Here is a 72,089-nt window from a genome sequence, read left to right as displayed (position 1 = left end):
AGAGCTGCAAAACATTTGATCATTGTGATGAAGGTAACAGTTTATAGTCTACGTATATAGTATATAAGTCTAATGCAGTGAGGGCCAAAGTGTTTAGGGTATTAGGGCCACATTGAGAGAAAAAACATCTGAGATTTACAGAATAAAGTCAAAATATTATGAGAAAAAGTCATAACTTTATGAGAAAAAACGTTGTAATACTACGAGAATAAATTCATAATATTACGAGAAAAAAAGTCATAAAATTACGAGAATACTCATAACTTAAAAAAACACATATGTATTAAATATAAATTATTTATAATATTACGACTTTTTTCTCGTAAACCTATGACTTTATTCTCGAAATCTCAGATTTATTTGTTTTCCTCAATGTGGCCCTAATACTCCGTCGTACCATAGATCTACAACAATGATAAGTGAAAATGTAAACAAAAAACAGTTCTTCATTTCCATGTTTATAAATCCACAGGGAGCCTCTGGAGAGCCGCATGTGGCTCCGGGGCTGCAGGTTGCTGACCCCTGATCTAGGGTCTGTGTGTGTAGAAACTACCTCCACTGTGAGGCTTTGAATCAGCCAGTCTGAGAGCATCACGGCGGTGCTCTGTTGTTGTTATTAACCAGCGCTCACTAGTTGGCTACTTGCACACTAGCTAGGCTAGCAAGCTAACAGAAGACCAGCCTGCCAATAGCTTGTTTACCTGGCTAACGTTAGCGGGACCTTTAGCCAGGTAGCTACAGTCAACCTCATATTCCCATAGCTAAATAGGGAACGTTAATACACCTGTTAACGCTACTTCGCTTACTGGCATTAGCTAGCCACTGTTACGTAGCTAACAGTGAGTTAGCTGGGTGAAGTTGTACCATCGTGTCCTCTCGTCTGACATTAGCTGTGCACCACGTTAATGGATACAGGCAACACATGGCGCTAACGCTAAATAACCTCTTATTTGTCAACCACATTTAGACGTTAAAGCAGCACAAATATCACCTCCGTTGTCCGTGCCAGCTCTTCTGTTATGCTTGTTATCCGCCATAGCTTTCTCTGTTTAGCTGTACCAGCACAGGCCGCTAGTCTTCACCTGGCGCTGTCATGACAACAACATGACAACCACACACTGTTTATAAGAGACGAAGAAGAAGAAGTGATCCCACTGCGCTGTAGTGATGGGAATTCAGGCCCTTTTTAGAGAGCCGGATCATTTGTCTCAGTTCTCCAAGAAGAGTCGGCTCTTTCGGCTCCCCTAAAATGTCTATTTAGTAAGTATATTATGAGTATATAAGATACATGTATAATAAACTGTAATTGTTTTGTGAGTAATTCATCTTATGTGTGCAAACCAATCCTAAGTTAATAATTGTATTGTAGTGTAGTGTAATATAATATAATAATTGCAGGAGGGTTAATATTAGTGTTCTGTGTCACTTGTGGAAAGCGGCATTGGTTGAACCAGTGAAGATCTGAAACACTTCATGAACCAGTGGGTGGTACGGCCGGGCAGCGAGGCTTCGGATGTCATCAATGACGTCATTGGTCTAAAACGATATAAGCCTCGATACGCGCATCGCAGGAAACTTCCTGGATTACTCGACACACGCTCCGAAGCCTCGGCACAGCACGTAACATCACTACGTTTTACCACTTCTGCCTTTTATAATTCAGCCAAATTTAGCGCAGTTTTGACCTATGATTAGTATGTGCACATATATCACTTAAATTATTCAATATAATTATACTAAACCTTATCTGTCACTCATCTTGTCTGCTATTCGCGCACCGCACTCCTCTCTCTTTCTCTCCTCTGCTCTCTCCTGCTCTGTACCTGTAGACTGTCAGCGCGCCGTGCACCCCCGCCCCTCCCTGCTTGATGGTATGATCCTTGTCTGTCATCAACTGATTGATTGCACAGACGTCATTAACACAATGTTCAGTCACAGTCAGTGCATGGAGTGCTCGTGGCGCAGAGAAAATTGTCCTATTATTCTGCCCTGAATTAATTAAAGAAAAAAACTCTTATCGTTCACTTAAAAGAGCCGGTTCTTTGAGCCGGCTCGTTCGCGACCGACACATCACTAACAGAAAGCCAATGGGATTGTTCCATTGGGTTTTGCATTATTGCAGAAATAAACTCTGTGGCAAACAAACGTTTATGATACTTACATGTTTTATTCAGCAAGATAATCTCCACAAATGAACACCACCTTTATGATTTTTGAAGTGTGAATACAATCACCAGAAGTAAAAAGCTAACCTTAGCAGTGGTGGCTGGTGGAAATTTTTCTTGGTGGGGCTGTGTCACATCTAATCAATTCCAGCAAATATTCCGGTATGATTTAATGCAAAAAAAGTGAAGGTATTAATAACACATTACTACTTTTCAGTTAAATAATCAACAATTATTTTATTCCAACAGGAGCAGTGAAGAATGCTTAGAAAAACAAAACAGTATAACATGTACTCAGTGGTGGAAAGTAACTAAGTACATTTACTCAAGTACTGTACTTAAGTACAATTTTGAGGTACTTGTACTTTACTTGAGTATTTCCATGTTCTGATACTTTCTAGTAGTGATGGCGAGCTGAAGCTTCATGAAGCAATGAAGCTTTCCAGCAAATTGGTTCGGAAAAGGGTTCATTTCTCGAGGCTTCATGTGCACAAGAAACCACCTGGTGGTCAGAGAGTGTAAAACAGGCAGATATGATCTTAACCATGTGATAAGATAAGATAAGATAAGATATTCCTTTATTAGTCCCACAGTGGGGAAATTTGCAGTGTACAGCAGCAAAGGGGGAAGTGGAAAAAACAAGATGCATCAGCTAACACATTAAAAAAAAGGGGCTAAACAAAGTGTAACAAAATATGAACCATTTAAATAGAAGGAAGTATAAAAATAGGAGCGGTATATACAATATTGACAATAAACAGACTATTAAAGGGACTGTTTGTAACTTTTTAAGCGTATAAATGTAGCGGGTCGCCACACATGCGCGCTCACATATGCGCGTTCGCGTGTGGCCGCTGCCTCTCCTCCTCTGCCTGCCTGCCTTCACTCAGACAGCGCGCGCGTTCTCAGCTCGCTCCACTTCTAGACGTGAACGCGCGCTCACTCCACACTGCAGTAGAGTTAGTTTAGCTCTGAGAATATCTAGTGAATGTACGTTTGTGCAGAAATAAATGCTGCAGCTCCTCCAGACCAACAGAGCTTTCCCGTGTCTTGTGAAGTGACGGAGTATCTCAGCGAGTAACGTTATCGGCTTGTTACCGACCGGGTGCCGGTGTCTCCCTGCTCTCTCCGGCTGCAGGCGGAGAGAGCAGGGAGACATGCTGCAGAGCCCCGCTGCATCAGCCTGCACTGAAGCAGGAAAAGCCAACACTAAGATCAGATCTAAATCATGTTCATGGAGAGACCTTCGTCTGGTCAGCTAACATTACTGCCAAGCAGCTGAAATATAGAGTGATATTGTGGTTTTAGCTGACGTATGTCGCCTCACTGTTTTGAGCGATGCTCGTTCAGGTATATTTAGAGCGAGCAAGCGCGAGCCCGATGCTGACTTTCGTTGATTTCACAGCCACAGGTGTCGCTGTTAAGAAGCATTTCTGAAAGTTACAAATAGTCCCTTTAACACAATTGCACAAGTGGAAAATGATATTGCACAGTGAGAATGAAATGAAATTCCACCTGAAAATATCAGGTTATACTAATCATAGGTCAAAACTGCGCTAAATTTGGCTGAATTATAAAAGGCAGAAGTGGTAAAATGAAGAGCCGTTTGGGAGCCGAAAGAGCCGGCTCTTCTTGGTGAGCTGAGCCAAATGATCCGGCTCACTAAAAATAATCTAAATTCCCATCACTATGGTACCCACTCCGGAGCGGAGGTGGCGGTGACGCGCCTACTACGTCTGGTTGCCAACCGCCGTTAAAACCACAGAAGAAGAAGAAGATGGAGAAATATGACAGTAAGCTAATTTGGTAAACAGACAGCTAGCTGGTAAGAATACAGACGTAACGCTTATATATAGCACATGTTTGTTATGTTCAGCTGTTCATTGTGTCAGGTAGTCAATTATAATCACACATTGATTGTGGTTAAGGTCATAGATCGACGTTAATGTCGCATTTAGGCTGTCGTAGCGTAGAAGTGTCTAAGCTAACGTTAGAGGCTGCTATGTTACGTTTGTTGACACTTTGTTGACACTAGCTGTCTTACCATATGTTGCTATACTATTCACCAAAAAGGTTATCTAGCAGTTGTATTACAGCAATGAATGTCATAGCTAGTAAGTAACATTGCATTGTTTTCTGTTCTTTCTTTGGTTGTCGCTCTCACATAACTTTTATGACCCTGTTTCTCTCCCAGGCCCTTAAAAGCTTGGTGTTAAACAATGTGCCAGTCAGGATGGGGCAGACCCTGTGTATATGCTCCCGTGGCTCCCTCACCATTGAAAACAAAAAATATTACTTTATCCAGAAACTAGACGAAGGGTAAGATGGCATTTTCTGACATTGTTTGTTTTAAACTCAACTTAATTCCACCAGTTAAGGTTAAGTGTGGGGATATTTTATGTTTGTTTGTCAACAAATCCCATAAAAAGACGAAAATCAATTGATCCTACAAGCCAAAGCCCGATATAGGTCTATTGCTCTGATAGATAGATAGATAGATAGATAGATAGTAACTTTATTGATCCCGAGGGAAATTCAGGTTTCCAGCAACACAGTTCCATAGTGCAAAAACATGTTAGTAAAAAGTTAGTGAAAGGTAGTTCAAAGTACAAAGAAATATACCAGATATAAAGATACAAGTAGATGAAGAAAACGGTTAAAAGTGAACATAGTGCAGGGAAACAGCTGTGTAAAAAAAAAGTGAATATAGTGCAGAAGAGACTGTTAAAAGTGAGTATAGTGCAGGGTAACTCCAGTAGCTTAGTCTATGAAAGTGCACTGTGTGCATTATTATCTGTCTTGCAGATGTCCATTGTTGTCCAAATCGCTGAGCCCCACTGTTGCACTGGGTGACATCTTTCCTTTTTTACAATGATTACGGGCACTGTAGGTTCTTTTAAATCAATCCTCCATAAACCGTCCTGCTGCAGTTATTACAAATTAGCAAACCAAATCTCAGTTGAAAACAGTCCACAAAAATCTGAAAAAAATGTATTGCTCGGCTGTTATGGGAAATTATTCAATCTCTTCAAAAATGAAACTATATTCGTGACTTGTTTTCATTAGGAAAAAATTTTGGTTGGGACCTGAGAGTATTGAGAGACGGACAGATGCATTGTTGATGTTGGTCTTTTCATGGGATTTGTTGACCGTAACAAATTGAAAGAGAAAGAAAGAATATCGCCAGCCTCATCCTTTAAAGTCCAATTAAGACTTGTGTGCTCCTCCCAAACTCTCTGTTTCCTCTCCTCAGGGGGTTCAGTTATGTCGATCTGGTAGAGGGGGCAAAGGATGGGCGCTTCTACGCCCTAAAGAGGATCCTATGCCATGACCGTGAAGGCCGACAGGAGGCTCAGACAGAGGTGGAGATGCATCAGGTTTTTAATCACCCCAATGTCTTGAGCCTGGTTGCACACACCTTTGTTGATCGTGGAGGCAAGACTGAAGCCTGGTTACTTCTGCCTTATATTAAAGTAAGTTGGTGCAGCAGTTAATATGACCAGAATAAATCTGTGGGAAATGATCTGACTCTGATATGTTGGTGTGAACAGAAAGGCAGTCTATGGTCTGTTCTGGAGAAGCTAAGAGACAACAGGAGCTCGATGCCTGAAAAACTGGTATTGCAAATCCTGCGTGGCATCTGCTCTGGACTCAAGGCCATTCATGAAAAAGGCTATGCACACAGGTAATCTGTCTCCACATACACACACATAAAAACAAACATTAACTGTACATTCATAGGATCAGCATAAAGATCACTTATGTTCTTCTGTTTGGAGTCCTGGAGTCCTTTTTGATCATAGTGCACACCCTGCACTGTGATCAAAAAGCAGAAACGGATGCATCAGGACTCAGCTATTCAGTTAATTAATTCTAATATTCTATTGATTCAACCTGAGTCACACTGCCAAGCTAGCACAGCATCTCTGCAGGCTAATATAGGTCTTACCTCATAAAGTTATCCCAAACAGAAACACTTGATGATTTTAACACATTCTTTATTGGCACTCAATCTCTTTAATAGGGAGACATAATCATGAAAAAAAAAATGAATGACTTCAGTTCACTAAATGAACAGAGCTGTTATTGTATCAACTACTGCTCAAAATGGACCTCAAAACATTGAAATCTAGTGCTAAGCCTAAATTCTGCCTCACGAATCAAATTGCAGAAAGGAATAAAACAGTTGTATGTTTAGCGGCCCTTTGCCATATTTTATGTTATATTGTTTAAGTGAAAATGGCATTTTTAGGTAAACTGTAATGGGGACTTACAATCAGTTTGAATGTAAAGAGTTGGACGCTTAATGTACAACACCTAGTTTGGCTCAGACCATCTTTTAACATTCGTGTTTTTATTTACTTACTGTTCCAAATGGCAAGTTTTGTTTGTTTCCTTCTTTATATTAACATAATTGCAGACATCTGACCGCTATGTGCTATAATTTAACAGAGACCTGAAGCCCACAAATGTGCTTTTGGATGAGGATGAAAGGCCGCTTCTGATGGACCTGGGCTCTATGAACCGTGCTAGGATTGAGGTAAGGATGCAGGGTCTATAAAGAGTTTGTAAGATTTTACCGATCAATTTATAAGCATTGATACTATTGGTCAAACACCAAAGCCCACATTAGTTTAATTTAAGCCTGAGGTCAGTCACATCCCCACAGTCTGTTCTTTATGTAGCATCAAAAGCAAAATGCTGTGTTTTTTTGAGGTTGGATTCTTGTACTGTGTAAGAACAGACTGCATCACTTACATCATTTTGTCCGTTGATATTAAAAAGTAATTTTGAACATAATGTTAAATGTTGCTGAGTAGCTTTGAGTATTAAATTTTAGATATGTCAGAATATGTTATCTACAAGAAAGCGGTCTTAAATTTAAGACCAAGAGATGCAAGCAAGCTAAGACAAATAGCAATATTGGGTGATTTCTAACCACTTAACATTTAGTACCAACTCATCCTTGTGCAGATGATTTGACTACATTATTTTACAAAAAAGGTCCAGATTTCCTCCTCTAGATGGCAGAGTAACATTTTTAATGCTGATGAACCACATATTCAAAATATCTTGCTTCGCATCTTTGAAATGAACAGCTACTGGATATTGTCTCATCATTTCTCAGAATACAGCTTTTAACTTTCTGGATGTTTTACTAATTTAAATAGATATGTAACAAGCATAAGCCTAAGTTAAGGGTTAAACTTAAAGCACAATAAATTCCACAGTTTTCTGCCTCGAGGAAGTTTCTCATGTTTCTTAAATCCAACAACGTTTGTTGCTATGGCTCACTTTATTATGCATTCTAGGGCATAGAGCTTGTACAAGTTTGTCATAATCTTTTACATATTACTTCGGCAAGTTTAGTATTTTATCACATTTGTGGTTTTGGAGCACTGATTATGTTCCTTGAAACACTCATATTGGACTTTTGACATTCTGCTGCTTTGTTTTTTCCCTCTACACAACTGATATAACTGCAACAGAAGGAGTTACATGACATTTATTTAGCTGACGCTTTTATCCATAGTGACTTACAATAAGTCCATTCAACCATGTGGGTACAACCCCAAAAAGTGCAAGAGTCCAGAGTTTGTCAAGCACTGTCATACAATTTTGTTCAATGGTCAATGTTTGACATAACATTTCAAGAGTGATGGGCAACATACCTGCTTTTTATTTCCATCTTCTAAACATTAGGTTCTCTAAATGATCCATGAAATGATGACTTTAATTAAACTGAGTTAATTTCAGGTTAGAGGAACCAGAGAAGCCATGACTATACAGGACTGGGCAGCCCAGCGGTGCACCATTTCCTACAGGGCTCCTGAACTCTTCAATGTAGAGAGTCACTGCATTATAGATGAGCGCACTGATATCTGGGTAAATGCTATTCTTCATCCCTTCTGTATGTTGTGCTTGTTGTTTTTTTGAACTGACATCAGAAAATCTCTGAAACTAAGTGCAAATGTTACTGTGGATCATTCACTGACTACTTCCTTTTCTCGTCTTACTCATGCTCCTCCAGTCACTGGGCTGTGTGCTTTACTGTATGATGATGTTGGAGGGGCCGTATGACATGGTATTTCAGAGGGGGGACAGCGTTGCCCTGGCTGTCCAGAATCCAGTGACCATCCCACAATCTTGCAGGTCAGTTATAACATTATCTCTCAGTGTAGCTTGAAGAACGTTTCCTGTCGACGTATTAGTTTCTGTTACTGCCCTGGATAGTGGTAGGAAAAATCCCCACCATGTTTTATGCCTCAGTGCCGGGTTGTCCATCCGTTCGTACGTACATACCTTTCTCATGAACGCAATATCTCAGCAACGCCTGGAGGGAATTTCTTCAAATTTGGCACTAATGTCCACTTGGATTCATAAATGGACTGATTAGAATGTAGTGGTCAAAGGTCACAGTGACCTCACAAAACACGTTTTTGGCCGTAACTCAAGAATTCACATGTTAATTATGACTCTTAATATGGCGACGGCTTAGCCGGCGGCTCCCAGCTAACGGTGCAAACAACGGCAACAGTGCTGACAGAGCTAACAGTGTTTACCTGAAGGGGAACTGGAGGGTGGGCGCTATGCTTCTGTGGCGACGCCGTGGGTCAGAACCTTTATATATTTAATGCCAAATTCCACTTGAATTTTCCTTCATTTACTAAGCACTTGTTAGTCTGCAGCTAAGTTAATGTCTGACATATCAAATGCAGTACAAACTAACTGAATGTAGTTGAATTCCCTTTCTAATTGAACAAAGATGCAATCTGAAAACACAAGTTGGGTAAATGTTTTCGTTTATGATGTTTTTGTTGCGTATGAACTCAGCTCTGTCCAGGAAATGTCACTTCCCGTTGTTCCATTTTGTGCAAAATAAACAGAATTCATATAAACAATGATCTTGTGATTGGTGTTAATGTGTAACGTGAAAAAGTAAATTATTAAGGGTTGTATAACTAAATACGGATCCAACTTAAAGCTGAAGTAGGCGAGATTGGAGCAAATATGATTTAAAAAAAGTTATTTTTATAAAACGTTCGCTATATTGTGACAGTAGAGCATGACTGTGTGCTTCTGTGTCCTCCGGTGCTCCCAATGGCATCTGCAAGATTTCACAGACCAGAGGAAAACAAGCAGTCAGAGCTGATCTGAGGTCTGCTGTCTATGAGAGCCGGCTGTCAATCACTCGCGAACTCCGACCAAACAGTCAAACTAGGCAGCGCTGATCAAATATGAATCAATATTATGTTACTGTAATGCCTATTTCTCACCTCAAATGTTTTCAGAAACATCTTGTAGTGTACTGTTTAGCTTTAAAAGTAGAAAGTTTGTGACGCGGCAGCCATTGTGAGATCTCTTGAAGGAACGCCAAGTTCCGGTCACATGACCGGAGCACAGCCAATAGGAATCCTAGATCCTAGATTTTTGAAAGCCTGTAAACAGAGCCATGAGGAGGTGCAGAAGTCTAGTTTTCTCTCAGAACACTTGTATTACAATATGCTGAAAGGTTATTATGAAATGTTTGCCCAATGATGCCAAAGATATACTGCCTACTGCAGGTTTAAGTCCTAATTTGCTGTCTGTTTGTCTTGTGCCTAGTTACTCGGAGGGCCTGCAGATGCTGCTGAGCTCCATAATGGTGTCAAATCCCCAAGAGAGACCAAACATCAACTGGGTTCTTGACCAGGTACACGACCTGCAGAGTCGCAGCCCCAACACCCAAACCAACATGGTCTGATCTTGCACGGTGCTCTGGATGTGGGGTCTTGGAAACTTTTGCACATATAAATGAACGTCTATTATTTTGAGCTTGAAAATATTTCTTTTATTTATTAATTTTATTGTAAAAGCCTAGGTGCAGACTTTCACAGCTTGGGAAGCTTGGCAACAGTTAGTTTGAATGATCCATACCAGCCTGCGTATCATAGTAGTCTTGTAGTTCTTATAGACTGAGAGGCCTTAAATATAATTTGACACTTCATTATAATGCATATTGGTTCTAATAACTAAGTGGCTTTACCTTGTACCCACTCTTATGTCTGTCCGTTCAATGTGAAGCTGGAGCCAGCAGCCTGTTATCTTAGCTTAGCATAAAGACTGGAAAGTGAGGGAAACTGCTAACCTCTGTCCAAAGGCAACAAAATGTGCCCTTCTAAAACTCACTAATTATCATGATATATCTTGTTTGTTTAATTTGTACAAAAACCAAAATGTAAAAACAACAAGTTGTGATCCTGTTTTACTGTTTAGTTTTTGTGTGGCTTAGACAAACAAGACCGAACACGTTGATTAGTGAGCTTTAGAGGCCGATTTTGTTACGTTTGGACAAAGCCAGGCTAGCCGTTTCCCCCTGTTTCCAGTCTTTATGCTAAGCTAAGCTAACCAGCTGCTGGCTGCATCCATATTCGTAAAGAAAACGTTTTGTCTTAAAATTGCAGTTTGCATTTTTAATAAGAAAAGGGATAACATAAAAGCTTTGCCAAACTTTCCGGTGGATGAAAGCTACCTGAGTTCAATACATATCAGATTTCACTCCCTACCAAGAGGGGATATTGTCCAGTTCCCTTTATTTTTTTTAATCTTGATTCCTGAGTTTTGTGTGTGTAACATCTTGTGGTTACACATGTGTGCTGTAAACATCGATATACAACTTCGCCTTCAGCTTTTCTCCACACCTTCACTGGTACTGTTTGTCTCTTCTGGGGGGAAAGCTAAGAGGCAGAGTGCTCCTCACCTGCAATACTTCATTTAAACACACAGAGGTGCTCCACCATCACAGTCCCCTGCTCCACATGTTTACCTGGTGATGTTTCTGTATGTACAGTTGATAATGCGTGAATGGGCTCTTTGTAAAACGCAACAAAGAGTGTATGCTTACATAAAAAGAAAAAAATATCTTTAAGGAGAAGGGGTCAGGTGTTACTGTAACTCAAACAATAGAAAATTAACTTTTAATCAGTTTAAGGAATTACTTCTTTTTATTAATTAACTCAAAGTTATTATCATATCTCTCATTGCCGTTGAACCTTCACTTTTTACTGTATCGTGTTTTTATACAGTATTTTCCATTTCAGCTCTGCTTGTGTTAAATTCTGGGTTTCCTGTCATGTGTGAATGTGGTCTCACACTTTTGTTCTCTCAGGGTAGACCTAAAGGGTACCTTTTTTAAAACGATTATTTAGATAAAGTAATACTTTGGGCATTTAAGTTAAGATGAATGATTTGGTGATTCTGTAATGCAGTGATAATGGACCATATGAGAACTAAAGGGAAAAAAAGAATCCTCAGTCATTAACTTATACAGTTAATTGTTGGAATGGTAATTGGCATACTGTTTAAATATATTATCTTTTATTGCTCTTTAATGCTAAATTTTGAAATGTCGGATGACTGAAGTTTTGTGTTATTGTTTATGGCGAGCTAATGCTGATATCACGCAGCTGGTAAACTAAGGAATTTTTTCAGTGTACTGATGGAGTTGACATATATTATTATATTAAGTAAGAGTGTGTTATTTGATTGTGGGAAATTCTGTTGAAATTCTGTTTCATCTCTTATTCACTGCACAGTAAAAGATAAATAAACATTAAATATGTAGCACTGTATACAGTTTTTAATATAATTATGAAATAAAACCGCATCCTTCACTAAAAAGTAGTTGTCGAGAAAAGTATGTGAATCAATACTCAATAACCTGTACTTCTATAAATACTATTATTATTGTTATTTAATGTACACAATATGGCCAAAAGTATTTGGACAGCACTTGTAATTTGTTGGTTCAGCTGCATAAAATCAAGCATACAGTTTGAAATCTGTAATAATAAAAAAATCCAAGTAAAAGTCACTTAAGTGAAAGTATGTAGGTGTCATTAGCAAAATGTATTGAAAGTATCAAAAGTTAAAATACTCATAATTCAGAAAATGGCTTGTGATTGAACTATTACGTTTTATATTACTGATGCATTAATGTGTAAGTAGCATTTTATTGTTGTAGTTGGTAGTCATAATCGTATATTATAATCTAATCGTATGATTTGTATGTAAATACCTCATCTGTAAAGCTTCTGTTTAGCTATATAGTTCTGCATTTGGGGCTACAACTTACCTATAGTGGCTATGTACGTAGGATCCGAAGCTACACCATAGGCGACGGAGATATGACGAGACGATCCCGTAGTATACATCAGTCTAGTGTTGCAGGGGTGCCATCAACGGGTGAAATCCAAGGCTGAGTAGTATTATAAAGTAGCATGAAATAGAAATGGTCAAGGAAAGTAAAAGTACCTAAAATTTGTATTTAAGGACAGTACTGGAGTAAATGTACATTGTTTCATTCCACCACTGCCTGCTGGATTTGCCTCGGTCAGCTGTGAAGCGATGGGATGGAAAAGCTCACTGACTGACGAGTGCTGAGGTGTGTAAAAGTAATTTGTACTCTCTCAATACTCACTCCCAATTCCAGTCTTTCTTGGAGCTTCATGACGTGTGTGCATGTCTGAGCAGCAGCACTCAAGCCTAAATTCGCCATGTGCAGTGCCAGTCGATGGATGGAGTGGCGTAAAACACGTGTTGGGGTGTTAGAGTGATGAATCGTGCTTTACTATCTGGCAGTCCGATGGATGAATCTTGGTTTGGCGGATGCCAGGTGAACACTACCACTCTGAAAGATGAATAATTGTCTCATGGTTTGGGCTAGTCCCCTTATTTCCAGTAAAGAGAAATCTTAATTCTACAGTATAGTATTCAAGACAGTAGTGTGCTTTCAACTTTGTGGCAACATTTTGGGGAATACCCTTTCCTATTTTAACATGATAATACCTCAATGCGCAAAGTCAGGTCCATAAAGAAGTTGTTTTCCCAGTTTGGTGTTGAACAACTTCACTGGCCACTTCACAGGGATAGTTGGGGTGTTTTGAAGTGGGGTTGAATGAGGTACTTATCCATAGTAGGTGTTTTACCTACAGTAGATGACGGTCGGCATGCCCCCAGTTTGGAGAAACAGACAGGAGTATCGACACCGGAGCAAAGCAATACACTGCTGTGGACGGAGCTGGCAACAAAATATATTTTATCCACCTAAAAGAAAGGCTCACCTAAAAAAAAACGATATCCATTTAAGTGTACGCTATATTTAGAATATTTTCACCACTTTGTCTTGCCATCAGACAGCCCTTTCCGGGGGAGCTAAACTGAAAGTGAAACTTATTTATAATCTCTCTCCAAAGCCAGCAGGCTCAGATGACAAAAACAGTATAGATATGTTTCACTTTCAGTTCAGTTAAATATAGCGTAAACTTAAACAGATATCGATTTTTTTTTTTTAGGTGAGCCTTTCGTTTAGGTGGCTAAAATACGTTTTTCTTCTGTCTCTGTCCACAGCACTGTATTGCTTTGCTCCGGTACTCCTGTCTGCTTCTCCAAACTAGGGGCATGCCGACCGCCATCTACTGTAAGTAATACACCTGCAATGGATAAGGACCTCATGCAACCCCACTTCAAAACACCCAAACTATCCCTTTAACTCCATCCAACGCCTATGGGGTGAACTGATACTCTAACTGTAAGCCAGGCCTTATTGCCCAACATCAGAGCCCGACCTCGCTAATCCTTTACTGGCTGAATGTAGCAAATATCTGCAAACAAGTTCCAAAATCTTTTGTCCAACCTTCCCAGAAGAGTGGAGGCCGTCATATCAGAATACGATGTTCAATTATCTCATATGTGTGAAACGTGTGGGTGGCCCACTGGGCAATCTCCGGGTCTGAGAAGTGAAGCCAATGCTGAAGTGTGTTAGACTTGCATTCTCTCTAATAACCAGCAGGGGGCGACGACTCTGGTTACAAAAAGAAGTCTGATTGTATAGAAGCCTATGAGAAAATTAGGGATGCACCGATACCAGATCGGATATCAGGCCGATTCTGACTGAAATAGCTGGATCGGATATCGATGACAATCAGGCCAATCTATTCAATTCAGTTCTATGTTTATATACTGTATACATTATATACTGAAATTTGAATTCCTGTTTAAGTTTTTATCAATTTGTTGCTGCATTTAAAAAGTTTACACTTGAACTGTAATTCCTGTTAATTTTGAAGATTCTTTTGACAGTGTTGGTGTACGATTTATTATTTTAATAATAATCAACAATTCGTTACATTTAGTTTTACAAAGTTATGAAAGCAACGTTTAAGTCAAGCCTGATGTTTCCTTACCCATAAAAGAATGATCCCAGTCACTTCCACATAGTGATGCATACATCTTTTAAATTAAAGACTGGTATCGGATACCCAAAGCCCAGGTATCGCTATCGGTATCGGGACTGAAAAAGTCAGATCGGTGCATCCGTAGAGAAAATGAGCCTACTTCTCACTTGATTTATTACCTCAGTAAACACTGTAAACATGAGTTTATGCTCTCAATCGCTAGTTTCAAGTCTTCTTCAATACAGCATGATGTTCATTTAGTAAATTATGTTCCCATTTAGAGTCAAATAGACCATAAAGCAGGGGATGCTTTAGGTCGTGGCTACCTTGTGATTGACAGGTTGCTACCCCGGCGTTTTCCGGTCTGGGAGATGTCCGTGTTTTTGTCTTAGAACTTTAACCCTTTCACAGTGTGTTTTCAGTTCATGAGTTCCGCATTCGGTTTTACTGAAAACCACCTTCTCGTGTCACTTCTGGTTGCAAATATCCAAGATAGCGATGACCAAAAATCGAGGCTTCAAAACGGCAGGTCACAAACCAATGGGTGGACGTCACGGTGACTACGTCCACTTCTTATACACGGTCTATGGGGCGGCCACATAACTTTGGCCACGTAGAGTAGCAAAGAGCAATACTAAAGGTGACATTCATACCTTTTAAAATACATTAAAATGTGTATTCTTACTTGTTTACTAATATGGAGTGTTGTGTCTGAATCATTTGGGTGTGACAATGTTAATGTAGAGCTTTTAAAATAAGCTTTTCATCGGTGTTATGCATTTTCACATTAAATGAGAAATACTTTACTTTTTTAATTAAGTTGGCTCGGTCTTCGATGAATCATCTCCCATGGCAGACAAGCACAACCTTCATCTGACAGCGTTTTGAGCACTGGTGGCTATTCTCTGCGTCTCTCTGTGTTTGTGTGTGTGTGTTTGTGCACACATCCTTGGAAACAAATATCAAACTGCTCATGTAGCGGAATTTACAACCCTTACGTCCACTCAGATCAGTGAGATGTCACGCTTCACTGCTGTCCCAATTACTTTCAAAGGTAATTCCGACCTTACCAGGCAATCGCGCGCACACACACACACACACACACACACGAATGACCAGTCATAAAGTATACATAACATACCACATATTTACAGTGCATAAGCCCTTTTATACACAAACACCCTAAGGATTCATTACACTTGAATTAACGATATCCCAGGTGATTTCTTCCTCAGGCCCACCTACAAATCCTAGACTCCCCTGGGACTGGGTCTACAGGACGGAGCTGTGTTTATGGGTTGCCCACACACACACACACACACAAACACTGTACCACACCTTTTATATTCACTATCAGCTGCCTGTGAGGGGCTGAAATGATGTCATACAACACAAGCGCAAGGTCAACTCAATGTTCGCCTACATTTTAGCACCAATTTCATGTGCTTTTGCTTATCGTTCAGGGGGATGCACTGGCAGTTTGGGTCCTGTGTGTGTGTGTGTGTGTCTGTTTCATTTGTAACCCAACCTCAGTCCTCAAACACAAACACACTTTAGCTCTCACATCATAAACCATCTGCAGGCTTTATTGATTTGGCAATGAATCAATTAGTGTATTATTTAATTAGCAAAGCATTATGGGTCAGCGCAGAGCTGCTCCCACCCTGCAGTGTTCTTAGGTCTCTTTAAATCATTTTACACATATGTTTTGGATCTCATGTCGGTGTGAGCATGTAGTCTTATCTGTGCAAAATGACCGTACAAAAGTTTTCTAAGTACAGCGAATTCCGACTTGATTCCTGTGAGACCTTGTAAAGTCGCCCAGTAAAGTTTCTGTTGTTACTTCCCAGACGAGCGGTGCTATTTCTTTAAAGCTTTATGTGTACAGACCCAGAACTTTTGCTGTCACTCAAGTCCAAATTAGCCTTGGCTGCTGCTGAAAGAGGGAGAAATATGGACATTACGTCTGCCCTGTTGAGTGGATGAGTTATGGCTTGTGTTCGTGATCGAGGCGTTCTTTCCATCCAGGGGCTTTCTTTGTGCTCATTAATTCATGGGAGTGTTTGGGTTAAAATGCATAATGAGTTCATTAAGGGGGATTGGCGTAATCAGGAAAGGTATTGCCTTAATTACTGGCTCAGAGCCAGACCTATCCGTTCTCTGTGAGATCGGCAACCCACCCTGTCCACAGAGCTCACTAATTTAATTAAGTGTACAAAATGCTACACCCTAACGTCGCCCTTGGGGGCAATTATGGCACTAGAGATTGAAAGATCTCCGCCGGGGGTATTTTACTTACTGGCAGGAGATTGCCTGTGTCAGTTAGCTGATTGCATTGATTATATTGATTTGTAACAGCTTTTCGGGTAATTTCATCTGCAAAGGTGAGAGCAACACGTTGGCCCGGGGACTTTTTTATTTATTCTTTCTTTATTTAGACCCTGGACTCTTTTGCCAAGTGATTAGATGAAATGGAGCTCCACAATAAGTCTTTTAAAGTGGGAGTTGGGGAGGGAGGATCGATAGTTTTTATTTGCCGTATAAGGTCAGTTAGATGTTATGAATTCTTTTAAAGACATAACAACTCTTTCACCTACAGTGAAAGTGCTGCATGGTTGTGCTGAGGCAGCAAAACGTGGTTTAAACAGGCAGTGAGGATAAAATCTTAAGCTCAAAACTCAGACAGACTGGACGGGTTTCAGTTTACCTAAATTACACAAATCAGCACATAGAGATAGATTCCTTCATTTCTGATCTTAACCATATGCTGAATTGAACCACAGTGCTGGTCAGATACCTTCTTATCCCCTACCGGTGTGTACTAGAAAGATGCCTGCATATGTTGTGTTAGTTACCTTCAATTAAAGGTTGTACTTTCAGTTCATTTATTTCAGCAAAGTTTAAATAGAAATGTAGAATCCATTACTTCAATATACATTTTTGATGTTTTCCAGTATTTTTTAAATGAAGTTAACAATAATTGTGACTTTATGCTAATTTCAAGTGTTATTTTCAAGCTCAAAAGAAATGAAAGTATTCAGTGTGTCCGTCTTTTAGGAGAAAATGTGTGTGAATCAGCTCTTAAATAAACTCTCAACTGAAGTGAAAACTATGGTTAGGTCATGGCAGCGTAGCAGATCCTTAAGGTAGCGGTTCATAACTCAAAGCTCCGCTGATTTGTAGTGTCTTATTTTTTTCCCGTAATAATTTATTGGAAGTAACATCAGGTGTACAGAAACATACAAATAGAGCACAAATGTAAATGATTGTCTCTCCATATTTTGGTATTTTTCCCCTAAAGTCCCCTCCCACCCAAACCTCACCCAATGCCGATGCAAAAAAGGATAAAGAACAAAAAACAAAGTTGAATGAAAATACAAAAAAATAAAAATAAAAATAATAAAAAAATTAAATTAAATAAATAATACAAAATAAAGTATTGATGGTAATAATAATTATAGGATAAATCCTAAACTACAGATAAAATAGGCTAATAAACTTTACCATGTACAAATGGAAAATGTAACTGTTAGTGGTCATTTCTGTTTACATAAATCAAACTTTATGATGTCATGCAATTTAGCTGATAGAGAGAAATACATCTTATATGCCATAAGTCCATTAGTCTGCCTAAATACACTTTGTCCAAATAATGTATTCTCTTATTTAATGTTATCTGAATGCCCAGTAATTAATACCAGAGAACCACAGGGTGAGCGACCCCACATTGAGGGGTAACAGGAAATATTGTTGAAATTAAGTAAATCACAAAACATTACACAAGACCTTGGTACATGAAATGAGCAACGTAGATTTGAATATATTCCATGTGAGCATCATGCAGGCTCGGTGAGCTAAGGCAGGTACAGTGAATGCATGGTTGATGCATCAGTCCAACTCCTGATACCAATTCTGATATTTATCAGAACGATATCGAGTTCCAATCGATATTGTCACTCTCTTTTTCCTATAGTTTAAAATCTGTATAATTCACTGTGTGGAACTCACTGGGATCATTTGTATGTAAGGTAACATGAGATCAGGGATCGCTGTGGCACTAGACACTTCGCAAGTCAACAGCCTGCCATGACTGAATGGATGTAACTGAGAAACACTGAATCCTTTTTAAACAAAGAAACTGTATTTAATGTTGATCGGTCGCGTCATGGCCGATAACTGATCTGCATAATAATGACAGCATTGGCACTGATACCGATCTAGCGTATCTTAGGGGTGTAAGAAAATATCGAAATTATTAATTATTGTGTTTTGTGATACCGTATCGATTCTCAAAAACACAATTGATTTTTATTTAATATTTTAAAAGCAAAGATTAATTCAGTCAATACTTTATTTCATTAGCAAAGATATGCTCCCTCTCAGTGTATGTGTCCTCTCAAAGTAGTGCTATAATGTTGATGTTACAGCGACTGTGATAATTGCTAATGCAGATCCCGATGTTCTGATTGCATAAAAAAAGTAAATTTCTTTTACTCAGATTTTATGCATATGGTGGTGCGTTCTTCATACTATGACAGTTTTCCTAAAATTAGATTTAAAAAAACACAATATATTGAGTCATAACCCCTGTATCATATACGTATCGTATCGCCAGATTCTTGTCAATACACGGCCCTAGTGTATCTGATCTGTGCAGCCTTACTAATTGTGAAAATTGACTTTGACTTTTGCACACATCATCCCCTTGTTTCTGTTAATTATTCCTGTTTGTGTGCACTTCAAACTTTTTGATTGATAAAATGCTGTAAAAAGAAACGCTTCAGAAAGCAAAAAAACTTAAATGCTGGTGGTGTAATAGTTTATTATTATGTATCTTTAGTCAGGAAAAAGTACAATAGCAGTGAATCAATGCTAATAGCTAATATTTAATGACAAGGTGCAATATAAAGTTCTAATAGTGATAACATTAAGAAAAACCAAGAAATCTATCCACCATCTCTATGTTAACATGTAAATTAGGCTTTGTAGGTTCATGACAGCATACTCACAAATAATGATAATCAGATTGTTAAAATGTTTTTTTTAAAGATATATAAAATTTTCTTGAGGAAGGATGTGACCTTCCCATTTTCGAGCCTCTTCATACCAAGATTAGAATTTAACATGGAAATAATATGCTTAATTCACAAACATGTTCTGCATTTCAAACATATGGCGGCCGACAAAGCTCAACGCACTGCAATTTAAGAAAACACCAGCAAATAAGTCAGAATCAGCTTTATTGAGTATATTCACACATAGAAGGAATTTGAGTCCAGTTTCTAGTGTTTATAGTAGTACTCAATTTACACAGAAGCAAACAAAGAATAGTGAATCTGCAGCATTTACTTGTTTAATTTATTTGCATTTTCTTATTATTTGTTAGGGCTGTTTCAGTTAACACGTTAAAACAAATTTGTTTTAACGCCACAATTTCGTTAGCGCATTAATGCAACTTGCGATTTTTAGGTTGTAGCGGGCTCAGTTTTAAAACTACAGTGAAGATACTAGCATCATGTGAAAATCAAATTAAAAAAGGAATCATTGAAACCAATCATACTAGCTTGTCAGGAAGGAGGTTAAATAATGCTCCAAACTTGCGCTAATTTTTGGCGGGGAAACACTGGCATGGCCATTTTCAGAGGGGTTCCTTGACCTCTGACCTCAAGATATGCAAATGAAAATGGGTTCTATGGGTACCCACGAGTCTCCCCTTTACAGACATGCCCACTTTATGATAAGCACATGCAGTTTGAGGCAAGTCATAGTCAAGTCAGCACACTGACACACTGACAGCTGTTGTTGCCTGTTGGGCTGCAGTTTGCCATGTTATATTTGTCATTGTTTTGTGTTGTTAATTGATTTCCAATAAAAAAACATATACAAACATTTGCATAAAGCAGCATATTTCCCTACTCCCATGTTGATAAGAGTATTACAGTACTTACTTGACAAATCTCCCTTTATTTTAAACAGATAAAAAATGTGTGATTAATTTGCGATTAATCACGATTAACTATGGACAATCATGATTAATCGCTATTAAATATTTTAATCAATTGACAGCCTTTATTTTTTGGGAAAATTCCTACGTTTCATCAAGGTTGTGTGTTTTCTTCATTTGCTTGCATTGAGAGTTGAGGTCTCTCGTTCACTCTATAAAAGCTACTGAATCAAACTCCATTAAAGGGAGAAATGTGACCCAACAGATTCGTTTTAATTACAGGCTTTGCGAAGCATGACAAAGGCCAACGGAGGCTAATAGTTTGATGAGCAGTTCATCAGCGCTGATTAAGAGGATGGGATGACAAGATAATCCAGAGGTGGTGCGGTCATTAACGGTGGCCAAAGAGCAAATTAGCTGATTAAACAACTTCCCGCCCAGCCAATGCCAGGCAGGCAGAAGGGAGGGGCTCCGTGAGTGATGGATGAGGAGGCGTGGAGGAAGTGTTTATGTCGCTTGCCAGTAGAGTTGTCACTGAATGAGTGAAGTGTCTTCATCAATTTGGAGCCATTACCATGTCAAAAGGAGAGGATGGTGCTTGAAGGAGGGGGACAGATTGGGGGAGGAGGAGAGAAGCACAAAGCCCATCTGCATACTACAAGCTTATTCATTTACACACACACACACACTCACACACACTCCTCCAGCCCCTCCCTCCAGGCAGGCCAGTTTACCGTAAGGCCGTTTAATTTTCCTGAAATAGGGCTGTGACAGCTGTGTCATGCTGATGAGAAGGTGCAGAGAAGAGTGGCAGCCTGTCACATCTCATTTATCTTAGCTCTGGTACTGCTGAACCTCCTCCTCCTCCTCTTCCTCTTCTTCTTCTTCTGCCTTCACCTCCGCCGTGTCTCTCCATTCTTCCTTCTGAGATGTCAAACCGTTTCCACAAATAAACGCAGCAGTCCCAGTCTGTTAAACTGATGCGTGTGAGTGTAGGGGAGGGGCATTGATTGACGCTGGAAAAGGACAAAAGTAATAACTGGGAGCTGTTTTTTATTTCACCTGCATTGATTGTTATAGGTCTCTTTATCATCTGACCCGGCTCAATTATGCCAATTGGATAGCGCAGTGACACCGTGAGGTTGTGGGGACAGTAAAATGAAACGCAGAAAGCGAGAGGGGGATTAAAGCACATGCATGTGTGTGCGTGTGTGTGTTTGAGAAAGGTGGAGTAAAGATGGTGTAGATGAGTGTAGAAATAGCTTGTTGGTGGAATATGCATCACTTAGGATGTATTACTCTGCAGAGAGAAGGACAACAATTTAAATGTTAGTGATGTCATTTCCACCTGTCAGTCATGTCAGGGTGCGATAAATGTGGAGCCATTACATAAATGAGATGTTGGCGTGACCCTCTATATGCATGCAGACACACACACAAACACACACACACACTGGTATCTCTTTAGTTTTATGTAAATAGGCTAGAATACAAATCTAGTAAATGACCTGAATCCATCGTGTTTGCTGGTAGATGAAACGCTTTTGTCTGTTGTACGTCCAGAACGTCCAACAGCAGCAGACCTAAATTTAATTTGTCTGTTTGTTGTTATTGTTATTTATATCAAGTTATAAAACTAGCGGCTCAGATTGCGTACAATACTACTCATCTTGATGTTTCGAGTTGTGCTTTATCTCACACAACAAAACGTATCTTCCTGCACTTCTACATAACGCAGTCACATTTTTGCAAGTAATGTAATGTTTTGGCGTGTTTGCCCCATAAAACTATTTTTGATTTGTTGTTTCTCACATTTCCCAGAACCCCTTTCAACAAGCCCCAGAGACCGTTCATGGAGTAGTTGTGGTGTATGTTCATTAGACAGGAGCCGGGAGCTATGGAGGACACAGCTGGGAATGAAGACTAGAGTTGATAAGCAGAAGTAGACACCGTTAGCTAGCTCGATAGCATATAGTCAAGCACCCTGACTCCATGATGACACAGGTTGAATGACAGCCCCCTCATCTGCATAATGAGGCAGAAATGCATAAAGCAATGTAAAAAGAAATGTGTAAAGAAAAGTATAAAGAAAGGAATACAGAAATAAATAAGGAGTGAAATGCAAAGGGGACAGTCGTGCAGAAATAAATAAAGAAATAAAGACATCAATACCTAAATAAATACATATATTTTAAAATAAATATAAAATAAATACAAAATAAATGCAAAAATAAATAAATAAATAAAAAATGTATCAATAAATAAATGAGGAATAAATAAATTTCAAATTTAATAAATTAAATACATAAATAAATAAAACGAAAAATTAAACAGAAGAGTAAATATATAAGGGAATTAATACAAATATAAATAAATAAAACAGAAATATCAATTTATGTCACATTTTATCTATGCGTTATTGGCTACATTTATTTTTAATGTTATTTTTGCTATATTTAATTACTTATTTATTTATTCATTTATTTATTTTGGATTTTGGCAGTTTCCATCCTCCATAGCGAGACATTAGCAGATGCAACTTAATCCAACAATACCTTAAACCTGAATGTTTCATGTAGACCAGTCCTTTAATAGGTTGTCCTACCCGATAACGTGTTTTTGCTAGTTGGTACAACTCTGCCACTCTACCTGCTGCTGTTTGATTTGATTAGCTGATAGAGATTAAACATTATACCTGCTGTTAGCACGTTTTTTCTCTGCACTTGACACTCTGCAAGATGTCCCGTATACTGGCAAGAGCTAATGCAGTGCACCCGCTGTGATAGTTATAGTAAGAGAGTGGGAATTTGTCGAGGGCAAGTAACGGCTGCAGTGCACAATGTCGTGGTTGTATTGCACTGTAGTATATGGAAGAAACTGTTGTTTATTGGCGTTTGTTCATTTCAGTTCTTTAAACATTTACAACAACTCCACATTCTCAGTTAAAGGAAAACCATTCATAGCGCTAAATATAAATAAATAATTACAGGGGAAGAAAAATAAACTTATAAATGTAAAATTATGTTTAAGAAATTAAAATGGAGGAATAAATAATGTATAAAAATGTATGTCTCAGAAGAACAACCCAGACCAAAAATATCATATATACCTTGAAGTGACAGCAGTAGCACTAATCCTTGTCGGATCATCAGCATCTACACAGTCAGGCTGTTCTCATCCACTGTTCGTACTTATACCTACGGAAAGTAATACATGTAATTCGTATATAACTCACGTAATCGTGAGCAGGAGACCACTGTTTGTGTCCAGTGCGAAACCAAAAATCAACTTTGACTTATTTTACCTTACTTTTGTTACGTAAATTACGTAGGCTACTTAACTAATGGCACCTACGACAGTTATGTAATAAACCCATTTATTTTATGTAACAAATATACTTATTTTAACCCAAACCACAATCTTTTCCTGCACAGGCACACTGATCGCTCTTATTACTGGAAATTTGCTGGAGAACGACCGAAAAATGAGAAATAACTTTTCGTAAGATATCATACGAACTCTTGTATGAGGATACGTTGTCACAGATAGTTAAACATTTTCGCGTTAATAAACTTACTTTAATAAAATAGTAGCTGTGCTCCAAATATTACCAAACTAAGGCTGTCAAAGTTAACTCGATAATAATGCGTTAACGCAAATTCATTTTAAAACCACTAATTTATTATACATACATATACATTATTATACAATCTTTCGAAGGTTATAGAGGGCTCACTTTTAAAGCTAGAGTGAAGATACTGGCATCATATGAAACTAGAAAACCTAAAGAATATATTGGTACCAACCAATCATATGTCATATTAGCTTGTTGCGAAGGAAGCTAAATTACGCTCCAAACTTACGCTACATTTTGGCGAGGAAAAACTGGCATGGCCCTTTTCAAAGGGGTCCCTTGAGCTGTAAATGGGTTCTATGGGTACCCACGAGTCTCCCCTTTCATAGACATGCCCAGTTTATGATAATCACATGCAGTTTTGGAGCAAGTCATAGTCAAGTCAGCACACTGACACACTGACAGCTGTTGTTGTCTGTTGGGCTGCAGTTTGCCATGTTATGATTTGAGCAAATTTTTTATGTTAAATGCAGTACCTGTGAGGGTTTCTGGACAATATTTGTCATTGTTTTGTGTTAATTGATTTCCAATAATATATATACAACATTTGCATAAAGCAGCATGTTTACCCACTCCCATGTTGATAAGAGTATTAAATACTTGACAATTCTCCCTTTAAGGTACATTTTGCACGGATAAAAAAAAATTTGATTAATTTGTGATTAATCACGATTAAATATTTTAATCAGTTGACAGCCTTATACTAAAATAACTAAATAAACTAAATATACTAAAATGGACCCAGAACAAACATCAAACATCACCACCATTAATGAAAACAAAAAAATTAACTGGATTTCTTCCTCTAATTTGTGCATACTTCTGCCCACACACAAACAGAGGTACCTGTACCTACATGGCGGCATGCAAGTTCATGTGTAACCTTCACAAACAGTGGAAGGAGCCGCTGTGACTACGCCTCAGCCTGCGACTGTATTAATGATGCCAGCCGCTTTGATGCTGTCAGCCAGACAGATTACCCTGCTCTTAACCCGCTTTTGAACCCAGCGTGCCACACAATAGTCGGCTGTGCGCCTTCACACCAGTGCAAACACTTATTCACATTAATGCTACTTTATTCGCTGTCATTACTGCACAAGTGAAGGAAGGACACATTTATTTTGAGTCAGCATTAAGATCATATGCCACTCACACTGAAAACAGGCTGGATTAGAGAAGGTCAACAGCTCAGTGAAGGCATACATGGTTGAAAGGGGAAAAGCATCATCATCATATGTCGATTAGCTCAACAGCCCTGGGAACGCAAATACAGTTATAACAACGAAAAACTCAAATTTATCAATGTAGGAAGAGTGTTATACAGTTGAACACAATGTTCCTGTTTTTCCTAGAAGTTAAATGGATTCGTTCGCAGCTTTGTGGCCACGGTTTGTAAGAGAAACAGAGAAGCAGATCATCACACCGCTGTACTCTTACACAGTATCAGACTAGATTTATGATTTATGTAGTAATGTAATCTTAACATACACACATAAAAAAGACTGGAAGTCTAACAGCCACGCTAGGAGCTCTGTGAGGCTGTAGGCTAACATACATAGTGCCTACATGCTGATGTTTAGGAGGTATAATGTTTGTGCTAATTGAAATAGTTTTGCTCACTGTTGCTAAAGAGCTATATAGAAATGTTGACCTCATGATGGGGCTACTTTTATTATTGTAATATAACTTATTATTTTTAATGGAGCTTCCCAGCAAAAAGTATTTCACACGATTGTACTTGTGTAACCGGTGTGACAATAAACATCTTGAATCTTGAACATGAGGGATCACCAAAGTTGCTGCAGTTCGTCCTCGGGGGAACATAGATGTGTGTACAAAATTTCTTGGCAGTTCATCCAATAGTTGTTGTATATAGTGTATGTATAATATATTAATGTATAATAGTGTTGGGATATTTTACTAAAAACGTCAAAAAATGTCAACCTCATGGTGGCGCTAGAAGAAAAGTCAGAGGATCCCCAAAGTCTGCTGGCTTCATCCTCTGGGGATCATGAATCATACTTGTCAACCTTGAGACCTTAGAAATAGGGAGGATTTCAAAACTAACACGGGGGTCTCGGGGGTCCTCCCCCAGAAAAACTTTGTTTCCTGCATTCTGGTGACTTTTAAAGAATGCAAATAACCAAAATAATAAGTACACTGCGACAGTTAAATAGGTCAACTTTTAATTTGACTTTTAATTCTCAGGAAAGAAAACTGAATAATTCACCCCTCTGGCATCAACTTGTGTGAATCTCTGACATAAACTAATATTCATCAGTTTTCATTCATTCATTCATTTTTTGCCCTTGCTTGAGTATTTATTTCTCTTAGTACTCTCCATTTCTCTCTCCGTCCCTCCCTCACTGAAGGCCTTTTCAGACAACGCAACAACGGCACCACTGCACACTGTGATGTGCGGCAAGCAGAGTTCAAACCGTGTCGTGTCGAGAGTGGTTCTCTTTATGCATCCATGGCGGTCGGGAGCATTTCTCTTCCGCCAGGAAACATCATTAGGTGTAGTTTTATTGTCGTCCGGATGGAAACAGTAGGGTTTATACAGTACATGCTACACAGTGCCAGTAACAGGATGAGATATGGAAAAGGAAAAAAATTCTAAAAATTTGCAATAAATCGGAGAAATACGGGAGAATTGTGAGACCAGGAGGAAACCGGCAGACGGCAATGAAAAACGGGAGTCTCCTGGGAAAATCGGGAGGTTTGGCAAGTGTGTCATGAATATCTGAACATAATTGAATGACAATCCATCCAATATTTGTTGAGATATTTCAGTCTGGACCAAAGTGGTGAAGAGACCAACATCGCCATCACCACTGGCATGGCTGAAGCCGTAACATATTCAGTGTTAGACATTCTTAATTTTCAGACTATTTTATCATTCATCGTAGTGATTATTATTATATAGAAATAAAAATCCCTATGGTGATTTTTTTCCTAATATGATTGTCATGATTTTGATGCACTTACTTTGTGTTCATGTGCAGTGTTGTGGCTTTAATTGATGTCTAAACCTAATGTCTAATATATTAACACTGAGCAGCGAGTGACAAGAACTGTCTTTCATTAAGCATAGAATGATTTAATTTAATGTAAATCAGTAGTTTATGATCAAAACAGTGTAGCAGGAGTAAGTGATATTAAAGATTGGGGTGTAAACTCCCATTAGAAGAGAAAACTGTTTCCATGTGTTCCATGTTCCACTTTGCAGTTTGCAGAGCTGAGGTGGGAGATGCAGGCAGCGGCGGGGGGCTGGGTTGGAAGGTCAGAGTCTCTCGTGCCGGAGGAGGGGAGGCGGTCTGTGTAGGTGTGGGTGGGTAGGTGGAGGGGGGATTTAATTAGAGCGAGTGCCTGCATCCCCCTCTGGTCTCCTGCTCCGTATTACTACTTGCTGCCAAGGGTTAACTGGCCTGATAAATGGGATCAGTCACACTTGTACACACACTAACACACACACACACACACCTACCTGTGTTGTAGAGAGGGAATGACTAAGGCCTGTATGATACTAACAAGATGGGTGAATAGATATAGGAATAGCACGTAGCCTACACACTGTTCTGATACGCTGCACTTATACAAACACTGTAACAGTAACGTCAGGTTTTGCAGAAATCTTATTCATGAGTTGACTGAAACGATCGCTTGTTAAGTATCCGATTGGTACCAGAAGCGTCTGCTTATATGTTTGTAAGCGGCATGACCAATGTCGGTTGGTCGCTCCGTCTCTCTCTCTCTAACTCCAGCCTGAACAACATGTTATTATCCCAACTCGTCACATACCGCCGCTTTGTCATGCCCCTTGGCGTCACTTTATTTTCGGCATCAAAACCACTATAGTTAGGTTTAGGAAAGAAGTACATGGTTGGGCTTAAAACTACTACGTTTGTATAGTGAAAATGACACTTAACGTTGTGAACACGGGACACAAACGAACAGCTGATTGTAACGTGACGCACAGGACATGAACAGCGGTCTCCTGGATGAAAGCGTTGTGTTTGTTGGACCCATCCACCTCCCCTCCCAACCGCCCGGTGTGTCTTTTCGCTCTTAAAGCTACGTCCCCACAGTCACTCCTGGTGCACTTTCCCTGAGTGTTTAATATTGACACAGATGGGTTTACATTGTACTAAATGGAAAGCTCAGTGCGTCTCATACCGACGCTAAAGGGTGCCTTGTGCGTCGGTATCTAACGCCGACGGCCGTGACAAAGCATCGGTATTTGATGCACTGGGAATGAGAACAGGTTGATCACTGTAGATGTCAATCCTTCTTTAATATAACAGTCCACAGTGATGTAAAACAGACAAACAGTATCAAATATAAGTAACGTTCATGTATGGATTCTTGAATACATCTAATGATGTTTCAGTGACGTCACCTGAGAGTTCTGACAGTCTTTCACATTTTATGGTTACTGCAGGTTTTTGCCACGGTATCAATGTCCAAAAGAGGAAATGATCATGTATCTGTCAAACTAAGGTGTCTTCCAGTTTGGTGACACTTATAAGGTTCCTTCCTGCAGGGAAGTAGGTTGGGTGATACGCCACCAGTGTGTGTTTTTTCATAAATCTTCAGTCTTAATCAAAGCAGAGGCCGTGTCCATTAATAACCCAGTGTGGTTGGCCTGATGACAGAACACAATGCACCTAATGGAACAATTTATTTCCATAATGCTGCATTGTCAGGGCAAGCGCACAGCCTCAGGGAGGGGGAACAGGAGAGCGAGGGAGCCGGTGCAAGAAAACAGAGAGGACGGTGAAGGACATTAAAGGCACATTCAGTGACTTTTGAAAACATTAGTGGGTACATCCATATTCATCCATCCATCCATCCATCCATCCATTTTCTTCTGCTTATCAGGGGCTAGGGTCGCGGGGGCAGCAGGCTTAGCAGGGTATTCCTCTCCTTTACCAGTTGGCCGTGCCAAGATAACCTGCAAAGGGAGGCGTCCAGGAGGCATCCTGACGAGATGCCCGAACCACCTCAGCTGGCTGCTTTCGACGCAAGAGAGCAGCGGCTCAACTCCGATCTCCCTCCGGATGTCAGAGCTCCTCACCCTATGTGTAAGGCGCAATTCTGAGGTCCCCAAACCGGACACTCTCCTCCCCCCCGGCTGCACCTTGAGATCCATGAAAATCACAAACAGGATTGGTGACAAGGGACCACCCTGGCAGAGGCCAACATGTTAGACTTTATGCCGAGTATACGGACACAGCTCTCACTTTGGTTATACATTGACCGGATGGCTCGTAATGTAACTGTACATCCATGGTGATATTAAATTGTCGGACTTACAGACAGAATGAAGATTAACTAGGATCTTGTACTTTTCATGTTCACGTTTCTACCATCTTAATCCGAAATGCCGGCAGCAACCCTATAATAAACCCAAAGAGCTGGGGTCTCTAAGTAGCAGACATCCTCAAGTTACAACACTTAACTCACTAAATGGCAACTCAGCTCAACACTTAGTGATATTTTTTATCGTCAGACGGAGCAAACACCGATTACCTATTATACTTCAGGGGACTTTCTCAGGCTAGGGTAAAACACCTGTTGATCCTGAGGTTCACTGCTACATATGTGTCCTAAATGTTCTTTAAATAAGATGATTAATACCCCATGGAACAGTGCTGCTCTCAAATATTTAGTTTGACCAAAGGATGAAGCATCACACAGATAGGGGCACTTTAAAGAGTAGGCTGAAAAGCAGCGTTTCACTTCCTTCTCTGGTTGAAAAGTTCAAATGCATCACTGATGGATGTGGTCACAAGTGTGCTCTGTGGCACTTCTTACCACACCCAACAGTGCAAAGTAACTAGTAACTAGTTCACTAACCCTGGTGTTCTGATAAAGCTGTGTTTATGTGCTTGAATTACAGTCTTTGAAGGAAATATAAAGAAGTCTGAAAAGCAGGACATGGATGTTCAAATTAGTGAGGGAAGTTTTGTGTCGGGCTGGCACAGTACGAGACAGAGCAGGAGACAAATCACTTGTGACCACTTCATCTTCTCGGCTTGTCAGAACCTCTGACAGAACGGCCAATTATGGAATTGCTAATTCCTCAGTTAGCTCGCTCTGAGTCGATCCCAGCTTGGCACACCTGGAACATTTCCTGAAACTCAACACGTCAGTGCACCAAGAGCAAACAGAACATCACAAACAGTGCTAATCTTATAAGGATATTTGAACAAAAAACAAATGTCAATAAACATGAGGTTTACCTATGTAAACATGGCAGGTGAAGAACTTTTTGTCCCGGAATAATTTTGGGACACGTGGAAAGATGATGTCAACTCAAGTGCTTTACTTTACTTTACTTTCCTGTCAAGTGCTTTACAACACAAAAACACCAAGACAATAAAAACCACCAGAGAAAAACAAACACAATATCAAGGACTTGAGTTAGTTAGAATCGTATTCATTCATCATAAGTAAGTATTAAACAGTGCTGAAAGAAGAGAAAAGAAGGATAAAATTAGGCAAACACCAGATGATACACTGCAGCTCATAGGGGGTAAAGAAATATCAATTTCGCTGGGAGCTTGAGCCTGCCTGAAAAATCAGTGGTAAAATATTTTAAAATCTATTCTAAAACTTACAGGAAACCAGTGAGAGGAGGCATGAATATACGTACAAGCTTATTCTCCTCTCTTGGAATTAGTTTTGGGTAGTAAGAGTTTCTCTTGGGACTGACTTACAAAAGATAATAAAGGAGTGACTAGTTGGGAAGTTCAGAAAGATCTTAACTTTGGTCATAGTGTAAATTGGAGAAAACACAGTATGTTTATACAACCCTTTTAAAGGAAATGTTGACCAAATATAACATCCAAATTACAGACAGCATCCTAAGTATACATGGACGAAGTGTGGAGCATAGAGAGCCGCATAAAAAGATCTCAGATTTAGATTAATGTTGCTCTGAAGGCTGGGTATACTCGAAAGAAACAAAGAGTGTGTGAGTGGCGGGAATTGTTTAAATATGGGGATGATGGTGTCACAGGAAGGCGTATAAATACAACGACATTACACAGACATTTCGCGTGTCACGAGTACGCATTTTAGCGTTTTCGCGTGTCATTTATACGCCGCTTTTCGCGTGTTATTTATACGCCACACAAACATATGCAGTTAGGTTTAGGCAAGAAAACCACTAACTTTGGTTCAGGCAAGAAAACCACTTAGTTAGTGTAAGGGAAAATGCAATGCCTGGGCTTAAAATAAGTAAGTAGACTAAGTAAAACACCTACAGAAACAACTACAGAAAACACGTCACAAATGCCAACAACTCACTAACTCTTACCGTAGTATTTATACACAGATGCGTTTACATCGCAGTCAGTACAGGATACATGGCGTACAAAAGATTCGGAAATCAAGAAAGGCATACTTGGTATTTAAGGGCCTTTTTGTGCAAACTGGCTGAGTGCACAATCTTTCCTGGCAGGCGTTCACTCGTTTGTACACGCAAAAAGTGAATAGTTACCTAGACAGAGAAAAGAAGAGAGATTGAGAGAAAAGTTTTTTTTAGTTTTTTTTTTAAATATATAGACATTACATTGACCCCTAGAGGTTAGGAGCAGAAGATCAGCCAAATCAGGAGCAGAATCTCTGAAGTCAACCCTTTTTTAAAGGAAAATTATCAGAAATGTTTGGTCTGTAGAAATCTGAGCCACAATTAATACTGTTCAGATTCCGCAGTGAGTAGTAATTTCACTGTTTATTAAAATGTAAGTTAATGTCTAACTAACAGCAAGTTCAAACTGTGCCACTACATTGTGCAAGAGTTTCAAAGACTCATCATTTTGACATCATTTGAATGGTTTATCAGATTTTCAGTGTAGAAACTGGTTGAGATTTTGTTGGTTTATGTCTTAAATGTTGGTTGATTTAACGGTGATTTAAAAAAATTTGACAATACATCCAGAGTCTTTGTTTCTCTGTACCGATACAAAAATAAGCACAGATTTTGACGGAAAGTTTGACTGTTTCACACCTGTAAAGCACATTTTTAATCCAAGCGAGATGGAGGATTTGTCCTTCTCTACAGTTGTTATTTGTGACAGGGTGACTAAAAATGATTTAGGCTACCTTAAAGATTGAGCACATGTAGTTTATCGGGAGGAGGGGCAGCTTATTCAAACCAATTAGGACCCTGACAGAGAGGGATGAGTCCCCTGACCTCTCTACCCTTGTAACCATAAACAGAACAAATATAACGAACAAGGAGTGAAGAAAACACGAGTGAATGAGGCAGAGATGATTGTATTTAAACTTTCATTGCTCAGTCAGTGGTGCAGTACCGTATATTATGCTGTGCTGTGAATCGAGGCTAAAACATAAAATTAGTTACAGAAGTGTCTCACGCAGGACTGGACACTATTAGTTAGCTAGAAAGTTATTGACAGTTTAAAAAAAGGCTAGCTCTAATTTACATAGATCTAATTGTATCTGTATTTCTCGTCTTGTCACCTGTAAAATGCACTAAGATGAAGCTAAATGAATAGCGGTCAGTCTATTGGTACTCTGTGGGGGTATTTTGACTGTTCTGTCACTTCATCAGAGCTCTGTTGCCAAAGGAGCCGGACTGACCGCACTTTGTCACACCTCTGATGACGTTTTGATCAATTGAGAGCCATTAAAATACAACACAATGCTGTGATTTACCTCTGCCACAATTTCATAGATTGACAGATTTTAGCAGCGCTCCATTAGTCTATTGACAAAGTCAAGTGACTGATCAATTCATTTAAATTTTTTGGAATATTGACTGCGTCCTAACAGAAATTACCTGATGGGAGGTGGCACTACCATTACCTCAGAGAGATTCATTTGCTTAAAAGATTAGCCTGATGTGTGATTGAATTAGTTTTCTAATCTGCATGGCCCTTCATTCACGGATCACAACAACTCCTTGAAGTAACAGAAAAATATTTTTACGGTCTGTTTATTCAAAATGTTACTAATGATGTTCATCCTGTTTGTCCTCAGAATCAGCAGCTTTCTCTGATTGCCTGATTTGTTTTTATATCCTGTCCTCCACAAGTTGATAGTAGATTAGTTGCCGCTCTGTGTGCACAGGAAGAAACGGATTCAGTTTCCAGAAAATAAGAAAACACTGGATTTACAGGATAAAAGCTGCCAGGCAGCATAAAACCCAGTGTAAATTCTGCATAAATGCACCAGGGGATGTACAGCTAGCATGCAGTCTCCCTCTCACTGGATTCTGTGTCTCTTATTTTGCATAGAGCCCGTTCTTGAGTTCATTTCATTCTATTTAAAGTGAATAAATATTCTATTTGATGTTATTTTCTGCAGCATTAATTTCCCAGTTCTGTTAAGCAGCTCTTTTAAACTTTTAGCTGTGGTGAAGGCAGTCACCTGCCCAGGGACAACAGATGCAAATTAGCTTTTAGCTGTGGTGAAGGCAGTCACCTGCCTAGGGACAACAGATGCAAATTAGCTTTTAGCTGTGGTGCAATTTGTTTTAATTGTGCACTGTCACTGCATAAATAGATAGTAAAATGAAAATCAGGATACCATACTGAATATATAAAAAACACCAGACTTTCGCCCAGGAGACCGGAGTTCATATCCCGTGTGAAACCAGAAGTCAACGTTGATTTATTTGTTGTGTAACTTTTACTTACTTAAGTCACGCCACTTTCTGAGTTATTTTAAGCCAAACCATGATCTTTTCCTAAACCTAACTACGTAGTTTTGTTGCCTAAACCAAGTTGTTTTCTGTGAAGATGGAAATTTATTTTGAAAAGACTGTATGCCTGTAAACAAGTGGAAATTGACATGTATTGCTGGACAACAAACAAAAAGGACGAATAACTTTTTTTGTAAGATATCATATGAGCCGTTGTATGAGAATATTTTGGGAGATCATGAATGTCTGTACAGAATTTAATGACGAACTATAACAGTTGTTTAGATAGATCAGTCTGGACCAAAGAGGTGGACCAACCAACAGACGGACTGACATCCCTACAGTTTTGCCACTCTGCCTAACACCGATCATTTTCCCAGCAGTATCACCAGTTTAAAATCATCAGTATTAATCAGTAGAGTGATGGTCAAACCAAGGCAATGCACAAAAACCAAAACCAACTTAAAACTTCTTGTTATTTTGTTAATACATTTTCTGCAAGTGGAAGAATTGTTTTAACTTAAAAAAGAAACCTGCTTGTGTATTGCTCTCACTATCTTTCACCGCTCGTCTGTCCTTCTCCCCTCAGTAACCTTTGGTTAGTGTTAACGCGTAAATTGGGCAATAAGAAGACATTACCTGAGTGCTAATGGCAGTGGGCGATTTCCTCACAGCGGAAAGCATGGCAGAGGACATGCTATTATGAGCAATAAGCCTCATCCCCAAAGTAGCAATTACATGAAGATTTAAATGTCATTTTAGAGAGCAAAGCATGGCTGAAAGACATTGTATTTATAACTCTGTACAGTTGAAACTGAGTTGTTCTGCAGAAGCGGGAAACGGAAAGAGCAAACAGCCAACTGGCGGAGATCTTCAAAGCACTTGATTGCTCTGAATATCCTCACAAGTAGCCAGATAATGCCTGGTGGAGAGGGACCGTGAGATAGCAGGGTGAAAGTAATGATGTCTTGTTGTGGCTGATAAGGTGTATTTATCTCCTATCTCTTATGTCTATGCACAATGGGGCCCTTGTATGGGTGATAGTAAAACGCAGTGCTGTTAGATGGAAGGACCCATTAAATGGTCATAAAACTCACACTGGACTGGATTATGTTGAAAGGAAGCTTTTGTTTCCAGTGTGGAAAAAATAAACAGGTGAGCTGGGAAAGAGATTGGAGAGTCGCATGGTTGGAATTCCCCAATTTAGATGTTAGGCAGACTCTGAACCCGTTGCTGTTTTATTTGGTCTGCCTCTATTGTGGTTTATCAAATGTGTCCACTTTATTAAGCTGCCATTGATTAGCTAAGATCATATCTGAAAGATGCAACGGAGATATTCAGATCAGAAAATCTGTCATTAGATTAACACACCAAAGAGACGCCTTTAAATCAAACACGTTGCATTTATTTAGATATCTTAATACACACAAATATACCTGTTTTCTATTTATTTATTTATGTATTAAATAATACAGTTGGGTTTACAGACATGTTAAAAACATTATGTATAAAGTGTTGCTAATTTAAAAACATAGTTAGATAGTTTATCACAGTTAAAAGCATGCAATACCTATATTATACTTACTTACTTGTTCATTTTAAAGGAATTTTGGGGGATCTTCTAGTAGAAATGGAATATAATATTCATAACTATGTTTTCATTAGTGTATAATCACCTGAAACTAAAAAAAATGTGTTTTTGTTAGCTTAGAATGAGCCCTTCATATCTACATAGGGAGCAGGTCCTCTTCACAGAGTCCACCATGTTGCTCCGCCATGTTTCTACAGTAGCCCAGAACGGACAAACCAAACAAAAGTACAAAAGTAGTATTATTATGATAAGGATGGCCTCTGAGCGAGGCCAACAGCGTTACCCCTGTTTTGCACTCGACGGAGTAAGCGGAGGGGTTCTCGGTTGCAATCTGCAACCACACCACTAGATGCCGCCGAATCCTACACACTGTACCTTTAAGCTTCTTGTAGACAAATCATTCTTATATGAGGAGTGTTTAAATGATCCAATGTCATCTTATAATCAGAAGATTTATCCATGCATCTTTGAAAGCTAAAGTGTTCGTTTTAAATATTAATTTAACTGTACTTAATTTTCTTTTTGTCATATCCCTGCTCCTTATCATGTAAAGGTAATCCACTACTCGCAAATAATGTACAGCTAACTGAAAAAACATTCTAGGCAGCATCTCGATACTTCAGCAGCACCTATTGGACTTTGGGGTTCACAGTTGGAATAAATGTTTTACTAAATAAACATCCCAGTTAGCCATCTGAGTCGGGCTGATTTTGGCTGAGTGTCGGTTGTCTTCTGGTACCGGAGGACCAAATGTGAGCCGGCTCTCGGCCATGTATGGCCACGTAATGTCTTGCCAAAGGTTTAGGGGAAGCAGACTAATTTCGAATTTGTTAGGCTATACAGAGTTTGTAACTGACCTTTAAAACAACACCCTTGAAGCATTTTCTGATGTGACACCCCTCTTGGCAGGACAACACAATTTGTCTGTGGCTTTTAAAAGCGTTAATAAAAACTGTTGAAAAGTAAATCTGCTTTATGATTTGACAACTTGGGTTGGGTTAGCTCTAGGCACAAAAATGATGGTTAGGTTTAGGGAGAAATCATGGTTTGGGTTAAAAGAGGTACTTTGTTAAGATTAGGGAACAGTGGTTGACTGACGGAAACAGGAAACAAACAGCAGTCTCCTTTATCAAAGTCTGACGTTTTGTTGACCCATCGACTCACCCCGACTTCGTCCTTATGTGAACTTTGTTGCTTTATTATGTCACCATACTTCCTGTTCTGCTCCCGTCATAATTACCACAGCGGAGGGCTACGGCACTTGAACGTAAACATGTAGTTTTGGGTCACTTCCTGAAACAAGTGATGCTGTTGTTTTTCTTGGGAGGGCAGTCTAATCCCAGTTAGCAGCACTCAGCCAGCTTTAGACCAGCGTCAGCCTGCGTCAGCCTTCACAGCTCTCGTATAATACTGTGTTCATGCAATGTAGCCAGAATGGAAAGAACAGAAAAAAACATTATTCCGACTGCTTGGCGTCCATGCATTATTCCAAGATGGTTACCCCCACAGCTAGTTTTGTAGTCACACCAGATAAATAGGCTTAATTGCCTACTTTTGTTGTGTTATGTATTTGGTGGGGTTAGTTAATAAGTGAAACCAGACACAATCAAACTCCTTTAAAATTAGTTGAATCTAGTGTTGATATTGGATTATTGATTTAGATGTAACTCCCAGTGGTGGTGGCTTTGCAGCCATCTCGCAACATCGACACATCTGTTGTTCTTTTCACCAAATGGGAGCTACGATCAGTAAAATCTTTGATGTCTCAGACTCAGAGTTGCAACTCGGAGGCTGATGTGAATGCTTTTTTTCCTATTTAGCTGCTCATAATTACGGTCTGAACGATACGATGTGAATGTATATAGTGTTGTTGCTGTTGGACCGAGCTTTTTCAGCTACATGGATTTCGTTGAAACCTTTTGCCATAAACCAAAATGTTTTTTGCAACTGGATAATTGAAAAATACAGTTGCTTCTGTGGTTGTACTCATTTGGTGCATTGTGAAATGTTTCTACATGCTGGCATAAATAGCCTTAATGTGTGTGCTTAGGCATTGTTTTTGTTCATAAAATCATATTTTCATTGCTTTTCTAGTAGCTTTTCCTGCGCAACTGGGAAATAAACTAATGAATTTTACAAAAAGAAAATTCACAAGCAAATAACATGACTTCCAGGCTCTGCAAACAACTACATTTTGCCTCCATCGGCAGCTCCTGAAAGTGCTGATACACACCTGATGAGAGAAATGGGACGAGGCCAAAGTAGCAAAGACAGACAGAAGGAGATTCACATCCAGTGGGCTGGATGTCATATGGCAAAGCTCAATATTGGTTAATAAATGAAGGGGACAGGGTACAGAGACCGGGAAGAGAAGTAAAACTCTAATAAATTACCTTTATCTCCTTAATGAGACAACATTAATTTTGGTCTCAAGGTCTGGCACAAAGCGAGCTGATTTATCGTCTGCCTTTAACGTTGTGGGAATTAGTCAAATTAGAGCTGCACAGAAAGCTCATTGTGCACTTGAATCATTTATCACAGCCGCCGTCCGGACATTGTACTCCAGGCCTGGTGGGAAAACTGGTGCTGATGGTCAGCGTCCCTGAAAGCTGCAGATGTCGCAACAAGCCTGAAGGAAGAGCAGATACAGGAATGTGCACATACGAAGCAAGCCGTATCGGGATTAATCAGCACGTCTTACATGGTCCGTTGCATGCTGACATGTTTTTATATGATCTATGTTATCAGACTAAATACCTGTAGCAGCTCCTGAACTTTCTTTAGTTTCACTTATCAACAGGGTCTGAAGGGTCTTATCAGTACGTTAAATAAACTAGCGAGGATCAGTGACCCAGTGGGAGTAAATAATGTGTCGGCACACGGAGAGCACAAGAGCACTCTGGGATTAGTTTTAGGACAGGGCAGGCTGTCTCAGAGCTGTGGTAATGATTGAAAAATATACCTGTAATTGCTGATAAGCTCTTTAATGTTTCAGTAAACTCCTGTCGGCCGCTACATTTACTGACTGCATAACTCGTCGGTAAACTCTGGCTTTGTAGTGCGTCGTCAAGGGTCGGCGGCCTCTTTGAACCAATTGTCTTCTCACGGTGTGAAAGGTGTGCGCCGCATTTTGAGAGTTCTGCAGAGGGTTCAAGAGGGCACGTGCATGTGAGGACATGTGTGAAAGGAGAGTCAATGTTAAGATGAATACAATTGTCAGATAATCCATCTGATGAACTAGTCTACGTCTTGCTATTGCTGTCATTTTTAACTCAGTTGTGAGCATCATCCGCACTGCTGAAGTGTTGTCAGCAACACAGTAAATTGTATTTGTCCCGTTGTGCTGCACTGTGGCTGACCCTGACCTCTGAAAGGCTTTTGCCTAATGGATCGATATAGGACCACATTACTATCTCTGCTATTTATAGGTGGGAAGCAAAAGGAAAACAAAACCAGCAGTCCACAGCCGTGCTAGCAGCTTTGTGAGGCTGTACTTAGGTACAACCGTGCTCTGAGCCAAATGCTAACATCAACATGCTAACATGAAGTGGGCTCTCGTTCATTCCTATGAGAGTTGCTCAGTGCCGCATGAAGCCAAAATGGCTCCACTGCCGAGTGATAAAGTACCCGCATCACCAGCGATCTTCCGCATCCATTCGGCCCATAGAGCAGGCGCAGTAGCGTTTCCTTTACCTCTGCCTCCCAGCCCTCGCTCCAGTCTGGGTCTGGGTCTCATTCACATGAATGGAGGAAGGGAAATAACTCTTGATTCAGGTGTTAGTGCATTTCACAACTTTAGGACCTAATGATTTAAATAAGGGCTATTCAAGTGTTGGTACTGGGAAGTTGATTTACCTAAAAAAAAAATGATCCACTAATTTACAGACGTCTCTTTCCTGTAAGTCTATGGGAAAAAGTATTTTTGGGCCCGATGGCATCACGTGACAGACACGGAGGTTGCACCGTTTGGCCACTACAAAAATTCGCCTCACAGCCCGACGCTCTTCCGGGGGGCTTGCCAAACACAAACAGCAGAGGCTGATGGGAATGTCATAAGTTTTGCTAGTGTTTGATAATAAACCATATTAGGCAAATGAAAAAAAAATGACCTGATGAAAAGTGAAATGCATAGCAATCCATCCAATAGTGGAACAAAGTGGGGGACCAACCGGCGCTGACACATGTTGGCTTAAAATGCTTGACTTAGATATCTTTGGAATTTCAAACTATGAATAGCCTATCTTGAAAACCTGAATCGTGTATCTGCAGTTTGTCATTTTGTATTTTGAAGGGAGAGTTGCTTCTCAAGTTAAATCATGTCCATAGCCTGCACAGAGGAAGGGTTATAGCCTAAACCTACTGCACCTGTACCACGCTGGAAGGTGAGAAAGATAGATGCTTATTTCGGGCTGTTAGTGGATTACCAACATGGTAAAATCCCAGACCCCCATGAGCCCTAAAATCCCTGGTTAACTGCATGTCAGTTAAGTAGCAGTTTGATTAATTGACTATGACAGTTTGCATCAGGCCTATTACCTAATTGTTTGGCACTGTCTTGAAGAGGGGCCCTGTTTTAAAATCAACTTTCAAGACCTTCATTATTTTAGTTTGTCTTGCACTTACATTTTTAAAGTTGTGGTTTTTCAAATTCCCTCAAAGGGGCCCAACAAGAAATGTTGCCCTTGACCCTCGAACTGGTCCCTGCATCTCATATTGTTTGTCTAAAAAACGTTAAAAAATCTCCATTTATTCATTCATTATTAGTTATTATTATTAATTAATTATTAACTTGTTTGCTTCATGCTTGCTTTATAAGTCCGAATTATTTAAAGTTGGACCTGACCTAAATAACCTTTTCAAAGAATTTAAGGCATTTGCTGACATTTTGTTGTTTTACTATAATAATGACTATATATATTGACTATAATATTGACTATCGTGGCTTATATGCATACATACAGCACCATTTGATGTCTGCAAGGAGAGCGACACAATGTGCAAAGAGCTGCTCAGCTGACACTGGAAACAGGAGACAGGAGACAGGAGCGCACTTTCAGCCACCGATTCAATTTAATTTGTGCGCCTCTCTGTCAACAGGCCGGTGACGGATGTACCCGTGGCCTGGCTATTTAAATTACTTTCAAATCATAAAAGCAAGGGGAAGAGGTTGAGAGAAACAGGCAGAAAGCACCACTGATTTCCCTGGAGCAAATTACCTCTATATCAGAGCTGGAGACAGCAGGTAATCTGACTGAGAGAGAGAGAGAGAGAGAGAGAGAGAGAAAGAGAGAGAGGTGGACCTGCAGCATCGCTCCAATCTTCTGGAGGTCAACTACACACGCGCACCCGCACGTGCTCCAGCCAATTACATATCATGAGTGGGGGGTCTCCCATGTAGTGTTTTATTCATATCTGCAGAATGGATTTCAATTTCTTGAGACACACAATCTAGAGGTGTTTTGGCTGGAGGCTGGGAGGCTGAATCAGACAGAATAACGTTGTGACATCTGAGCTGCTGTTTGTTAGTGAAGGTGTTTGAAGTGATGAAGAACTGATGAAGCCATTTAAAACTGCTGAAACTCCTTGAATGGATGTCTTCAAGACCAAACAGCAGCTCCATTTAGCTCCAGATTAGACTTTCATTTCTAGAAGGAAGATGTAATCTTCATATTGTCTAATAGGGCTGCAACTATTCGATTATTTTCATTTATCGTTTGGTCCTTAAAATCTCAGTAAATAGTAAAAATTTCCTATCACAAGTTTCCAGAGCTCAAGGTGGCACCTTGAATTGTTTTGTTTTGTCTGACCAAGAGTCCAAAAATAACTGATATTCCGTTTACAATCATAGAAGACAAATAAAACAAAAAAATGTTCACGTTTGAAAAGCTAGGGCAAGTGATCTTTTTTTTTTTTTGTGCCATTTTTGCATAAAAAAAACAAAACAATTAATCGATTATCAAAATTGTTGCCAATGAATGTTATGTTGATCACTTAATCGATCAATTACTTCATCTCTTGTCTTCTGCACACCTGGTAGTCAGGTAGGAGAGGGAAGTTGTCAGAAATGAGGTCATTTTTTATTTCATTATTCTTTTTACATCCTACAACTAAAATTATATTAGTAGTATATTAGTATAGGCTTCCTGAATTACAGTATTTTGTTTTTATATTCTATTTAGATCTGTTTACTTTTAGGTCAACAAATAAATAATGAATAGATAAAAGATTCAGTATTTCCCCACTAGAAGAAGTCTCTGAAACATAATTTAGACATTTCTGGGAAATAAAATAATTAAAGATTTACAGGAAATATAACTAAACCTTTTACTGAATAAACAGCAGTTGAAAAATCTGCACAATTAACAATTATAGCATAGAGGCTTTTATTTTGTGGGTTATTGGCTATCACTTTATTAAAAGGTTATAGGTCCAGAGATCTTTGACCAAAACGTTGCATTTAAAAAAAAAAAAAAAGATCACTCTTCTTTAACATAAAGTTTAAATGTTGATTGTCATTTGTGTCCTATACATTTGTTTAGCTCAACGTGCAGATTCTCGATATAACATGGCTAATTAAAAGAAGCATATAGTCTTAATTCACATGTTAACAGATTGGTTGTGTCTGCAGCACAATTAGAAAAGGTTTTTAGACTTTATTCTGCTTTAGCCTAATTTTGGGTTCTATATGTTTGTCAGTGAAATAACAGGAAGTGCTTGTATTTAGCTGACAGACATGCAACCATGTTGAAGAGAAGAAGTCAGACTCCACTTCAGCTGATGCCAGCCTCTTCTTCAGGTCTTAATGTGACATTAGTTCACCTCAAGCAGAGGGCCAATTAACTTATAGCCTCTTCTGCCAAGTCATTAGACTTTTATATGGTTTGTGTGCAATTCCTGATCGTAAACTTTAATGGCATTAGTATGGCCTTAAGTATGAGAATGAAGCCAGTCATTAATATTAATGATTTAAATACTGAAGTGGACGCAATGTTTTTTTTGTTTTTTTTAAAGTCACCCAATCAGAATCCTTCTGAACAACAGCCAATGTGTTGTTGCTATAAGGTGTGGAAGATGTTTTGCAGCACTAATAATTAGTTTGGTGGATATAATTCTTTGTTTATGGCTATAGGTATGGCTGGGTATGAGCAGCTGGCAGTAAGATAGATACTGGAAATACAATCGGCTAATCTTCTAATGTACCTCCTTGCTTTGATGCAGTTGAAGGTGTTTGCAGGCGGGACAAGGGTTGGACATTACCTCACTCTGAACTCACTCTGAATGCTTTCTGGGGGGAGAAACGAGCGAGTAATTAGCTGATTAGAGGCCCGTCAGAGCAGCTCAGCCTCCAGCCAATCCCAGCTCACACCCAGCGGCCTGCAGGGTGGAGGAGGAGGAGGACGGCTGATGGCTGATGGAGGCAGACACATGCCTCCTTCTATGTGGAGTTATAGAGTTAAACAGCATGCAGGACGGAGGTGTGATGCTGCAGAGAGGCATGTGCAGGTAAAGGAAATAGATGGAGGGATGCACATGTCAGTCATTTAGTCTGAAGTTTTCCAAGTTGATAATGTATTAATGCTTATTTTTAAATAGTATAATTTGCCTAAACGTTTATTATAAGTTATCATATGAGTTTGTGAGTTGGAAGAAGCTCATCTGTCTGCGCGCGCTCTGACGCACGGCACCAGGTGCGCACCCGCCAAGCTTCAAGCGTTTGTGGGGTTTTTTAAGAGTTTTTTGAGTCCTCACTCAAGCCGTCATGATGGAGAAATCCAAAAACTTCAGAATCGACGCCCTGCTGGCAGATGAGCCCAGCAGCCGGGTGATCAGAGAGCTGTCCCCGGGTCAGAGCAGCGACAGCCGGGCCGGCAGCCCGCCGTCCTGCCGCCGGTCTGCGGACACTCCGTCTCCACGAGCCGCCGCACAGCTCCAGGGATTACTCCACAAACCGGGTCTCCTGAACCTCCCGCATCCAGGACTCGCTGCAATACCAGCCATGTACCATGCACCCATGTACCCGTTATCCGCGCTGGGTGGGCAGCACCCGGCCTTCTACACCGGGTTCACCCAGCTGACGCAGAGCAGCTACCCGGAGCACCTGAAGGCTGCTGCCATGGCCGAGCACTGGATCCGAGCAGGCATCATGATGCCCAGGCTGCAGGACTACAGCAGTGAGTAGTACAGGCCTTTATGTGATCAAATAATGTTATTGTACTTTTGACTGTTAAAACTCAAAGAAAAAAATAAGATTATTGCACTTTTGACTGTTAAAACTCAAAGAAAAAATAAGATTATTGTACTTTTGACTGTTAAAAGTCAAAGAAAAAATATAATTTTAAGATTCTCCAGACACTAATCTGTGTCAGTCCTGAACCATGTTTCTGTTATCAGCTTTTACATCTTTTAATCCTCATGTTTGACCTCTGAAGAACCGCTGAGCTGCTGTAAACTCATTGAACACAAACACACTGTCAAATGAAAGTTAATTTTGAATAAACTTAATTATTATTCACATTAATATTAGGCTAATATTAATATTAACATATGCAATTATTACAGATAATATAATAGGCCTAATTAATTAGCATATGTTAATAGCTTGATTTTTCTTATTTATTGTTTGTTTATCTTTTTTTTTTTTTTTTCAGAATAATCAATTTGGTATTTAAATTATATCACTCAGTAAGTTTGCTAGATGATTTGTCCTTTTATGCTTCAGATGTTTTTTTATTATAAAAAACTAAATATAAATTGGATGAAATCAGAAGAATGAGACACAGAAACAAGCAGTTTAAGCGTTTGCATTTTTTTTTTATTATTGAAACTGAAAAAGCTCTCTGCTGAATTAATTTCACAGCCATAATTATACTTTACAATATATTATTTTTGTTGTCCAAGCCATTCTTTGTATTTATTCAAGGTTATACCAGAGATCGTCATATATTTAGTGTTAATAACAGCCTCATCGTCCCGTCCACTACACTGGCCTCTGTTTACTCTGTTTACTCTTTATCTGTGTGTCATATTTTAATTTTGGCCCATTTATTTCTCTATAAACGCCAACCCGATGAAAATTGTCTTTGTGTGACGAAGAAACTATAAACAAACACCTAAAACGTTCTGTAGTTCATCAATAAAATCCCAAAAGCCTTCATCGAATTTTCATTAAGTTAATGGCATGCCTGTGTTTTTATGGCCTTCTGCCGTGTCCCCCCGTCAACAATAAACCCGAGTAAAGCTATTATAGTTAATGATGGCGAGAGAGAGTGAGGCCATATGTGTGCCTGTTCACACCCACAAAATGATATTGAACTTCCTATGTCCTTGGTATTATATAAATAAGACTGGTGGCACTTATACTGGCAAATAATTAATTTAAGACCTGAATCTTATTTAAAGGGCAGATATGTATTGTATGCCTGTTTGCTGATGTGTATATATGTGCATATGTAACTGTATGAATATGTATATGCTTGTTCCTTTATTTTCTTATTTATGTTTCAGTGTATTCTGTTGTACATGATGTGAATTTCCTTGGAAAGCACTTTGTGCTTGAAAAGTGCTCTACAAATAAACTTATTATTATATGTCAAAATAAGTTTTAGTTGAATTATCAAAACAAAAATATTTAAACATTGTGTGTTAAACATAACAAAAAAACTCCACTAAAAATTAAGTGAATCCATGAATCTTTGATATCAAATATCAAATATGTTGCCATAAAATCAATAATAAATGTGAAGCCACAGATGATAACTTTGCTCTTCTTGCTCCTGCTGCAGCGGGCCCCCAGGCTGGTCTGCTGGGGAAGTGCCGGAGGCCCCGAACCGCCTTCTCCAGTCAGCAGCTGCTGGAGCTAGAGAACCAGTTCAAGCTCAACAAGTACCTGTCCAGACCCAAACGCTTTGAGGTGGCCACCTCACTCATGCTGACTGAAACACAGGTAAGAGAGACCAGTCTGCTTCAGCCAACAGCTTCATTTCAAGGTTAAAAAAGAAGATTCACAGAAAGAAGAATGAGGCGAGAAAAGAAAGTTTACTGAACATAATATTCTTGTTCAGCTTTCGGTCTCAAAGTGAACACAAACTATAGCTATACAGACAAGCCGCAGCATCCACTGGATTTTACACCTGAGTAACAAAGAGCAGACACATTATTTAGATGCCTCCTGTAGATAACAGACTTTTGATTCATTTAGTTTTATTATTTATTTTCTATCTAACCAGGAAACGGAAATCAGAAATCTTTTTCAACAGTTTCCTGGCCGAGATGTGCAGCAATAACAATGAGTCACAGACAAATAACACAAATTCTGCCACAAAATCCAAATTAAAACAGAAAAGTGGTTATAAAATCCCTGAATAACATTTCCAAATACAGTCATGTAGGATATTTTATTCTAAAAAAACAGACCATGAGCTGTCTAAAAGCATAAAAATAGGTAAAACCAGCCCATTAGTAGCAGTGTGTAGTGTCACGGTAAAATGTTAAAATAGACATTAGTTCTTGAAAACAGTGATTAACTGTTAAACTGCTAAAATTTCCCCTCATGTATGGATTTAACAAAGAGGAGTTTATTGAAATAAAGGGCAGACAGGTCACATTGTACAACAGACACATTACTGTATGTTTATGTTGTTTTATTATTGCGATGATGTCACCATCCTGGTGAGTTTATCTCCAAAAGAACTGAACGAAGATGCATTTTTACGTTCTCTGCATTTTATGTGTGAGATTTAAATTATGTTTTGTTTTTCTATTTTCATTACATATTCCTTTATAAATCCGGTAGTGTTGATGAGTTATAATTATAGTATATTTTATCATAAATAGTGATATATTTCAAGTGCATTTTTTTAAAGGTATGGTGCTTTTATCGTTGGATGTCCCAAAGACTCGCAGGAGAATAAAAATAAAGAGTTTTTTATGAATTATCAATTAATTTGAAGTTGTGAAAATTCTGCAGGAGTAGGCTAAATTAGTTTTTGTTCTTTAATTTCAATAGGTAAAGAACAGTGAATATTAAGGTCTATGATTTTTTCATTCAACATTATTAAGTCAAGTTTATTTATATAACTCAGAATTAGTGATTTTTCTCAGAGGGTTTTACAATCAGAACAGCTCTGGCAAAACTGGTAAAAAAAAAAGTAGAAACCTCAGAGATCCCTCTTCCAGTTCTGACACATACAGAGAAGATAGTCTAAAGAATCAGAACATACCGGCAGGTTTTAGAATTACTTCTGTGCAAATAAGAGAAAAAATATCTCTCTAAATCTGTTCAGACAAACTCTGGACTACATTTCCTAAACGTGAGCATCTTGTGAACACATATTCTTTGCTCTGTCATCTCTCTGCAGGTCAAGATCTGGTTTCAAAATCGGAGGATGAAGTGGAAACGCAGCCGGAAGGCGAAGGAGCAGGCCACCGCCTCGGCCCAGTCTGAGACAAAGCAACAACGCAGTGGAGGAAAAACAGCCACGGACAAATCAAAAGAGAGCAGACGAGCTGTGAGTCCAGACGACAGAGGGATAGAGCTTGATCTGGAGGATGGAGAGGAGGAAGAAGAGGAGGAGGAGGATGAGCAGGAGGAGGAGGAGGAGGAAGAAGAGGAGCATGTTTTTCCTGTTGGGATGCCACAATCCACAGACTTCTTGCAGCGCAGCACCGACGTTGGCTTCAATCGCCACAGCCCTTTCTCTGATGAGGAGCTGGAGGGGGTGCAAGTAGGAGGAGGAGGTGACAGGAAGATCGGAGCAGGACTGTGAGAAGGCAAACACCGGTTTCATTTCCTGAGTGTTACAGAGACATTACACTTGGACATGTCTGTGTTTGTGGTCACTAGAGAAGACAATTTCCAAACACACAAATGACACAAATATACTGTATAAACTATCCGTGAATAAAATCATCTCTAAGTACTGTACATCTTGTAGCATGCTGAGAAAAAAAGGTGCTCATTTCTTCCCTAAATGTTGCTGTTTTCATGCCAATCACCTTCCGGTCACCTTGTCTTTGCTCCATCCTCTGACAGCTGGAGCTCCACCCAGTGAACACAGATCACTACATGAATGAAGGACGCGTTCAGACAGCGTGAGAATGTACAGCAGCCTCCACTGCATCATGAAGACAAAACAAAACAAGTTAAACAAGCTGATGTTGTGACTGAAGAAACAACACAAGCTCAGAAACATCTGCTGCTCCAGATGTTTTTGGAGGCAAATGCTTTGCAGAACATCCCATGACTTACATTTACTTTTGTGCATTTTATGTGTAAACATTGATGGGTTTTATTGTTCTTGATGATGAGTTTGTTCTCGTCACTTACATGTAAATGATCTTAATTTATTTGAATGATTGCAAACATGAATCATAAATGTATTTATCCGAAACTTGTTTGTGGTGAAACTGTGAAATAAAACAAAATGATAGCAAAAAAGAACTTGAGAAAATGAATGAATTATTGATCAATGTTCCTGATTAGTAGGTCCCATCAAATGTTAATAAATGGATAAAAAATAATTAGTGATGAGAATAACTTTATTATGGGAACAGCATGTAAAGTTCAGCCTGTAATGAGACATTAGATCAATCCCAACTGTCCCCAAGGTCAAAGTTGAATGAGGTTGTTGAAATGCTTATATAATGTAAGATGAAGAAGAAAAGAACAAACACCAGGGCTACCTTCCAAATCACATACTTTTAAAAAAAAACTTTAGTTCATACTTCATCTGCCCTTACAAAGTATGTACTGTTGCATGCAGTATGCATTCAATTGGGACGAATGGTGCCTTCAAATGGGGTCGTGTTTACCCAGTTCACGAGAAGAGTCCATATGAACGCCCCCCTCTTGTGGTATGCACGACCTCGCAAGTGGAAAGTTTCTGAAAACTCTGGGTTCACGAGTTGTGATGTGTTTATTGATAGAAATGGCGGAGGCCATGGAAGTTAATTTTTCGGTACATAATAAATTAATATATTGTAATTTTAGTTGAATATTGTTTTTTTCATAATTTTATAATATGTCTGAGGAAAATGTTGATATTCCCAACAACCTCATCTTTTTTCTTCTGTCATTATGTCTTTGCATTTCCACCATTATGTTACCCGCTAGCTGGCTGAATTGTTATCCTCTGTGACTTCTAGACGCCGACAGTAACATTAATATTGCCGTTGCTGAGCAGCGTTGTTCTCACGACTTAACCAACACCAAGCATATTGTGTACACAACATCCCATGTTGTAACCCACGAGCTCACGAGTTTCATTTGAAGGCACCAATACTACTTTGTCATACAGAGGCAAAGTCCCTCCCCTTCCGGTGGACTCCATGGGACATTATTTCGTTCATATTTTTTCCGAAATAAGGTCCCATGTTGGTCCACCACAAGGGGCGGGTCTTCGCCTCTCTACAGAGGGCTCCAGGGATAAAGTATTTTTGTAGGCCAACCAGGAAGTTAGAATCACCCTGGTTCCCTCAAAAAAAAGCCAGTGGGATTTTTCCGTTGAGTTTTGGATTATTGCAGAAAATAAACTCTGTAGTAATAACATGTTCATGATATTTACACGTTTCGTTCAGCAAGATAATCTTCACAAATGAACATCACTTTTATGATTTTTGAAGTAATCGCCACAAGTAAAAAGCTAACATAGGCTATAAACAAACTACACCATGGTCTCATGAACGCGAGTATACACGAGTATACACAACGAGGCTGTAAAGGCGGACGAGTCGGCCTGATGACATTTTGTAATCTCATTTAGCCACTTGTTAGCAACCGCCTTTTTTAAGACACATAAGTCTTTCGAAATTCATGAGTGGGGTATTTGTTGATGTATTTTATGTCATAGAGCAAAATGTTAAAATCTCTTCAGCTTGTGTTAACCACAGACCTTATTTCAGGCTTCTAACTAAAAACCCATTCAAAAAACCCATTGACTTTGAGACGAGAGAACCGGAAGTGCATTTCCGGGTTACAGGACTCATTCCTGCAGCACTCCATAACATTGCGCCTTGAACTTTGACCCTCTTGCTCATATATCTGCTGCGCAAAGGATTGTAGTTTAGAAAAGTCAGAAAAGCATGCTGGCTTGCGGATACGGTAGGATATCCTGGTATTTTAGGTATACTGCATTTGACATACTATGTATTAGGACCTACTAAATATTTTTCTGCCATACTAAATAGTATGGTAGTATGGGTATTTGAACGCACAGTAAGAGTCGACACACAGCGATGTTTTGAGCTGAATGCTAACGTGTGCATGCTAACATATCGCCATAGACTGTAGTCTATGATGTGTTGGATTTATTATGTACAAAAGTGCTTACAATGACCTGAAATAACCTGATTGTTGGATTTGTTGTGCATGAAGTGTTTGCGAGGACAGGGAGGAGGCACGTTCTGTTCTTTTTTCAAGGTCAAAGAGAGAAAGGAGTCAGAAGGAGATAACAAAGAAGAAGATATGCAGCAGAGACATCACGTGCCATAAGCTCATGAATATTACTATTGTGTAAACCATGAATAGGCTGGATCAGGGATAGCTCGGGGTTCAGACTTCACGAACTGACCCATGCACTGTATGTTGTCAGGGACACGTTGATTGGATCCAGATATCTGTAAACTCTTTTATTTTTACTTATGCAACATTGATTGTTCGGAATAAATTGAATCATTATGCTTTAACTCATCTGTTTGGAAATTCTCTTTGTCACACAAGATTAACCAACACGTAACTGGGCCTTGACCTCTTGGAGGTAGAAGGCCAGTTCCTTCAGATACTCGCAACGACAAAGATAACATGCTGATGTTTAGCAGGTGCAATGTTTAACATGTTCACCATCTTAGCCTAGTGTGTTAGCATCCTAACATTTGCTAATTAGCACTAAATGAAAAGTCAGAGATCGACAATAAGATTATAATTCATCCTAAAGCGGACATGAATGTCTGTTCCACATTTCATGGCAATCCCTCTAATAGTTGAAGAGTAATTTCACTCAGAACCACAATTGTTGACCTGCTGGTGCCGTCTGGACCAAAGTGGTTACAAGACAAACTTGTGACTTGTAATCAAAAGACAGAAATACCACAAAGGTCTACTTAAATCTCACTCACAGGTAAATGCTCCATGTTTTCATTAACAATCCAACATAACGGTGAAGAAAAACTTTTTGTGTTCACATCTCCTTTAACTCCTTCCCATTGGTTCACAGCCACCGCGCGGCCTCCGCTAGCAAAGCAAAGCAATCCTCAGTTCACAGTTTTAATTTATTACAGAAGCTCTCAGATATTAATTACTCGGTGGGGTTTACTGATAGCCAAATAATTAAGTTAATGAAGAGGAAGTAAAGCAATCAAAAGCCTGATGGTGATGTCACACGGGCCCATTTTAATTTCCAAGAGCAACGGCATGATGAGTGTGTGTAACTGCGGCGGGGCGTTTTAATGGCCACCCATGTAAGGCTTGTGATTAAAGATGGTGTCATTTAGCCTCTTCTCAGACCACATGTCACATGTTTATATAGTGATTAAATGCATTCTTAACTGGCTGGACACACACACCCAGTGTCAGTGTTATCATGTAGTAGAGACTATATTCAGGATGTATGGCTTCCACTTAAATGATTAAAAGTAGTACTTTTCACAGGTTTATTATGAATGCAGCTATCGGATTGAGGTTTCTTTATTGAGTCCTGATTGAACCCCAGACATTAATTAAAGCTGAATGGCCACCGAACTAAAAGTAATGTCAATACACTTTTCAAAAACAGTATTGTTATGACAGTAATCTATGAGAGACCTTTACTGGAGCAGTGGTTTAGTAGTTTGATGGCTCTGTTGTCTAAAGGTTTCGGCAAATATGATGATGTTTGAGTATAAAATGCAAAACCATCCACTTATATTATTGACTATATGTGTATCACTAACATTTAATTTTTTTTTATTTGTGTTTCTGAGTAGTTTATTAAAGCAAAGACATATTTTTGTATCCCAAAATCACAAACGTATTTTGTTGTTTAATTTGGAGGATCATATTCTGTGACCTACACAGGGAATTAATACTGCCCCTGCAAATGTTTTTATTATAGTTTACACTTTATTGCATGCACTATTTTGATATATGTCTATCTAAACATGGTACCACCGTAGTATTTATGTAAAGTCACAAGTTTTGATAGCTGGGATTTTGGTCGAAATTTGTGACCCGTCAAATTCTGTGACACAAGAAGATCGACTGTAAAAAAGACCAACGTGTCGACCAATTATTCCCCCTGCCATGTGTTAGTGCGCTCTACCCTACAGTTTGTGCCATTTATCAAATGTTACTATCTGTTATCTGAATATAAAGGGTCACAATCTTTGGTTACTCACAATTTGTGACCCTGTTTAAATACTGTGGGGCACCGTGTTTGGTAACACATATCAAAATAAAGCATGAAATTCTCTATCATAGGTTTTGTTTTTTGTTTTTCGAAAAAAAGGGATCAACCCTCAGCAGAAGGATGGGAAAATGTAGATCCACACAATCAGAAATGCTCTGGAGTAACTTTGCGAGCCCAGCCACTGTTCTGTCTTTAAGGGGTTGAAGCAGGCTCAGTTTTCAAGCTATAGATTGAAGATGAAGTTATGCAAAATTTTGGCATGGCAATTTTAAAAGGGGTCCCTTGACCTCTGACCTCAATTTATGTGAATGAAAGTGGGTTCTATGGGTACCCACGAGTCTCCCCTTTACAGACATGCCCACTTTATGATAATCACATGCAGTTTGGGGCAAAAACTGTGCAATTTTTTGCTTGCAGTATAACTGTGGTTTTTCACCTATTCTAAAAATGGTGTATTTGAATATTTCTACATACTGGGGTCCCTAAACAGTCTTGGAATTACATAAATTGGGTATCACTGTAAAGCTGAGACTCTTGTGGATCAAATGAGCCCAACTGTATTCATGTGTGATGATGTTAGTCCCCATAGTAGCCATTTCATTGTAGTGAAACCATTTTTTGAAACTTGACCTCACTGTATAAAATGACCTGTGGTGACCTCTAGGATAATCACAGCATCATGAAACTTTACAGCCACAAACTAGAGACCTAGAGCATTCAGAGGATGATGGCTTTACTAGCTAGATTGACAATAAGGGGGTTTCTGAGCAGTTTCCACAACAGAAGTGCTCACCATCCAATTGCCAAAAAATGCACTTCTTGCAGAAATCTCCAAATGTTAAAAAAAGTTTTTGATATAAAATCATAGCATCTCTTTTTCTATGGTGTTCCTCAAGGTCTCTGTGACGTTATGTGGTATTTTAGAGGGATTAATGATAATTTTTTATCAATTCTCAAGTGGTAAAAAATGGTTAAATTTAGCACCAAATCTGTGCAACAAATGGTATCAACACAAAACTTGCTGCAACAATTTATAACATAAGTGAGCAAGAGGATTTACCATCTCAAACTTATATCATCACGTTCTACGCTCTAATATACGTTCACAATGTATTTTAATTCATTAATTCACTTATTAATTCATCTTTATTTATGATTTATGACCAACTTGACAGTGCTGAGCTGCATCTCAAATTAATCTTCATGTTCCCAGCTTTCAGATGATGTACACCACTTCTATGTGACATCTATTGTTGACCTGCTATCTACCCCTTAAAGACCCTGTGTAGCCCCCTAAAGACCCTGTGTACACCCTAAAGACCCCATATACCCCCCTTAAGACCCCGTGTACCCCCATAAATACCCTGTGTACCCCCCTAAAGTCCCCTGTACTTGTGGGTATCAGAGGGTTTTGTGACAGCACAGCTTTAACCAACCTGGTTAAGGTGATGCAGCAGCATCAAATAACCACATTAACACTTCCAGTTACTTGTTTAACTTAAAGGACTTTTCATTGACCTTTTTTCAGATTTGATTTAATAAGGCTGAGTAGAATCCATAACAAGCTTTGCAGAGTGAACCTCGATCAAACTGCAGCTTTTAATTTGGCTGATGAAAAATCATGCGAATCGATAGGAGCTCATTTAGTTGTGTGACTTGTCAGCTGCATGACAAACGCCATTTGGCCTGTTTTATGACACAGGCCCCTCTGACACAGTACAAAAAATCACAGCTAATTGATAAAGCATGCAGCAATATATGGAGGTCATTGATTCCGGTTTCTCCTCTAATTTAATCTGAATACAGCAGTCATGTTGATTAAAAATATCCCTGTGTGAATTACTGCTGATAATGCTGTCAGTTCTCCAGACTAAAGTGCTGACTGCCCTCAGCTGCCTCTTTCTTTCTCTCTTTTAACCAATAATGCTCAGTGAAACCTCTGTGTGTGTGTTTCTATAAAGATGTTTCAGTGTCTATTGAATCACTCAACTCAACCCTGAGATGTCAAACACTGAGCTGTTACCAGAAACTCCCTTTTTCATAGTTACACAAATAAATGGGCCTCTTTTTTCTGCTTTGTTGGATTATAAATCAGAGAGCCCCTTAAAGATATTTTACACCCTGTAGTTTAATCAATCAGCAAAATGTCGCTCTCATTACGTAAATATGAGCAGATTGTGCGATCTTTTAACGTAATCACACGTCTTGGTGCAGGTTTCTCTGCTGGCCTGCTGGCACTTAACTAATGGCCGAGTAGAGCGCTGAGTGACGGGACAATAAATACACATCTGTCCGACTGAAAACAAGCTCCCAAAGCAGCAGAAAGGCACCGTTTTTGGGCCAATAAAGTTTATTGAAAAGGCGGTGTATTCATGAGCGTCCTTTATTGTTGCAGGAAATGTATGTTACAGGTGTTTTACCAATTATAGATGAGCTTCTTGGTGTCAATGTAACCTTCAATAGTGCTGATGAGCACAAATATTTAACCAAGAAAACATTAAAAGTCTGCGTTTTTTTATTGTAGGCTAAATACATTTTATCCTAAAATAAAGAATGCACATACACAAAAAAAAAGGCATTTATCTCGATTTTTTTTTCATAGTCACATGTTAGTCACATGTCAAAGACAATTTTTGCAACAGTAATGCAAACAGCACTTTACTATGGACATAAATGCACTTTTCTCTGCTGCTAAACACGACTGCAAATTGGGTGTATGACTGCAAATTGTGTGAAATTGTGTGTCTGAAACGTTTACTTATTTTATTCTTTTATTGTTATTTTTAGGTATGTTCATTTTAATACTTATTTATTCTATACTTTTTTTAATGCACTGACGGGAGCTGCTGGGAGAAACAATATCTCGTTTCCTTCTGTGTATGCAAATACTCAGTGAAATGACAATAAAGTGAATCTTGAATCTTGAATCTTGAAGAGCACCAAAGATTTAAAGAATAAAATATGCACAAAACTTAGTAATTAGGAGTAAAAAATATTGCTCAGAGTCTCAAGTTCAAGTTATTTATTTATAATATGTATAATAATTACAGAGGCATTCGTTTGCAATGAAAAGTCTCAACAATGCTTATTAAATATGTATAAAACAATATCTGAAAAAAGAAGGAAGATCACGTAAGTAAAAACAAAACGAGAATCTAAGAGTGCAAGTTAAAATAGGAATACAATAGCCTATAATATAAAGAAAATATAAAATAAAGTATCAAAAATAGAAGTTGTGCAGATAAAACCATGTTCGGTTTTCTGAATCTGCTTGTTTGATTTACAGAATATGATTGTACAGGGAAAACATTGCCATTAAAATAAACTAAATTAAATAATAACACCTTTTCTTTTCTTTTTTTTTAAAGGAAAACATTGCCAGAAATAATAAAATAATTATTCAACTATAGCAGGTTTTGTCTTTAAGCTTTTTGTGCGTTATCTATAGTTATAATAATAATGGTCCAAAATTATGTGAAATTTGCATTGTTTTGAGTCAAATACCTTCAAATTTCCTTCATGGGAGGTTGAAATCACGGCTGTTTGCTGCCCTCTAGTGGCGACAGAGAGGAACTGATAAACTAGTCAAAGTAGCGTCAATGCAGACATTATAGCATATTCACACTTCCGGTGGATCACTTCAAAATAAAACCTTCAACCTACACTGTGGGACGACGGGTTATAGTCATGGCAGTGATTGGCTATAAGCAATAATAACATGACAAATACACGATATGATATAAGATACAAGGCATTAACAATAAACCACCGCTGTTAAATCTAAGGTAAAAGGAAAAAAAATACTAGCCGGTGGTACAAAGCAAAGAGATGAGCTGTGTATTTATAATCATAGTGTTTACTGCCCTCTAGTGGTCACTGTGAAGAACTGCAATATTACATTCATCAAGTTGGCATCAATGCAGCCTTGTTAATATAATTACCCCTCTGGGATATGTACACTTTCTTAGCACATTACACGATGCAGGGCTTTATATTGTTTTTATAACAAAGTATATATTAGAAATACAGATACTATTATGAACATATAAATGTGTTATTGATACATCTAAAGAATATAATCAGTATTGATAACTGTATTATTCCTAATAAAGTCTGCAATGGCGCTAGCTTGTTAAACTCTATGATGCAGTTTCTACCTGTGACCACTGGAGGGCATTATATTCAGATTAATTATGTATTGTCCTCTGTAAACAAAAAAACACTCACAGGGCAACAGGAACATCCTAACAACATAACACAAAAGCAAAACACAAGGCTGCTACAGTGTGCCCTGACTGGCTGTTTAAAGCAGTAAAGGCTGAGGACAAAAAAAACTCCTCCAAAAGTCATTGTTTTTGCAGAGAAGTTGTCTGTTTCTGTAAACAGATACATATTAAAACTTGTGATTTTAAATACACAGGTCAAGTTAGCAACAGGATATTTTAATTAACCAGTTTAACCTGAATAAAGTATATTTTTTCAAGCATTATCAGTTCCTGAGTCTGCCTCTATGATGGTAGGAGATGTTGATCTGTGTATTTAAAACCACAGCTGTTTGCTGCCCTCTGGTGGTGACAGTGAGGAACTGCTAAACTAGTCAAAGCAGCGTCAATACAGACGTTACAGCATACCCACACTTCCGGTATGAACTTTCAAAATAAAACTTAAGTTGCTTAACTTGCCATAAGCAATAATTTAATAATAATAATTATCAACTGTGACTGACCTCCAGCGTCCCTGGTGAAGAGATTCAACAGCAGCTCTGCACATTCATCTCACTCAGCCTATACTGTCATGAAAGTTTACCATATTAAAATGTGGATAATAGGTGGTGAAATAATATTGATCTAAAATGTAAAACTGTTATTACTTGCAGACATGTAAAGTCCATGTGCATGTCCATATTTCTCAAATATGTGTTTTTATTTATAAAATACTTTCTGGTGGGAATATTCCTGAACAAGACCTATTTTAAAACAAATTCTCAGGTCCATTCTTACTCAACCCATCAATCTCTAGATCTTCATCCTCCTAAATTCATCACTAGTAGGGGTCAATATTCGATAAGATTTAGGGGAACCAAATTATGGAGTAGCTTTTCACATCTATCAATAAACTGTTCATCTGTCAAATGTTTCAAAAGTCATTTAAAGGGTCATTTAATTGCTGTCTTGTAATTGCTTTTCCCCATGTTGTCCATGTAGGGGAGAGTGGGGTAAGATGAGCCAAATTTTACTTATGCTGTCCTCGAGGTTAGGAAAAATGAGACAGAAGCAGAATGAAAACTTGAACCTTAAATTCAGGATCTCTCCTATCAAATGAAATGATCAGCATGCATCCATCACAAAGCTGTCTGGAAAAAATGACCTTCCCAAAAAAAGTGCTCCTGTGGCTCAACTTGCCCCAGGTAAGGGGTAAGTTGATCCGAGTCAGTGGGTAAGTTGAGCCATCGTAGGGTAAACTGAACATCTGAGTTTTTAAGTTTAAACCTCAGCATAAGTGTGTTAACAAACAGTTTCACAGTTATGAACTTGTGAGAACAAACCACCTGTGAGTTTCAAGACCATTGAACAATCAAAATATCATTCAATATTCGACAATATTCCAGTCGTCAAGGTTGCAGTGAAATATGAACTGTTGCTCCCTCCTTGCAGTTCCTCCAGCCTTTTGAGGTTGAGGTAGCTCCTTCAGCACATCACTCAGTGGAAAAGATGCCTCATCCTTTTCCTTGAATACAAAGGTGGGCTTCTCACGTCAAGTGTTCCCCCGGATTCTTCTGAGAAATCTTGCACTCACTTCGTTGCCCTCCAGGCTCTCAACCAAGCCAATGTAATGGTAGCTTCTGCCTTTGGATACAAAGTTTACTATGACAAAGTCACCAACTGACAGATCTGAGATGTCTGATTCACTTCTCTCATCATTAGAACTCTCATCAAATGGGATGGCATCACACTCTCCTCAGAACTGCTGTACGCTGTGATTTTCGTCTTGATCTTTGGTTTGACCTAGGCCTACCTGCTAAACCCTGCTCTTTCCAGTTGGTGGGGACAGGAAGGTTGTTCTTTCTGCCAATTCCAATGCCAGTTCACAGCATTTCTTTGGAGTAAGGCCGTGGAACTGTTCAGCCAGTTTCTTGATATGGTCTGCAAGCTCCTTCTCTACCTCCTCTGTGAGGACCCTCTTTGCCTCTGTTGTTCCACTGTAACCAACTGTTTTTACTTCCTTTATCTCCCTCTTCTATAAAGGTTAACACATAAAAAAATCAAACCAAGTTGTGTAACACTCAACAGTAATACCATTTTATACATCAGAGAATTAATTTGGTTAATTTATGGTGGGGTAAGTTGAGCCAGTGGCTCGGAATAACAGTAGAATATTAGTGAGCCAGTGGCTCAACTTACCCCATAACCTTTGGCTCACTTTGCCCCATAGCTACCATTTTGGAAAAAATGGCCCAGTTTAGCAATTCAGGCTAATCTTTAGCGAAGGGATTAACATGGTGTTATATCTTAGTAAATCACCAACATGTATAATGTATTTTTTTAGACCTGGATAAATTTGCTTTGACCTAACAGTCATTATTCCTGACATGCAGAAAATGTACTTTGACTGGGAAAAAACTGTTTTTGGTGTAAAAAAGTACTTACTACTTCTCCCATGTGCTTCACTTCATCACAGCAAGATAGAAATGATGGGTACTTCCTGAATTTATGGTCACATGACAAAACATAATCACAGTTGCCAAGATACAGGGGGTGGGTCAACTTACCCACTGGCTCATTTTACCCCACTCTCTCCTATCTGTTTTTATGTTTTTTATTTTTTCCCACTCACAATGTTGGTTGGTTACAACAATGTTGTGTAGTCTTAAATTGTGCAAAATAAATAAATAATACAAACATAAATAATAATGTGTGCCCTCGTGTGGCAAAACAAAAGAAGACACTTGGCCTGACGACTCAAAGTTCAGTATAGATTGACTATAGAAGCAGAAAGACATATTGAATGTTTGTGCAAGTAATACTGCAGTCAAGGTGACCAGCTGATGATCTGTCCATACTCTCAAATATAGACTGTTTCTGCAGCTTTTAGTTTTTATCAAGCTTCCTCAGATATAAATGACTAAAAAACTAATTTGTTTGTTGATGCACAAAAAATAAGCTGCAATATAGCTGCTGCAAAAGACATGGTCTCATAATTACAGTTTTAGATAAATAGGCTTTGGCTCCTTTGGGCTCCTGTGGGTGCGCTTGTGTTGCCTCGGGGGGCGGGCCGTCCTCAGCGGGGCGGGGTCTCTCTACTCCTGACCTGAAGCACATGATGAGGCGATGAACAGCGTGTGGTAGTTTTTGTTTGAGCCTGCACAACTTTCCTCTGCAGAGTTTCCTGGTTAAACTGAGTGCAGCCTGCAGATATAAACCCGCTTCTCCTCCTCTCAGACTGCAGACTAACACGGTGACCGTCAGCATGGCCTCCTCACAGCTCGGTAAGAGGGGTTATTCACATTTTAATTAACTCTGTCGTCATTATAAAGTTTAGTAGTGCGACATGCAGGCTGCTAGCTCTGCTGCTAACATTAGCCAGCGTGGTGATCTTTACCTCGCTTTAAAACACATCTTTACTTCTCTTTTTCTGATTGTATTTGTTCCTCCGCAGCTCTTCTGAGTGTGTCAGACAAAACTGGCCTGGTGGACTTTGCCAAGAGGCTGGTGGATGTTGGTCTGTCTCTGGTCGCGTCAGGAGGAACAGCCAAGGAACTGCGGGATGCTCGACTGGCTGTCAGGTTGGTGCTGAAGTAGTCCTTCAAATACAACTTAAAGGTCCCATATCATGCTCATTTTCAGGTTCATACTTGTATTTTGTGTTTCTACTAGAACATGTTTACACGTTTTAATGTTCAAACAACACATTATTTTTCTCATACTGTCCGTCTGAATATACCTGTATTCACGCTCTGTCAGAAACGCTCCGTTTTAGTACATTTCAACGGAATTGCGTTGCTAGGAAACAACTTGGGTCCACGTGTACTTCCTAACAGCTGACGTCATTCACATACACTGCAACAGGAAATAACCTGGGACACATTTAGAATGTTTGTTTAAAACTGTAAAATTGTCTACATATTGTAGATTTGAGACATCACAAATGTGAAAGCTTGTTTCAAACGCTCAGTTTCTGAATACATGTTGTCTGTATTTCTCTGTGGATTCAGCGTTTTGATACTTTCACAGTATTTATATATCACTTAAACCTGCTTTATGATATAAAGACATGAAAATCTCACTTTTTACAATATGAGATCTTTAAATCCAGTGTTTGATTCCCCACAAATTCACTAAATCTAGCAGCTGCATATGGGTGACCTAACCTGTCAGTGTCTGTCTGTGTGTGCCAGGGATGTGTCTGAGCTGACTGGACATCAGGAGATGCTGGGGGGTAGAGTGAAGACCCTGCATCCTGCCGTCCATGGAGGCATCCTGGCCAGAAACACCCCCACTGATGCTGCAGACATGGAGAAGCTGGGCTACAGCCTGGTCAGGTGAGCGAAGCACAGCAAATGCATCTAAAACACACTGAAATGCACATTTTAAAACAGTCACATCTGTATGTTAACATGGTGATATTGAATGTTAACAGCATGCATGACCTGTGGCAGATCACAAGCTGCTAATATGGTTGGAGTTTAGACTTGCTTTGTCCCATTAGGAAACACGTGCAGTTGATTTAGCGGCTGGTTTATTGGAAAACTGCTGCTCCTGCTGTAAGCTCGTCCTGTGACTCTCATTTGTTTAAGACAAGAAGGAGAAGAATGTGATTAGATAAAGAGATTTCACAGTTTTGTCATTGAGTGGGGTGACTTGAGTCTGTGGGGAAGTGGAGCCACCCCTTGTTTCTGGGCAACCATAGACAAAATTGGTCATGTGACCACACAAGTCATTCATTTTACTGACCCTGTGATGGAGAGAGGCCCTTATGACACAAGCACATTTAGGTTAAAAAAACATCATTTTGACATTCAAAGGGATTTTTTTTTTTTTATGTTCAAGGATTCACGATTCTTATGTCTGAACAATTACAGACAAGTTTGAAAAAATGTCCCACATGTGGTAAACTGGGCATACACTGTAGGATTTCAGCCCGTTTCTGGCCCGAATTTTGAGCCACACGATTCATTTTAGAGTCGGACTGAATTTCAGCTTCGTTGGGTGTCGTTTTTCTGACATGTCAGAAATATTTGGTCGGCCGTCCACAGGCTCTCGCACAGTTGAAGCAGAGCCACGAGCCGATTCCCCAACGTCGGTGCCTTTTTCTGCTTTTCTTACAGTAATCAGAGCGTAGCTATCAAGATAACAATGTAGGCTACAATAGATATAGTAAAACGTAGCTCGCTTACCTCCAATTCTCTCTGCGAAATGGAACCATACTGTCCACGGCTTCTAGTCACCTGCGAGTCCATATACGCCGGCACCTCTTTTCTTTCTTTTTTTAGACGTTTCAGCTGACAGGATGGTACAGATGATCAAGACAGCATGTTTCTGCTTTGTTAGCATTGTGACCCGTACAGACCTCTGCTTGCAAACAAACTCTACCTGCCTCGGAGCTTTCAAACAAATCTTTGTTGACAACTGTCAACTGCCAGAACGCTCCGCAGGGGCCGACGGGCTGTTTTTCACACGTACAGTGTGAGCACTCAGGTCGTGGCTGACGATCGGACCGTACAGTGTGAGCACATAAATTGTGACCTTTGGCTTTACATCGCAAACGATCTACTTGTACAGTTGGAGTAGGAGTTACACAACAACATTTCTAAAATCGTACAGTGTATGTCCAGCGTCAGTGCTTTAAGATGTTACAATATGAAGCTATACTGTTAGCACGACGTTAGCTCTAAACTGCCGAATGATACGAGTTTGTTAAAAAGTAGGGAGTGGGGCGATATGAGCCAAAAGGCCTGCCAAATGTTGAGCCATTCATAGTTATATATAATTAGATTGAAAAAAACGTGCTGCTTTCAGATTCTCAAATGTGAGGATTTGCTGCTTTTGTCTGTTTTATAAAACTGTAAATTGAATTTTTTTGTGTGTTTTAGACAAAAGAAGCATTAGAAGATGTCACCTTTGCTTCTGGGAAATTGTGATGGGCATTTTAAACTATTTTTAGATATTAAAGATAAAACAATTAATTGATAAAATAATCAACAGATTCAATAATTGTTGCCCTAGCAGTTAGGGCTGCACGGTTTAGAAAAAATATCTAATTGCGATTATTTTTGAGTGATATTGTAATTGCGATATTAGAGGGAATGATCATTTTTACTTCATTATTCTCATTTTCATTGAAAAACATATTAAAATAAATATGGTGGGATTTTTGCAGGGATCTGTACAGAACAAAGATGTCTTAAGTCTGTAGAATATGATGTGTAGGTCAGGACGTCTCTGCGGCTCCACAATATTTAATTTAAAATGGTATTTTGACGCACATTTAGCCTTTAACAAATATTAAGATTTCAATCAAATTTTGAATAATTGTGCAGCCCTACAGCAGTTAGATTTTGGGACAGAGAAGCCTGCAGTTTAATTCACCTAAAACGATAAAGTGGATGAAAGGACGGAGAGTAGTCTAACTCTATATCAGAGCAAGTGTTTTTTTATGCAGCCTTCTGAAATGAACACCTGTGGATTTAATAGTGTAAATTTGAGCACACAAGGGTCCTTGTGCACGATACCTCACATGTTCTTTCTAATCTTTGTAATTGCCCAAATGATGGCCCATTTTCCAATCATATCTTTTAAAATTTTAAGGTGAAACAACTCATCAGTCCATAAACGTGAACACCCTGTGAAAGCTATAATTACAAGAAGTGCAAGCCTTACCTGTGTCACTGTGTAAGAATTAGAACAGTCGCCCTAAATATGTTCATGATGTGTATTGTGTTGCGGTAATGTATGGATGCGTATTTTATTTAATTTTTTCAAACAGATGATGAATTCTTCTGAAGAATACGACATTCATTATGTATTTTCTCTTTAAGAGTGGTGGTGTGCAACCTCTACCCGTTTGTGAAGACCGTCTCTAAACCGACTGTTACAGTGGAAGATGCTGTGGAGCAGATAGATATCGGTGAGTTGTGCATCATATGAGATTGTGTCCAGAATGTTAAGCTTAAAATAATACTCGTAATGCAGGGCAACCAAAGATTAACGTGTCAAATTGCAAAAAGCAATTCGTTCTTCTTTTACACCTCTAATATTTAAAATGCTATGCTTTTTACCATGTGTATTTTTCTTTCTTCCCAGGTGGCGTAACTCTGTTGAGAGCCGCGGCCAAGAATCATGCTCGGGTCACTATAGTGTGCGATCCGGCTGACTATTCGCTGGTTGCCAAGGAGATGGAGGATTCAGGAGACAAAGATACAACCCTGGAAACACGCAGGACTCTGGCCCTCAAAGTAACGTATTTCTTTCTATCTTTTCCCCACCATTTAGCTTGCATGTACATGAACTGAATTTGTACAAGGCTGGAATATTTAGGGTGATCTTTTTTTTGACTGAAGAACATCAGTGTGCAAAAAGTATTGCACATTTTGTTTAGGGGGGGAGGGGTTTATTTTTAAAAAAAAGTAGATTTAAGAGCTCAAAGTATGTCAGTGTTCTAAAATCCCTTTTTTTATAAACAAAGTAATTTGTGTCTTTGTAATGTTTTACATAGGTTGTGTAAAATTTCAGGCATTTCATTACTAGGGGTGTAAATCACAAGTTTCATCATGATACAATATTTTATTGATTCTTTGGACAACGATACGATATTTGCTGATATCTCAAAGTTTGCCAAGATAAGATTTCGATTAAATTCAGGGGCCTGCGATCGATATGAGACAAAATCATATTTCATATATATTTAACACAATTATTTACATTTATATCAACTCACAAGAAGCAGCTAAATTATGATTTTACAATTTTATTACTGGGCTCTTCCCGACATTTAAATGAAAAAAATATCTTCTTTTTAATAAATAATAATACAAAATAGATCCCCCGGTTGTTCACTATAAAGTGCCACATTTCTCATGTTAAAAGGACCAGTGTGTAACATTTAGGGGGATCAATTGGCAAAAAATGTAATATAATATTAATAAGTATGTTTTCTTTAGTGTATAATCACCTGAAAATAAGAATTGTGTTTTTGTTACCTTAGAATGAGCCGTTTATACCTACATAGGGAGCGGGTCTTCTTCAAGGAGTCCGCCTCTTTTGCTTCTCCACTCACGTCCTTCGTACTCACACACTCTACGCACTGGCTCTGCTCCAAACGACCTACACTACTCTTACAATAACTGCCTCTACATAGGGACATTCGCATTTTAGCATCCGCCATCGCAGCTCTCCTACAGGATAGGCACACGGGAGAGGCTTCAGTTGGTTGCAATCTCAACCTCACTGCTAGATACCGCCAGATCCTACACTGTTACTTTTATGTGCAAATGGTTTTTATCAGTTAACAATTTCAAAATAGAGACGTATCTTAAAGATGACGTTATGCACCAATATTTTCACTTTGCATCGATGATATTGATCGTTGAATCGTTACACTCCAACTCTGTTTAATCTCAAATCATAGGCTTTTTTTTTGGCAGCAGCTTTCCTTAAAAAAAACCATTTATTTTGTTTTGAATCCAGAACCATAAAGCATTATATTAGAGCTGAGAGGATTAGTTGATTGACAGAAAATTAATCTGCAACAACTTTGATGATCGTTTAATTATTTGTTTTGTCAAAACTGCGATGGTTCCAGGTTCTCAAATGAGAATTTTTGCTTGTTTTCTATGATAGTCCCAAACCCACAGATACTCAGTTACTGTTAGTTTGACAAAACAAGCAATTTGAATATTTCATCTTTGGCTTTTGGAAATCATGATCATCATTTTTCTTACGAGTTTGATGAGATGTGTTAAATGGACCGGGACAAACTGTTTCCTGATTTGCTATGTCACAATCCTGAGCTGGGTTCTCATTTATAACCGTTGCTTATAACCGCAGCTGTGGAGCAACGTGGCTGTTGAAATCATCATCATTGGGTTGTAGAAATCTAAGGTTACATAGAATAGCAGAACAGAGCGCCAATATTTTGAATAATATCTTCTAATAGTGTGCAGATATCACCAAGTACAATATAAGTTTTCATAAAGTTATTGTGTGTAAAATCGCTGCAGTGAACAAGACACGACTTGTTCATTTATGTATGGTTTATTTGATAGGGACAGATACAGTATACATAGACAAACAGCTATCTGATGCTCTTATGTCTCTAGTGCGCCACCGCGATGTGCCACACACACTCTGCTACCTCAAGTCACCTCCACCCGGCACATCTCTCACCGCCTGCACGTAGATTGTGTAAATTAGCAAAGTGAGGAAATAAAGCCAGTGACAGCTCTCCCACAATCGTTACTCTCCATATCCTCATTATCATTATTAGTTATAATCATAATGCAGGCCATGTTCGCCATAAAAACTTAAATAAATAAATAGTGTTCACCTCCCAAACTTCCTTTTTTAAATGATATCCAGGGTGGGGGATATTATTGATTGTCGCGATCATTTTGACAAGTGAATCGATCAGTTTGATTGCTGTAAACATATAAACACTGCGGTGACACTCGTAACATGCTGCATGGTGGATGCACTGGCACTGCAAGGACAACGTGAATGGTAGAATGAGGAGGGAACGAGTGTTCAGAGACAACCTCACCCACAAGCACCCCAATTTCTGTGTCAGAAAAAAAATGTTCTTGGTCTTCCTCTCGGTAGTCACCGTGATTCAACGTAAAGATCCAACAGGCTCATTACTATGTCCAAAGAATGCTCCTAAAACATTGGATATCTGCATAGCCCACATGTCTTAATCTGAAAATGCTCCATTTGGAATAAGGCCTAATTCTAAATATCCAAACAGAATATACTGTTTACACGACACGTATGAAATTCCAAATATTGTCATATTCGGAATAATAGTGGAATATTAGTGTGCATGTAAACATAGTCATTGTGTGTAACTACCAGCCTTCATTGATCTTCTAATAACATCTACTCAAACATCCGTTAATCCTGCCCCGTCACTGTTCAGACTTGTTCCAGTCTTCTCTCAATATTGAACAAAGACTCTCAGTTTGGAATAAGAGGTGACTCTTGCCTTTGGCTTTTTAATGAATGAGCAGGCCTTAAAGTGATGGTTGCATAATAGTAACCTGTTCCAGATTCTTATGTAACATAAGGAACAGCCAGGAGGTTTCTGAAACAAATGTCAGTCAATATAGTTAATATGTTCATCATATGACTCTGTTTAGATAATTCTGCTTTATAGTCACTAAATTGTTTCTCTCTCAGTACTAGTTTAAGCCTGGTCATGTTAATGGTGTTTGCTTAGAGATGAGGGTCAATGCAAGACAAAGTCCAGTCAGTGTTATAACGTCTGTTTAGGTTACAGAGTCTAACATGATGACTGACTCTGTTTAAGCTCCGAAATTGTTGCTTTACTTTGGGATGATACCTAAATAGATAATGCAGAGTCATCATGACCGTGTATTAAATTCTTGTGATACATTGTAAATGTTTTTGAGGTTTATAACTCTGACTTTGGTACACATTAGAACAGTGGTTCTCAACCTTTTTTGTGTCAAGGACCCCTAAATTGATACACATTAGGTCACAGATGGCAATATTTAGCTTCAGGGACCTCGAAACCATCGAAAATATATTGGTTGTTATGATTAAAACCAGAATTCTATACTTGTCAAATACAGTTCAGGAAATAACAGTGGACTATGATCAGAATAGTCACTGACTCTTACTCACTGAATTAAATAGTGAAAATAGCTACTCCCCATTTTTCTGGGGACCACCTGGAAAATCCCTCAAAGACCCCTGGGGGTCCCCGGACCCCTGGTTGAGAACCACTGCATTAGAAGATGATGTATTTTTTTCTCACCAGAGTCTATTTGATGTTCTTTGCTCTTCAGGCCTTCACACACACAGCACAGTATGACGAGGCCATATCGGACTACTTTCGTGGACAGTACAGCAGCGGTGTTTCCCAGCTGTCTCTGCGCTACGGCATGAACCCTCACCAAGCACCCGCCCAACTCTACACCCTGCGCCAAGCCCTCCCCCTCACAGGTAGACCCCACATCACATCACAACTGTCTCAAGTGACCTAAATGTGTCAGCGTTAGCATTGTTCAGTGGTTTGTCTTTAACGGAGTGATTTGACAGTTTGGGAAATGCGCTTATTTGCTTACTAGCGGAGGGTTAGATGAGAAGATTAATACCGCTCTCATATTGGTCAGTTAAATATGAAGCTACCACCAGTAGCCGGTTAACTTAGCTTTGCACAAAGCCTGTCAATGGGGGGGTAAACGGCTAGCCTAGCTCTGTCTAAAAGTAACAAAGATAACGAAATCCAACTGGATTGTTTTATTTTATACAAAACCCAAAGTGTAAAAATGACAATTAGCCATTTTACTGAAGGTTACGCCTGGCAACTACTCACTATAATAGCAGATTAGTCCAGCAGATTACCATCTGTAAAACGGCACATTGTCATTTCTACACTTTTGTTTAAATGAAACAAACGATACATAACATGTGAAGTAGTCAGTGTTGAAGGTGCTGGTATCTTTACACATCTTCTAACCTAACTTTCTGCCAGAAACTGAATAAATGTAGATGATAAATAAAACAGCTGGGATTTTGGCAGTAGTGCCCTGTGAATATATCCCTTTCACCCTAAAATGACCATGTCAGAGAACAGCTGATAAAAGAAATAAGACAGGAGGAGAGGGAGAAAACTACAAATAACTTCTCCCCCTCTCAGTGGTCAACGGTTCCCCCGGCTTCATCAACTTGTGTGATGCTCTGAACGCCTGGCAGCTGGTCAGAGAGCTAAAGAGCACCCTCGGCATGGCTGCTGCCGCCTCCTTCAAGCACGTCAGCCCTGCTGGTAAGATGAAAAGAGACATGCAGACACACACTTTGAATTTGACTTTAGTGCCTTAACTGTGAAAATGACTCTTTTCATGTTTCCTCTGAAGGAGCTGCAGTAGGAGTTCCTCTGACTGAGGAGGAAGCCAAAGTGTGCATGGTGCACGACATGCTGAAGGATCTCACCCCGTTGGCCACGGCCTACGCCAGGGCAAGAGGGTCAGACAGAATGTCTTCTTTTGGAGACTTCATTGCTGTGTCAGATGTTTGTGACGTTCCCACCGCCAAGATTATATCAAGAGAGGTAAAATCGTGAGAACGTATACAGAAGAAAACAAATGAGTTGGTTGTTGTTTTTTTGTTGCTGCAACATTGCTTTGCTCAACCATGATTCTATTTGCTTGCTCTCAGGTGTCGGATGGTATCATTGCTCCTGGTTATGATGAGGAGGCACTCAAGATCCTCTCCAAAAAGAAGAATGGCAACTACTGTGTGCTTCAGGTGAGAGATTTCTATCATCATCATTTTGTATCGGTAAATAAGGATGATTAGAATGAGTTTAGTTAAGATTTGTGTTTGATTAACAATGTGTTTGTCCCAGATGGATCCAGACTACGAGCCTGATGAGCCTGAGGTGAGAGTGTTGTTTGGTCTCTATCTCAAACAAAAGAGGAATGGAGCGCTCATCAATAAGGAGTTCTTCAATAACGTTGTTTCCAAGGGCTCGGTGAGTCACCGTAGTGTATTTATGTCCTCATCCTGCTTTGTCATTTTAAATAATTCTTTCATTATTGAGGCAATCCTATCTAAATGACAAGTATTCACCTTTTTCTGTGTCCACAAGCTCTCGGAGGAAGCTCGACGTGACCTTGCTGTGGCCACCATCGCTGTCAAGTACACTCAGTCCAACTCTGTCTGCTACGCTAAAGATGGACAGGTAAGAACAGGCAGATAAAAGGAGGAGAGAGGAATCTGAATGAGCTATACGTTTTATTTTTTTCTCTAATGTTTTGTCTTGTCTGTGTCTTCCAGGTTGTTGGTATTGGTGCCGGTCAACAGTCTCGTATCCACTGCACACGGCTGGCAGGTGACAAAGCCGATAACTGGTGGCTGAGACACCACCCTCGTGTCCTGAACATGAAGTTTAGCGGTGGTGTGAAGCGAGCGGAGATGGCCAACGCAATCGACCAGTATGTCAGCGGCACCATTGGAGAGGTAAGGAGGCAACAATGGGCAACAGGCACCCTAAAGTTAAAGCAGTAGTTAAGTTTAGTTGTAGGATTTTCGTTTTATAGAAATTAAAAATTTTTGAAAGAATAGCCATTCAGTGTATTTACCCGTGAAAAGCAAAAGCCATAGACCACCATGCAAAAATGCCCAACTTTACAGCAGAAATAAACATGCTTACAGCTAGTTTCCCCGTTCATGACAACTGTAGGTGGTGTGATATTTTTATATAATTCACCTGTTTTAAATTATATTAAGGCTTAAAGTTATGCATAATTAAGGGCGTGGCCAATTTGAGTGACAGGTGGGTGCCATACCAGCCATTAGGTGTCTGCTAGCCAGTGTGCGGGTGTTGGATGATGGGCTGCCGCTGGATGACCTCAGTGCCCGCATCAGTTTGCAACGGGATATCGGGATCTGTAATGTCTGTGAAACTTGGCTAAATCCTGGAATACCAGATAGCACTATTCAACCGTGACTCTTTTATACCGATCTGACAGAACAGAGGACTCTAAGAAAAAAGGAGATGTGTGCTTTATGGTGAAGAACGTTAAAGCACAAGTTGTAACGTTATCTCGTACAATTTCATGTGACTGATTGATTTTTTTGAAGAAGTATGTGCTCCAGTTATTCAGGTGTGTGAAATTCTAACATCAGTATTTTTAATTTATATGTTAGCTCCGGTACCAACCAGCAACCAGGAGCAACAATACCACAGGGTTAACGTTGACCGGCTACTCGGAGTAACATGTGGCCTGTTCTCTCGCATGGTATAGCTTAGCTTCTTAGCCTTAGCTAGCTTGGTAGCTTTGAGCTACGTGGGTGTGTTTTAGCCGCCTCAGCTCCATCCACGCTGCACCTCTTTGCCCATTTTTGGATTAGCTGGACTAGTCACTGCCAAGATGGCGATGGCGGGGGCCCCCCACTTTGAGCTTCATTTTTACTCTTCAGCTGTTGATGTCTGATGTTCAATGCCATGTCAAGTTCGAGAAACTGAGAATAAATGAAAAGTCCTGTATTGTGTGTATTTTTGTGTTGACAGGGCCCAGACTTGGAAGTTTGGAAGTCAAAGTATGAAGAGGTACCCGAGCCTCTGTCAGAGACTGAAAAGAAGAACTGGATCAGCTCCCTGCAGGCTGTGGCTGTCAGCTCTGACGCCTTCTTCCCCTTCAGAGATAACATAGATCGTGCCAAACGGGTAACTATAACACATCTTTCACAAAAGCATGGGTTCATACTATACACACTTTGAATGGAAATGGCCTGCAGACACCTGCTGAAATCATATCTTTTGGAAACTATTAACTCTGAAAACAGTGTACTGACAAGCTTTCCAACCATCTTTTCTAACGTTTCATCCCTCTGTGTGTCTGTCTGTAGAGCGGTGTGGAGTACATCGCAGCTCCAGCGGGCTCTGCTGCTGACCAGGTTGTGATCAATGCCTGTAATGAGCAAGGCATCACTTTGGTGCACACCAACCTGCGGCTCTTCCACCACTGAGCACCTCAACACTTCTCCAGCTGTTCTTTAAACGCAACTCACAGTTTCATTAGAATGAAACTCTTTTTCTAACATTGCTGATACTCAAAACATTCCTACCCTCATAATGCTGAAGTGTAGAGGTTCCAAATGCGCTGTTTTGTAACACATTATCTACATTCCTTACTCGATCCTAGCATTAGAGAGAGATACACTAACTGTTAATGTTCATTCTATGTCAGTTTCAGTGTGAAATAAAGTGTTGATGACAGTTCATGAGTATTTTGTTTGTTTTTATGCCTCTGCGCCGGCAAAAGCCGTGGCCGGAGGAATTGTTTTCGGGTTGTCCATCCATTTGTCCATCTGAACGAACAGTCAGTGCGTCTCATTCTCATGAGCACGATATCTCACGGTATCCTAGAGGAAACCACTTCAAATTTGGCAGTTTATGGCATACTATACTGACTTTTTGATGGCATACAATAATATGACTTTTTAATTACATTTTTATGACAGGCTATGCTATAACTTTTGTATGCCACTTTTTGACACAATATACTACGACTTTTAAGACTTTTGAATGACATACTAAGACTTTTTATGACATAACTGTACTATGGCTTTATTTAACTTTTTTCAACATTCTATACTATTACTTTTTATGACTTACTAAACTATTGACTATTTTATGACTACTATACTGTGACTTTTTTCAACATACTATGCTGACTATTTTATGACTTTTTTGACATACAATACAATGATTTTTTTCAGGATACTATACTATGACTTTTTTTTTTTCGAAATACTATACTATGATTATTTTTTTAACATACTATAATATGATTTTGTTTGACATACTATACCATGACTTTTTTTCAACATCCTATGCTATGAATTTATTTATTCAACATACTATACAATGACAAATACTATGCCTTTTTTTCGACACACTATACTATGACGTTTTTATTCTTTCGACATACTATACTATGACCCATTATTTTTAAACATGCTTTACTATGACTTCTTTCGACATACTATACTATGACTTTTTTAGTCTTTCGACATACCATACTATGACTTTTTTTTTGACATACTATACCATGACTTTTTTTTAATTTTTCGACATACTATACTATGACCCATTATTTTTAAAACATGCTTTACTATTACTTTTTTTTCGACATACTATACCATGACTTTTTTTATTCTTTTGACAAGCTATGACTTTTTTTTCGACATACTATACTATGACTTTTTAAAAAACAATTTCAACATACTATACTATGATTTTTTTTCATGAAATTTTTCGAGATACTATACTATGATTTTTTGGGGATATACAATTTTATAACTTTTTCATTGACCATTTTCAAAATACTATACCATGAATATTTGGACTTTCTATGACTTTTTAGATAAACAATATGACATTTTTGTGACGTTTTTCGACCTTGAGTCTCAACACTTTTTTACATTGTGTTAACACATCAATTCAATCTTTTGTAGTGTACATTAAAGTAGGGCATCCTACTTTCTGTTTACATCCCCCAAGCCTCCAAATCATAGGAACTGTAGTTCCAAAACTCAGAAGATTATTATCTTCCAAAAATAAATAAGACAAGACACAAGACAGACACTTGGATCTTCATGTGTTGCCATGGATGACAAATCAGTGAGGACAAGACAGGACATTACTTATAACTGCTCCCCTCCCCACAGAAAATCTAACTTGTGAGATGTGGGTGTGTGGACACCATCTGAGCAGCAGGGAGCAGTATATTCTCAGTGTT

The 72,089-nt window shown here is 39.1% G+C and overlaps 4 protein-coding genes across 7 annotated transcripts in view; 3 read left to right on the top strand and 1 right to left on the bottom strand.

The window, feature by feature from the left end:
* Window positions 1-1,146, bottom strand: part of pcnp (PEST proteolytic signal containing nuclear protein) — a 4,954-nt gene extending 3,808 nt beyond the window's left edge. Inside the window, exon 1 of one of the 2 annotated variants that reach the window (XM_074619172.1) lies at window positions 992-1,146. In XM_074619172.1, coding sequence (XP_074475273.1) covers window positions 992-1,037 — 46 coding nt within the window. In that variant the 5' untranslated portion in view covers window positions 1,038-1,146. The remainder of the gene's footprint in view (window positions 1-991) is intronic. The other variant, XM_074619164.1, reaches the window with a different exon arrangement.
* Window positions 1,147-3,845: 2,699 nt separating this feature from the next.
* Window positions 3,846-11,825, top strand: stk16 (serine/threonine kinase 16). Of its 3 annotated transcripts, none has more exons than XM_074619105.1 (8): window positions 3,846-3,958; window positions 4,360-4,484; window positions 5,419-5,638; window positions 5,717-5,850; window positions 6,618-6,705; window positions 7,923-8,051; window positions 8,197-8,318; window positions 9,771-11,825. In XM_074619105.1, exons 1-8 carry the CDS (start codon window positions 3,953-3,955, stop codon window positions 9,907-9,909), a joined length of 963 nt encoding a protein of 320 aa, XP_074475206.1. In that variant the 5' UTR covers window positions 3,846-3,952; the 3' UTR covers window positions 9,910-11,825. The 3 variants fall into 3 exon arrangements, with proteins under 3 accessions (XP_074475206.1, XP_074475214.1, XP_074475224.1); XM_074619113.1 differs by having other exon boundaries at window positions 3,878-3,990; XM_074619123.1 differs by lacking the exon at window positions 3,846-3,958 and adding an exon at window positions 4,141-4,279.
* Window positions 11,826-42,120: 30,295 nt separating this feature from the next.
* On the top strand, window positions 42,121-47,681 carry mnx2b (motor neuron and pancreas homeobox 2b). Its single transcript, XM_074619067.1, has 3 exons — window positions 42,121-43,396; window positions 45,008-45,168; window positions 46,583-47,681. The coding sequence occupies exons 1-3, from the start codon at window positions 42,985-42,987 to the stop codon at window positions 46,988-46,990; spliced, it is 981 nt and encodes a 326-aa protein (XP_074475168.1). The 5' UTR covers window positions 42,121-42,984; the 3' UTR covers window positions 46,991-47,681.
* An 11,242-nt stretch (window positions 47,682-58,923) lies between these two features.
* Window positions 58,924-70,567, top strand: atic (5-aminoimidazole-4-carboxamide ribonucleotide formyltransferase/IMP cyclohydrolase). Its single transcript, XM_074619052.1, has 14 exons — window positions 58,924-59,090; window positions 59,261-59,387; window positions 60,000-60,143; window positions 62,640-62,728; window positions 62,905-63,056; window positions 66,627-66,783; window positions 67,481-67,606; window positions 67,698-67,891; window positions 67,999-68,088; window positions 68,189-68,314; window positions 68,432-68,524; window positions 68,620-68,802; window positions 69,857-70,012; window positions 70,195-70,567. Exons 1-14 carry the CDS (start codon window positions 59,072-59,074, stop codon window positions 70,312-70,314), a joined length of 1,776 nt encoding a protein of 591 aa, XP_074475153.1. The 5' UTR covers window positions 58,924-59,071; the 3' UTR covers window positions 70,315-70,567.
* Window positions 70,568-72,089: the final 1,522 nt, after the last annotated feature.

Source organism: Sebastes fasciatus, chromosome 2, assembly GCF_043250625.1.
Source record: "Sebastes fasciatus isolate fSebFas1 chromosome 2, fSebFas1.pri, whole genome shotgun sequence".
NCBI lineage: Eukaryota > Metazoa > Chordata > Actinopteri > Perciformes > Sebastidae > Sebastes > Sebastes fasciatus.
Note: the sequence above shows the minus strand (reverse complement) of the source record. Positions and strands in the feature narration are given on the sequence as shown.

What these genes read in the sequence shown, in the direction of transcription:
- atic (XM_074619052.1), top strand. An exon ending in CTGGGCTACAGCCTGGTCAG is followed by an intron (nt 60,144 to 62,639) that starts GTGAGCGAAGCA and finishes TTTCTCTTTAAG; the next exon opens with AGTGGTGGTGTGCAACCTCT. An exon ending in GCAGGACTCTGGCCCTCAAA is followed by an intron (nt 63,057 to 66,626) that starts GTAACGTATTTC and finishes TTTGCTCTTCAG; the next exon opens with GCCTTCACACACACAGCACA.
- mnx2b (XM_074619067.1), top strand. Translation starts at nt 42,985, where the DNA reads ATGATGGAGAAATCCAAAAACTTCAGAATCGACGCCCTGCTGGCAGAT. An exon ending in CAGGCTGCAGGACTACAGCA is followed by an intron (nt 43,397 to 45,007) that starts GTGAGTAGTACA and finishes CTCCTGCTGCAG; the next exon opens with CGGGCCCCCAGGCTGGTCTG. An exon ending in TCATGCTGACTGAAACACAG is followed by an intron (nt 45,169 to 46,582) that starts GTAAGAGAGACC and finishes ATCTCTCTGCAG; the next exon opens with GTCAAGATCTGGTTTCAAAA.
- stk16 (XM_074619105.1), top strand. An exon ending in ATCCAGAAACTAGACGAAGG is followed by an intron (nt 4,485 to 5,418) that starts GTAAGATGGCAT and finishes TCCTCTCCTCAG; the next exon opens with GGGGTTCAGTTATGTCGATC. An exon ending in TGAACCGTGCTAGGATTGAG is followed by an intron (nt 6,706 to 7,922) that starts GTAAGGATGCAG and finishes AGTTAATTTCAG; the next exon opens with GTTAGAGGAACCAGAGAAGC.